The 72,089-nt window shown below is 38.3% G+C and overlaps 1 protein-coding gene across 3 annotated transcripts; it reads left to right on the top strand.

The window, feature by feature from the left end:
- The first annotated feature begins 32,965 nt into the window (after window positions 1-32,965).
- olfm1b (olfactomedin 1b) lies at window positions 32,966-66,205 on the top strand. Of its 3 annotated transcripts, none has more exons than XM_077194296.1 (6): window positions 32,986-33,482; window positions 45,946-46,095; window positions 46,660-46,815; window positions 53,225-53,444; window positions 56,092-56,198; window positions 62,969-66,205. In XM_077194296.1, exons 1-6 carry the CDS (start codon window positions 33,417-33,419, stop codon window positions 63,641-63,643), a joined length of 1,374 nt encoding a protein of 457 aa, XP_077050411.1. In that variant the 5' UTR covers window positions 32,986-33,416; the 3' UTR covers window positions 63,644-66,205. The 3 variants fall into 3 exon arrangements, with proteins under 3 accessions (XP_077050412.1, XP_077050411.1, XP_077050410.1); XM_077194295.1 differs by lacking the exon at window positions 32,986-33,482 and adding an exon at window positions 44,275-44,828; XM_077194297.1 differs by lacking the exons at window positions 53,225-53,444; window positions 56,092-56,198; window positions 62,969-66,205 and adding an exon at window positions 47,360-47,863 and having other exon boundaries at window positions 32,966-33,482.
- Window positions 66,206-72,089: the final 5,884 nt, after the last annotated feature.

Raw genomic sequence — 72,089 nt, 5'->3', positions numbered from 1 at the left:
CTATCTATCTATCTATCTATCTATCTATCTATCTATCTATCTATCTATCTATCTATCTATCTATCTATCTATCTATCTATCTATCTATCTATCTATCTATCTATCTATCTATCTATCTATCTATCTATCTATCTATCTATCTATCTATCTATCTATCTATCTATCTATCTGATGACTTAGTCTACCACTTTAACAAACAAAATACCCAATATTAAGTTTTTCTATCTAGGGCCCACTGGAAATAGGTTTAGAATTTATTAATAAATACATACAATCTGGACCCTATCAAGTAAAAAAAAACAAAAAAAACATTACATCATACCCTCTCCCAGATATAATCTCACTGGGAGAGATGAAGCTGCTGTCAGGAGTATCAAGACGTTTTTAGGGATCTTAATATGACATCCTGATAAGCCCAGGAGCAAGAATATCAGCGTCCATGTTACGCAGCCAGAGAACAAAAGGATGAATTATTACAGAAGTCAAACGTGGTGTTAATGACAGGAGAATGAAAGGGTGCGTTTGGCCCCACTTTGATCAATCTGTCTTTTTAATTATTCATCCGCAGATGAGGTGCCATCTCCTCTTTCTTCTCCCGTTCCTGTCGTGTCGTACAACGATTGCCCCTCTTGGAGTGAAGGATCTCTTGATGAAAACTGATCTCTCGATGACGAAGGCTCCCTGTGTCATGGAGGAATTGCATCATCATAAGATGATAGACGAAGGGAAGACTGTATTGATCACAGCTCTGAAACAAGGCAAAAAACAGCCGAAAAATCTAAATTAATCTGACAAGGGGTTTGTTTCTAACAAAAAGAGGGTTTTGACAGAAAAAATTTAAAGTAAGTCAAAAAATCTGGTCAGTGTCATGGTATATTGTTTCTAGTAAGAAACCTAAAATTACATACCCTACATTTACCATATTGATTACTAAACTGTATAAAAGCAATATTACACTGTTGTGTAATTACATCAGGCTGTCGCCTTGTTTAAATGATCAGAAACCGGCCAAACTGCTAGTTCGAAACATATATAATAATATTAATATTATAAAATAGACTATATGATACAGTATATTTAAATTTAAAATATCTACATTTATATAAAAAAGTGTTTGAATTTTCTTTGGCTCTGCTCACTCATGAGTTTGATATCCAAATTTGTACAACCAGTTAATCAGAAAGAATTATTAATTTACAAAGCGAACATCAGTACTCACACTCTTCCTCCTGCTCTCTCTGTTTGTTTGCTCTGAGAAGAGCAGCCGGAGGATTAGAAGACGTTTAATGGCAGCAAACAGCCCACCTGATCCTCAGCACACACAGATGGTGATGCTGACCGTGTTTTCCACTTAAGCACGAGAGAGTGAATGAGGAGAGAAAGAAGAGGCCGCGGCAGCAGATAGTAGGATTAAATGGATCTTTATAGCAGCTGAGCTCATGACATGAGACACACTAGCTTTAGAGAGATATGCATGTATCATGATGAGGTCAACAAACCTTCACTTCAGCTCTCTGTCTCACCTCAGTTGTTGTAATGACAAAATTATTGCAGAGTGTGTTAAATAAACAAAAGTTTGAACAGTTCTGTCTGTTAAGTGGTTTAGTCATGTCATCTGCTGAGTTTTGTACAGTATGTACACTATGATCTTTTGTTAAACAAACTGCACTAATGCATTAGTGGAATTGCATTAGCATGGTTTAAATCATACTTATCTGACCATTATCAGTTTGTAGCAGTAAATTAAGAGATGTCTTATCGATCAAAAGTTCAGTATGGCATACCACAAGGCTCATTACTAGGACAGTTGCTGTTCACACTGTACATGCTACTCTTAGGAGATATCATTAGGAAGCATGGTATTAGTTTTCACTGTTATCCTGATGATACTCAGCTCTAAATCTCTTTACGCCCTGACGAAAACCTACTTCACCTACTTCATTAGGAAAAGCTACTCTAACACTAACCTGCAAATTATTAAAAAAAATAAAAAATAATAAATTAATAAAATTTAATAATTTAATAAAAAACTCGATGACTAGTAATTTCCTACTACTTAATTCTGAAAAAAACAGAGATTTTAATTATTGGACAAAAAACATCCTCACTTACTAACCTAGAATACTGTCTAACACTTGATGGCTGCTCTGTCAAGTCTTCGTTGTCAGTTAGGAACCTGGGTGTGCTCTTTGATACCAATCTTTCATTTGAAAGTCACGTGTCTAGTATCTGTAAAACCGCATTTGTCATTGAGAGCATATGATGTAATTTAGATATATTTTTAAGATGGAAAAATTTGGTTTTACAGTTAGTTCATGCGTTCATGACATCAAGGCTAGATTATTGTAATGCTATTATGGGTGGTTGCCCTGCACACTTAATGAACAAACCACAGCTGGTCCAAAATGCAGCAGCTAGAGTTCTTACCAGAACCAGGAAGTATGACCATATTATCCCGTTTCTGTCAACACTGCATTGGCTCCTTATTAAACATCATATCAATTTTAAAATATTGCTGATTAATTACAAAGCACTAAATGGTTTAGCTCCCCAGAACTTGTGATCTTAACGCATTATGTTGCTTAACGTCACGTTATTCGTAACGTAACGTAGCGTAGCGTAACGTCACGACACCTTCCAATTATGTCGCTATTGCGATCTCAAAATTCCGGTCAGTTGATAATACCTAGAATATCAAATTCGACTGCAGGCGGTAGATCCTTTTCCTATTTATGCACCAAAACTTTGGAACTGTCTTCCTAACATTGTCCGGGAAGCAGACACACTCTGTCAGTTAAAATCTAGAGTAAAAACACATCTCTTTGACCTAGCATACACATAACACAATATAGACTTCTATAATTCAATGTTAGGCTGCATAGATTTGGTCAGCTGGAACCGGGAACACTTCCCATAAATCCTTACGAACTTGTTACATCATAAGAAGGATCGCATCTACGGTAATATTTGCCTCTCTGTTTATCTCGAGGTTTACCGCAGTCCACAGGATCCAGGCCAGGTCTGGACACGACGACAATGGAGTCCTGAATTGTCAACTAGTCTCTCCACTGTGAAGGCCTAAAAAAATCTGTATTATAAATTTGTCAAGACTCGTACCTTGAAACCTATTTTATGCTTTGTGTTCTCGAGCCACCAGGCACTGTTTTGTGCAAATGAGTGGCCGGATCGCATTAAGGGTTTTCTGTTAGAACGGTGTCGTGTTAGCGTCCCCTAAGTTAATAAATAATTCAACTAATAACTTTAGCTAGACAATAACTTTATTCTTGAGCTGCTGTAAACAATCTCTGTTACTTTAATTTCCTATTATCACTGTAAAGCTGCTTTGAAACAATCTATGTTAAAAGCGCTATATAAATGAAGGTGACTTGACTCTTTCTCAGACTATTTTTATCTTCTCCTTAGGAACAGTTTCATTCTCTTCATTAAACTGACAGTGACTGTGGGCAGGTGTGTTTCAGTCACCCTGTACTGACAGGTTTAAACTTAAATCTCTATACTAATGAGCACGAGTCACACACACACACACACACACACACACACACACACACACGATCAACACTCCTCTCAGGGTTCCCCTTCCAATCACACCATTCCACCTGCACTCCTCCAAAAACAACCCCTTATCAACAGGATCTCAGCGCTTCTCTCTCTGTCAGATATGTTTCTTACCTTCAGAGTGTCGTTCTCTTAATCATTTCTCAATTTTTCTTTGTGCTTCTCTCTCTTTGTCACTCGGTTTTATCAGTCATATGAGCCTGTGAAAGGATAAAAAGATGCTGTTGAAAAAAGTCTTAGCTGGAGGAGCTCAGAACTACAAAAAAAATATGTTGGTGAAAACGTACTCGGTTACTATCGTAACCTTGGTTCTCTCTAGAGAGGGAACGAGTACTGCGTAATATCTTACGCTATGGGGAAAACCTCTTTTCCACAAGCTATTGAAGCCAAAAATTATCCTTAATTTTGAATTAATGTAAAACGCTGTGCAGCAGCATGCAGACATAGGCAAGACGGCTTGCGCGCCTATTGGCTGCCCTGCGGCAACTCTGCGTGACACATATCCAATGGGGGAATTTCGCGCCCATTTCGTCACGTCCCGCCAGAAAGGGCGTGGTCTCGCCCTATAAACATAGCTCGATTAGGCTGGTACAACTGGTTTTCAGGATGGTAGCTTTCTTGTAACATAAAGAAAGCTAGCCGCGCAGCGGTTTTGATGCTGGCCCGTTTCCCTGACGACTCGCGGGCAGAGGGGGGGAGGTCCACAGAGCTCGCCCAGTCCTCACTGTCCGACGCCAGGATAAAGCAGCTGGCCTTCACTACAGATGCAGCTATCTCGTCGTCATTAACGGCGAGTGAAGCTGGTGAAGCTGGCGGGCGAACCGGCGAGCTATCGCGGGCTGGAGAAGGCTTGGGGCTGTTTCGTCGACCTCAATGGCGGAAGCGGCGGCCGCTGTCCGTCGGTGAGGGACTCGAGCGATGCCGGCGAAAATGGCGGGCGAACCGGCGAGCTTTGGCGGGCAGGAGAAGGCTCGGGGCCGCGCTGGGCACGGCGCTTTTACGGCACGGCGCTTTTACGGCACGGCGCTACAGCGGGCTGAAGTGCAGGCTCTGATAATGATGCCAGGCGAGTCCTCAGAGTCACCATCGGCAGTTGCTCACAGTGAGGGCATCCGCCGTCGATGAGAACGAGAGCCACATGATCCTCACCCAGGCAGGAAACGCAGATGACATGGCGATCCTCTTCACTGAGTGTGGCTCGGCACGAACCGCAGGATCTATGGTTCTTGAAAAAGACTCAGCTCTTTTAGGAGAGGGAGAGAGACAGTGAAAAAATGTGTCGAAGCGGCGAACACACACACACACTTGCAGAAAAGGATATAACGCCGGAAAGCGTATTAGGTACGGTGGCTAAAGGCGGCGATACCAGCGACTTCAGACTCAAGGCTCGTCCCGCTGTGTGCTTTTTCTCAGACGGCGTGGCTCCTCACTCCGGATCCAGCGATGCGGTGATGCTTCGCTGAAGAGATGAAAATCAGTTGTACCAGCCTAATCGAGCTATGTTTATAGGGCGAGACCACGCCCTTTCTGGTGGGACGTGACGAAATGGGCGCGAAATGCCCCCATTGGATATGTGTCACGCAGGGCCTCTCTCGATAGGCTGCTACTGTTGCCGCAGGGCAGCCAATAGGCGCGCAAGCCGTCTTGCCTATGTCTGCATGCTGCTGCACAGCGTTTTACATTAATTCAAAATTAAAGATAATTATTGGCTTCAATATCTCGTGGAAAAGATGTTTTCCCCATAGCGTAAGATATTACGCAGTACGAGAGATACTCTCGTAAGAGAACCTCCATGGCGCTTCTCAATCTTGAGCTTCGTTTGCTGCCTTTTAGAAAACGACGTGTGATTTAAATATCATATGTGACAGGTGATGATATACAAGAATTTCTGGTATGCATTTTGATGCAAAAGATCAAGGATGCGGTTCTAAGATCCGACTGAAGATGAGAGGGGTGTCAGTTGTTATTTTAACTCTGACCCTAAACCTCCACTTTCAACTTAACTAACCATTTACATTTATCTATTTAGCAGAATGGGTATTACATAATACCTGCTAACCCGACACTAGCCTTAACCATAGAATCCTTAAACTAGACTCTCAACCATCACCGTAAAACTTTTTTTAAAATAAAATTATTATTGTGTAATAAAGTTTTGTTGTAATATGCAGATGCATGAGATTCAATACAAACTTGCTTTCAGTGTAACCCAACATAACACAAACCTGAACCTCTTGAACAAGTTGAATTGGTCTTGCGTAACTCTCAATCATTTTACTGTTGTAATGATTGATTCACACACGTACAGGAATACAGAAGTATTTTACATATAAAGTAGGGTTTATTTGTCTAGATTTACTTTATAGTTGTTGACTTATGAATTTACACATGGTTCGTCTTAAATCTTATTAAAAACATCACATAGACATATAAACACTTAAAAAACATAAAAAACTTTTGATTTTCACCACAGGGGGACTTTAAAACAAATCTGAAATAATGTGAGCTAATGGCTTCAGCAAAAACCAATACTATCGATTAACAATCATGGCTGTCTTTAAAGGTTTGTAAGTTATCATTAAAATTGAGTTTGCCAATAGAGAAATTGAATTATTTCCGGAACCTGACTAGTTTATTGACCACTCAAAAACAAAGGTCGAAAGACCCGCTAGGCTAGACGGACTTCTTCAGTTGGCATTGCATTTTTTTTAATGCATCTAGACCTTTTCTAGAATTGCCTTGCATTTTTAAACGTAAAAAAAATTGTGTGAATGGCCCCAAAGCATATGCGCCGAATTCATCCATCTGCACTCACGGCAAAATAAACCTGGGCACCATTGCTGAGTATTTTCTCCTTAAAACTGCAAGGAACCAAAGACAGTTTCAAAAACATGGTTTAATATCGCTGGTGTTTCTGATGTCACAAACTATATTGTAACCAATCAGGTCAACGGGTGATCGTCAACGAGTGGATCTCTGAGCTGGTGTGAGTGAGTGGAGGCGGGACTAATTTGCATATTCATAGAAGCAATTCCAACAATTGTTTGACGGGGATACACTCAAGTCCTTTGCTGTTCTAATGTCAGAGTATGGAATTCCGAAACTGGACTTCTATAAATACTTACAAATTCGCCATTTAATAAACACCCTGAAAGGGGAAAAACGCCTGTCTTCGGGGCTAACAAATCTTGAGGAGATTTTGGTAAACTCAACATCATTAAAAGGAATAATATCTGAAATTTATAGTGCTTTGTTGGACTTTTATAGCTCTTCTTTGACTCCACTTAGGAACATATGGCAGAAGGATATGGGACGTGCTTTTGATGAAGATCAATGGGAAACAGCATGTCAGAATGATTTTTCCTCACTGGAGGTACATTTCCTCACAGGATGTACCTTACTCCGCTCTGCTTAAGTAAAATGTTTCCTAACTCATCCCCCAGATGTCATCGTTGTAAAACATGTAAAGGGTAAATTATGCATGTTTTTTGGGAATGCAGGAAATTAAAACACTTCTGGAAGGCGGTACATGATCTAACTGTTAAGATTGTGAAACCCCGCTGGACATTACACCAACACGGTACCTCTTTGGTACGGAATTGGACAAGACACTGGACACCACATGCAGGAAGAGGATTATCATAATGTCTTAAATAGCAAAGAAATGTATCTTGCTCAATTGGAATCAACAAAGACCCCCATCATTTAATCAGTCTAAACAGATCCTCAACGAAACTTTAAGACTGGAACAACACACATACGCCCTAAAAAATAAGGGGGGTGCCTTCCGAAGGATCTGGGAACCGCTTATGGACCTCTGACACTACCATGTCATGACAGGGTTTGGCATGTTTACATAACATGCACAAAGGATGAACTGTGACCATGGACTGATTTGATTTAATTTGTTAAAAGTTTTTTATTTTTTTATTATTATTATTTAAAAAAAAAAAACTTCTCTCTCTTATGTTAATAAAATGTTAAAAATCAATAAAAAGACAATTGAAAAAAAAAGATGAGTTTTAAGGGATAAAATGATCGACTACAGGGGGACTTTAAATAATCTTGTTTACCAACAGAATTTGTGGTTAAAACTAGGCTACATTACCAATGATGCTGTACAGAAAATTTTAAAACAAGAAAAATGCACCAAAATATCTCATTAGCTCCACCCACTCCCATGAAGTACTGCGAATGATGTAATCGAGTCGATCTCTCTACACTCTCAATATACTAAATATTTGATTTTGCAATAAACTTAAAATATTTTGATTTTATATATAATATCAACATTTTTAAATGAGTGGCAGAAATGAATGGAAAAAATACTTCCGGAACCAACGCAGCTGATAAAGTGTTTATAAGTGATAAAGCGCTGACTGCGCTGTTGCAGTCTATAACTCACATGAGCTGGATGTAAGTGGACTCGGCTGATGACGAAATTGACGTCATGCAGACTATCCACGAGTCGGAACAAACGCAGATGAGTAGGCCTTTACTTTTAGCTTTATGACAAAAATTACATTCTGTGTCATTAGCTGATTTGTTTATACATTTATTTGTTAATGTTTAGCTCGATTGAATACCCACTAAAAAACACATGTATATTAACAGATAGGACTCGTGAATACTGAATACTGACATTTTGTCCAGTTAATTTAATTAATTTGCAAATATACAATATCAACATGAGACTCAGTCCACCTTTAATGCAAATAAAGCAAAAATGTAACTGAATTCCACACTGCAAATTACAAAGTTTACTATTCTTTTTTTTAAAATAAGCAGGGAAAAGAATGCCGTAATAATCCAGAGCAAAATGGTTCATTCCCCTCAGCTGGCGTTTCAGAGTTCAGGGTGACAGTTCTGAGACAGGACTCATTAGAGAGAGAGAGAGAGAGAGAGAGAGAGTGTGTGTGTGTGTGTGTGTGTGTGTGCGCTCACCAGCTGTTCTTTTGCAGGCCTCATTAGAGTGTTTGAAGCTGCTCATGTTTAGTCAAAAAACATTTGAATAATTTCACATGGACACAAGTTCACTATGAGCTCTTAAGGGCAGTTGTGTGTATGTGTGTGTATGTGTCATTCTGATGTGTGAACGGAGTAAAATCACAATGGAATCCAGAGGAAACAAACTGATAAAATAATCATCTCCTTTCATCCGCTAGCGACTGCCCTGCTAAAGTTACTAATATGAATTAAAGAAAGATTACCCAACACTGATAGTGTTTTTATGACCATTGTCCATATGCCAATTTTTTAATTACTGTTTTATTTCTGCTTTTTGACACAATAATATTTAAAAGATTATTAAACTACAACAATATAACCACAACATTCATAATAATAATAAAATATTCCTAATGCATGTTCATATTCTCTAAATTAAAATGTTCTCTCTATATTAAAATGGGGTTTCCTTTGAATAATAATAATAATAATAATAATGAAGATGATAATAAAATAATTATGATGAATATGGGATCTTATTTGAATAATAATAATAATAATTATAATAACACAATATTCATAATGCATGTTCATATTCTCTAAATTAAAATGTGATTTTTAAAAATGAAAATAGGATCTCATTTGAATAATAATAATACAAAAATCAAAATGCATGTTAAATTAAAATATTCATAATGTGGGCTACATTATGTTTATGGGATTTACTACTACTACTACTACTACTACTACTACTACTACTAAAAATAATAATACAATATTCAGAATGCATATTCATATAAATTAAAACATTCTCAATAAATGAAAGTGGGATTTCCCTTGAATAATAATAATAATAATACAATATTCAGAATGCATGTTATATTAACATTTCATAATGCATATTCAAATTCTTTAAATTTTCTCTTTAATATAAATGAATATGGGATCTCTTTTAAACAGTATTAGAAACTTTCAGAACTGCGGTAAGAGTATTATTCATTTGATTTTACAGCAGTAGTAACAGTAGCTGTAGCAGGTACTTTGATGTTCATAAAATAATTAAACTCTTGGTTCATGTTGAAGGGAAATGGTTAGGGAAATGAGGTGTGTGTGTGTGTGTGTGTGTGTGTGTGTGTGTGTGTGTGTGTGTGTGTGTGTGTGTGTGTGTGTGTGTGTGTGTGTGTGTGTGTGTGTGTGTGTGTGTGTGTCTCGCTCCACAGGTGTAATATGTCCTGTGCTGTATTGATCTGTTTCTTCCAGACTGAATGAATGAACTCGTATTGATCTTAGCCATTGCTCAATCAGCGTGTTGGTGTGAGTGTGTGTCTGTGTGTACTTTCTGACTGTCCAAAACAAATCAATATAAAGCAGGATGAATGTATCATGGGTGAGAGATTATCTGTCTCACACTTCATTTGACACAAAACACACTTCTTTGGCTCCAATGAGAATATTTAAAAGGCCATGCACTCACATGAAACTCCACTGATACCACTTCATGATGGCCGTCATACTGAAATCACATGTTGTTACTTTTTTAAGTACATAGTTATTTTTATCTACTTTTATCTATATTCTTCAGTAAAATTGACATTTCTCTCACCTCTCTTGTGTATCTTTAATGAATATTTTCACTTGGCTTGTTGCATTCTTGCTGTATCTGTTAAGGATACAGTACATCCAAAAACATTGCATCTTAGGAGACCACATCATTTTTCGACCATTTACTACCACTATCATTTGGAGCAGCTTTCATGCCAACGATGCTCTAATGTAATATAGTTAGGGAGCTCACTAGGGACTGGAACAGTGTTAGTTTATCATTGTTTATCTTTGTACTTGTCTCTCAATTAGTGAGCGAGAGACCCATGTCACTATGTTCATGTAAATAAACATTGATTGAAGGTTTTGGAAGTATTATTTCCTTCAGTGGGTCTTTTTCACTGCAGCACACATGACTTTTATTTATAGAGACAGAAAACAGAAGACGTTCAGATCCCTAAAGACAAAGAGAAAATCTTTACAAAATCACTTTCACCAACAAGATCCCAGAACACACACACACACACACACACACACACACACACACACACACACACACACACACACACACACACACACACACACACACACACACACACACACACACACACGAACACACACGACCACACAGACACAGACACACACACACACACACACACACACACACACACACACACACACACACACACACACACACACACACACACACACACACACACACACACACACACACACACACACACACACACACACAAACACACACACTGATTAACTGAAATTACAGGACAATATAATCAGTGCAGCGTCAATGTTTGGTCTCTCTTCTCTTAACAAGTCTTTGCACATACTGACAATAAAACATTGAGAATTTAATTTCCAGGGAAATTTCATATGCGTGTGTGTGTGTGTGTGTTTGTGTGTTGGAATGGGGTCGAGTGTGAACCCTTGTGTTTTTCCTCACATTTGTCCGATGTGTTGCCCATGGCAACAGCTGAAGAAATCGTAGTAATCAGAACACAACAGCACATTCACCACAGACTTTGACAAACCATTTGCTCATTTTGTTCAACATTATTATTGAACACATGCTCACCCCGTCTGCAAGACAAAACTAGAACACACACGTTATTAATGAATGACGATTGACGACGTCTACACTGAGACTGAGAGAGTTGCTTGTTTCACATTTCACCCTAAAATCCCCTCAAATAAAAATAAAAATAGTGAATTATGTTCTGTCTGAAGCCCTTTTTAGAACCATTAAGAATTTTTGCATCATGACATCTGGTCCTAAAACCAGAAAATTATGCCGTAGCATTTTTCAAGCCACATTTTTATTTATGGAGGTAGCAAAAAAAGGTAATAATGTAATTTACACACCATCATATATATATAAAATAAAAGCTAAATTATTTATTTCTTAATTATTTGCTAATTAATTAAACAATTACACAACTGGGACAACAGAAAAATCAAAGACAGGAAAGAGAATGATAAACTCAGATAGTTCATCCAAAAATGAAAATTCTGTCATACTCACCCTCATGTCATTCTAAACCTGTATGGCTTTCTTCTATGGAACACAAATACAAATATTTTGAAAAATTTTGGTAACCGAACCAATTTGAAAGGGTCATACAGGGGAGTAAATGAGGATGAGGAAATAATGACAATTTTTTTATTTGTGGATGACCTCTTTAATTATATTTTAGCACTCACACAAACCTTTCTTAATTTTTAGGTGTTCATTAACACATTATTTAATATGTTTATGAAGCTGTTTTCATCATGGGGACTTATTTCAGGTTTCACCATCTTTTTTTGGAACATTTGGTCCCCAGAATGTAGACGAAACCTCACGCACGCGCGCACACACACACACAGACACACACACTGTGCAGCAGTGTTTCCCGCTCATATCACTTGCCACTCTGTACCTGAGAATCCCTCCAGACAGGTACTGACAGCTCAACATGGCAACTCATACACACAGACCCTCTCTGGCTCAGACACTTTCCACCCTAAATAATCTGGCAACCCGTCAGCGAGGCTCTGGGAGGGTGTAATTAAGAGACGAGTGAAGACAGATCCCAATCCCCCAAGCACAGAGAGTGTCTTTACTCAAAAGCACAGCACCAACACATGCTCCCCTCAAACCAAAGCAGTGTAATGCCTCAGGGTGTTCACGATCTGTCCTCTTCATGTCCTTAAGTGAATAGTGCATTAAGAAATTACAATCAAGATGTGTCGTGGCAGGTTTCTCATCAGTGATGTTCATTCAAATCACAACAATGACATTTAAAAGCTACAGCGATTCTTTTCTCCACACAAAAGCTATCGATTGACTTACAGGCTATGGAACAGGTCATTTGTGTGGGCGAAATACAGTTATTTCAATAGGAATTCACGAGATCAGGAATTTTGCATGAGGGTGCAAGTTTTCTCCATGCAGATTTCCTAACGAGTTCACGTTTGTCACATGAATTCGCCGACAACGCATTGACCATCAGAAAGCTGCTTGATTTGAAAGTGACTTGTATGAGGTGAGCAGGGCCGGCCCAAGCCTTTATGGGGCCCTAAAGCAGATTTTATTTGGGGGTCCAGGGTGCCGCCAATATGATATTGTCAATGCTTAATTATTCGCAGACTACAAAACACACCCATTATCTATTTTATTAGTTGTAGCTCTGTTGCTAACATCAATGTCTGCCTGGCATGTTTTTACCCTTATACAGTTTCAAACTGTAACAGTAGCAAACCAACAACAGTGGCCAGGTCTTATTTTGCACTTTAATATTCAAAGTCTTAGCCTACCAAGTAATATACTCAATGTGGTGAAAACTTTGTAAACATAAACCAGCAAACCTGCTTTATTTTTTTTATTTTTTTATTGCGTGCAATGCGCAGAACAATTAACTAAATAACTTTAGATGAACAGTATTAAATTATATAAAAAATAAATTTAATAACAAAACGGACAATATTAAATTAAATACTTAAGACATGAAAATAACATAATCAGAATCAGATGAACCTGTTACAAGATAACAATAATACATGTAGGCTATTACTGTAACATTAAAGGGGTAGTTCACCCATGACAATTCTGTCATTATTTACTCACTCTCCATGTATGAACTTCTTTCTTCTGCTGAACACAAAAGAAGATATTTTGAGGAATGTGTGTAACCAAACAGTAGACGGACCCCATTGATTTCCATAGTATTTTTCTTTTTTCCTATATGGAAGTCAATGGGACCTGCAACTGTCTGGTTTTGTTCTTCAAAATATCCTATTTTGTGTTCAGCAGAAGAAATAAATTGATACATGGAGAGTGAGTAAATAATATAATTTGTGAGTGAACTATCCCTTTAACTATTCATGTATACTATAGGCTGCTGTTCCGCTTCTAACAAAGTGGCAGACGCAGCTGATTACTTTCACTTTAGACATAACCAACTTTGTTTATGTAAACCCTGTGTGTATTTGGCAGTATTTGCACAATCAGACGCAATTTAGATAAAGTCCAGTAATCGGGCACTGTTTGACGGGGTTTTAGGGTGTATTCACACCTGCCTTGTTTGGTTCGATTGAATTGAACTCTAGTTCGTTTCCCCCCTTGGTGCGGACCTTTTGGGCAGGTGTGAATACAGCAATCGAACTCGGGTGCGGACCAAACAACCGAACCGAGACCCAGCTGAAGAGGTGGTCTCGTTACGGTTCCAAACGACCTCTGGTACGGTTCGTTTACGGTTTGAACATGAACCGACCCAATTGCAAGAAAGCACTGCACCTTTGAGTTAACAGGCTTTCGTAGTCGGAGTTGCGTTATGGGAAACATATCTGTTGTAGCCTACTACATTTGATAAAATGAGTCGTGCGCAGTGCCACTGTAAGCATGCCATGGTAAGCGCACATGAGAGCATGTTCTCTCCGCCGGAACCGTCTTGCAGCACATCGTCGTCTTCTCAAAATCCGAATTACAACATCCTATAGATGACATTGTATCATATGATACTCATTAGTTTCTTCATATTGCGTTTGTACATAATTACACAAAATTAGTAAAAGAACAAATATTGCAGTACGAAATATCTCCACATGTTGAGCCTTTTTTGCACTTCCTGATTACCCTACTTGAGAATCCTTGTCCAATGAATGGACGACCTTAGCACACGTGTGGTTTTGTTTTTCAAATTTTGGTTCACTTAAAAATAGAGCAGTGTGAAAGCGAACCGTACCAAAAAAAAAAAAAAAACGTAGGCCTATGTCAGAACAGCACGCAAATGAAATGTTTAACCGGCAAGGCTTAAAAGCAAATGCAAATAATACACTTTTGTGATTGCGAATAAGTGCGCAGTGTCCCGTGAGTAAGGCTCTGTCCCAAATGGCGCACTTCATGTGGACTTTAGGTCTTGTGGACTTAAATTGCGCGTTCTCTCCGAGTCTATGAGTCCGTAGGCCGTCCCATTTAGCATTTTAACGCTCTGAAAAGTGTGCTCAGCAGCGCCCCCTTTGTACCCTTGAAGCGGTCTTCCGCGAAGCCCGCATAGATGCAGGCTCCACGTACTTTAACTACCCAGGAATCCTTGCGAAATGCCAATCAGACAACGGATGGGAGGAGATTTCGCTCACGGACTGTTAACATGGCTTTATGATATAGGCGTACATTTTACCAGTTGTTACTTACAGTTTATACAAACATTATCGACCAGTGGTTGATATGTCAAACATAATAATAGCCTGTTAAATAATACGATCGCATTGATTCATTACATAAATAGAACCGAATGTCATGGCTTTACTGAGTCATATAAACGTAGTATGAATATTGAAACTTATACATTTTTCTTAAACTCATTTACATTTTAATTTTGTGTTAAAATTGAACATTGTGTATTATTATGTACAACTGTATTGATCATTTACATAACCATGACATCTATTCTAATGCCCAGGTGGCATATACAATTATAGAACTGTAAAAGCAGGCTGTGTAGTTCACATGGACATAAGATTTGGGAAAATAAAATAAATCCTGTTCTCGATGCTAAAGACTGTAATTTTTTTTAATGATATTTTTGATATTTTTCTAATAAAGGGACTGATGAGATGACCTTTAAGTTTATTCAGCTTCGACGTCTGAGCTGAGACCTTCTTCCTGTTTCCTGCGTGACGATTGAGTCTGTCCAAAAAAATATCTCTCGATGCGCCCCCGCGGACTCGCGCTAAGGGCCCTATAGGTCTGCACTACATGACGTCACCGAAGTGTGGACTCTGAGGAAGTCCACAAGTCCGAGTGTGCCATTTGAGACAGGGCCTTTAACTTTTCAGGAATCCTTGCGAAAGGCCAATCAGACAACGGATGGGGGGAGATTTCGCTCATGGACAATTGTTAACATGGCTGAGAAGAAAATATTTAAGTGCAAGTATTACGGTTTTTATGACTTAGGCGCACATTTTACCAGTTATTACCTACTGTTTATACAAACATTATAGTCTTCGACCAGTGGCTGATGTCTCAAACATAGGCTAATAATAGCGCGCTGAATGATGCAATCGCATTATGATTTATTAAATAAATAGAACAGAATGTCAGGGCTTTACTGAATCATATGTAACAACAACAACAATAGGCAGCATATTTCCCGGAACCTGCATATCCTGTCCATAACAACAACCAGACCGTCTTCCTATTTCCAGCGTGCCGATCGAGTCTGTCCCAAAAGTACCCCTTGTGGACTCGCGCCAAGGGCCCTATAGGTCTGCACTACAGTACATGACATCACCAAAGTGTGGATTCTGAGGAGGTCCACAAGTCCGGAGTGTGCCATTTGGGACAGGGCCTAACTCTACCGCTGGGTTAACATTGATGCGAATGTACGTGGAGTTACAGGTCACGGTCAGGGTCTATGCTCGCAAGACCCTGAAGGTGAGCTTCATGCAGACCCTTACAAAAAATACGTAATGTATATGTGTAAGTTCATTTTATTAAGTATTCTTAAGTAACGTTCAAGTATATTTTAAGTATACTTTATGCAGTAAGTATACTACTAAATAAACTACTACTTTATTAGTTGTATACTACAATTGTAGGCTACTTGTGAAGATAACATTATACTTTGCACTTTATGTATACTACTATGTTCCTAAATCCTATTTAGGTGTTTAATGTTTGAAGATCCTGTTATTTTACATTTTCGTGCGCAATCTTCTATCACTTGTTTCAGCTTCTTCTTCTCCTGTGTTTTGATCCAGAGATTCCAGAGATGTAATAGTGCCCACTACTGTATAACAGTGAAAACAAGGACAGCCGGAAAATCCAGTCAATGGCGGGGAAAGAGTGAAGTAGGTTTGAAGAAAATTCCTATTTACACAAACAGTGGACTAGCAAAAAATCAGATACTCAGAATTAGAAACATGTCTGTTTTCTTAATAAATAAATATTTTCCAAAAATGTAAGTTAATAAGACAGCATGTAAAACTTTGTGAAAAAAAGTATTTAGTTAGCTACTCAATAAAAAGAGTTAACACAACTACAAGCTAAGTATACTTAGAATACTTAATTATACTTTTAAGTATATCTCAATCAAAAGATTGAGTACAAGTATAGGCGTAATATATTTAGACTTTTCTGTCAGTATAAGTCAAGTATCCTTAAGTGCAATTTTAAGTATATTTCTGAGAAGTACATAAAAAGTATACTGAAATTTTTAGTTTTAAAGAAGTATACTAATATCACACTAACTTCTTTTTCGTAAGGGTAAACTATTGACAATAGACAACGGACCTTTTTGCCTGTAAAACTTCACAGTAAAGTAAGTCATACGGGTTTAGAATTACATGAGGGAGATTAAAATGATTGCATAATTTTCATTTTAGAGTGAAATATTCCTTTAAGGTTTCCTCATCTTTTAAAGTCTACTGTTTTATTCCTTCCCAATCTCATTCTCCCTCCATCATTGGGAAACCATCATTGACCTACATACACCTCAGCATCAAAACTGCATGGGGGTAAGACACACACACACACACACACACACACACACACACACACACACACACACACACACACACACACACACACACACACACACACACACACACACACACACACACACACACACACACACACACACACACACACACACACACACACACACAGTTTATTGCTCTTTTAGCTCATGAGACTTAATTAAGTTTAATTTAAGTATCAACTTTGACTCCTAAAATCCTTCAGGAGAAAACAAATGGATACAAACGAGTCCATAGTTATCATAAATTGTAAAAGAAGCCGCTCAGATCATTTGATCTTAGAGAAAATCATTACAGTTTTTTACAATCACTTTGGTACTATTTTTAGAACCTTGATGTCATTTTTCAAAACTCTAGACACAAAACTCAAAACGGTTATCACTTGTAACACAGGCTGTCTAATGTTCAAAACATTGCATTGTGCATTCACATCTTTAAAGAAATCTTGCACTTGCACAATCATTGGTTCAAAAAACAAATTTACTGTGAAATACCATTGAAACATAACTATAGATCACCCACACACAAGCAACCGATAGTTTCACTGTGTCATTGTTCGTACAATCATTAAATATTGTAGAACAAAATAGGTGATACCGGTTTCATTATGGTACTACATGTACAGTAAATACATCTCTGTAAAAGTACTGCCGTAGTAGAGAGAATACTACAGACACAGTGGAATCATTGAACAAAGTTTGTAATATATTGATGCAAAAAACTACAGTACAATCACAACATAGGTTTATTTGAATCAAAGCAAAAATAATTAGCTATGAAATAGAAAAGAAAAGACAGTACTGTAAAACATCTAATGCAGTGTTCCTTAACTTGCTTGCTTGTACTATAAGAAACAAAACAGGAGTAATTACTGTACTTCTACATCGTCATCAACTCGGTGTTGGGGATTTGGCCACAGGTTCTCATCTACATCACAATGGATGTTTTCATTAGCCAAACATCTTGGAAAAAACCTTCGGGCATGGCGAATCCAGGCCTGACCCTGGTCTGCTGTGATGTCATTGCAGGCGTCATCCATGGCCTGGAGAAAAGTGTCTTGTTCATGAGGGGTCCTATCATGAACCCTCCATCTCCATGCGGAGAAAAATCCTCAATTGGGTTAAGAAAGGGAGAGTATGGGGGTAAATACAGGGTGGTAAATTGTGCATGGGCCTGAAACCATGCTTGCACCACATGAGCATGATGGAACCTGACATTGTCCCACACAATGACATAGGTCACACCTTCAGCTCTACAAACCTGATCGAGCTCATCAAGAAAGGTGACAAGGAGAGCTGCATTATATGGTCCAATATGAGGTCTGCGTCCCACCACACCATCTTCTGATATAGCAGTAACCATAGTAATGTTGGCCCCACGTTGTCCAGGTACTTGGATGGTTGCCCGCTGGCCAATGAAATTACGACCTCTCCTCCTTGTCTTGGCCAGATTAAAACCTGCCTCATCCAAATATAAGAATTTGTGATGGTGGTCAACAGCATCCAGCTCCATCACCCTCTAAAAATACATTTTGGAAAGAGATTACTGTACAATGTAGAATTTTTGAGAATGTTTTTAGAACAGCCGTCTTGAAACTGAACTTACCTGAACATACTCAGTCCTCATTTGCTTCACTCACTTCTTTCGAAAGGCACACGGTATGGTTGTTTTATAGATACCTTGTGCCTTTTCAGTATGCGTGCAATAGTCTTCAAACTTATTGATCCCACATTGTTGAACATGTCTTCATTGTCCAAAATATGTTTGGCGAATTTCTGTAAGGCAAATATCATTTCTGGACCGAACCAAATCGACCACAGCCTGCTCTTGTTGGTCAGTTAGAATTTTGCCTCTGCCTCCACTATTTGGCCTGGTCACAATTCTACAGGGAACATTAGAGTAAGAAGACACTTGGTCACATCACCTATTCTGTGATACACGTTGGTATGCAGTCATTTGACAGTTGAGAGTAGCATAATGTTTAGTGCATGCTGATAACTTACCGATTCTCATTGCAGAAAGTTCTGATTATTGAGGCCACGGTTGACCTTCTGAGGTTTGGTTGTATCCTTGTAGCCGCCTCAGTCATTGTCATGCCATGATTTATGACATGGTCTACAACTATTGCCCGAATTTCATTGGACACTCTATGCTGTTGTTGCCGCTGTCTTGGTCCGTGGCCTTGTCCTCTACCACGTTTCCCCACACCTCTCAAACAAGGCCCACGACCACCTCTCAAAAGGGGTGCCTGTCCCCTGCCATTCCTTTGACCAACACGTCTTCCTTGTCTTCCTCCCACCACTGCTTGACCTCCATTGTGACCTGGATCACCTGCTGGCTCCACGTTACGTATCACTATGCTCTTGCAATTGGATCCCAATCAACTCTTTATATACTCATTCCACAATGTGCATAATGTGCAGAATTGGACAAGCAATTACAAGGGCCTGCATCTATACAGTGCAGTAAGGTGGTACAGTATTTGGGACCAAAGACAGAGTGTCTGATGAAGCATTACAGTATGATAAAATATTAGGCTACATCCATGGATATTGTAGTCTAATTGGTTCATGCTCCACGCTAATTGATGACAATGAATCTCGTTATCTTGAAACTTTCATGATTTACTGTAAACATGGAAGATTGTTTGTCTGTTTCCATACAACTATGCATTAAGAGTAATGCAACAGTTACTTATCATTTTGAGCAGTTGTATCAATTGATAGTTAGATCATTGTAAGGAAATGAATAGACACTCAATTGAAATGTAATGTGTCAATTGCCTTTTGAAATAGTAGTACTTTGATGTTAAGTTGTGTCATATTAAACAGGTGATTTTTGTTGAATGAACAAATGATCTAAGTTTTATGTGTATTGTATCCAAGCAATTGAGAAAAGGATTAGAGTTTTGAAAAATGTTCATTTTGATCATTGGTTGTGAGTTTTGTGTCTAGAGTTGTGAAAAATGACATCAAGGCTCTGAAAATAGTAACAAAGTGATTGTAAAAAACTGTAAAAATGCATAATGTAATCAAATATGGAAATCTTTGACTTATATGACTTAATTGCTGAGTTTGAGTCATTATTAAGACCTCTAGATTATTGTTTTTTTTTCTCAGGATAAACCTCTGAGAAGCAGATAAAATCTCCATTTGTTCTCAATTTAATCTCCAGTGCAGTCTGTTGAGATTTTAACGTTCTCATTTCTGATTTTTCTCTCCTATAGGAGATTGAAGAATGCTGTAGATCAACAGGGGAAAAAACGAATCACCTCCACCTCCACCTTTTCATCTAGAAACTAATCACATACTCGTCTTTCCCAGCTCCTCCCTTCCTCTCATTCTGTGTAACGGAGATGCGATCGCTCTCAGTCTTCAATCTATACTTGCTGGAGAACTCCCAATTAGTTTCTTTAATGACTATTGAGCACCAACAAGAAGTAAATTACAGCAAGACATTTCTAGCCTGTGACCGAAGGCAATCCCAGGTTCTGTCCAACACGAATGAACAATCGTAGAGGAGTGAAGAGTTCAGAGCCGCACAGAATAACAGTCTTAACTGCTTTAAACAAGTGTATTTAATATCAAAGACTCTACATAGCAATGAAATTCACACGAAAGTTACTTTATTCAAAGAAAATGTAACAAACTTTAAAAAGACATAACAAATTTGCCATGGTGTGACTAAAGCAGAGCTTGTTGATGTGATAAAAGTGGCTAATTAGCTGTGGCTCAATGTGAAACATTACAAATCAGTTCCTATAAAGAAGAGCAATCATGGGTTTTTGTTCATGTTCTGAAGACATCCTGCATTCATTAAATAATCTTTTAAACTGAAGTTACTTTTTGGAAGAAAGACAATTAGTGCATATATGGGATTGTTGATTTGTAGACAATTGACTCTGATTATGTTTGTTATTATTCCGCAGATAATCACAGACATCCTCATTTGATGTTAACTTGCTTAACCAGGAAAAATGAACTGCTGTATATAACTATTTATTGGTTACATTAACAAACATTAACTTTAGCAAAAACGTGAAAATAAAATGTTTGCTCCTAAAATCACTTCCAGGCAATGTCTAAAATTAACACTTACCAAACACCAAGTGCAAGTAAAAACTGGCTCTGGCGAGCAAATAAATCAGTTACTGGACAGATGAAATTTACCATCAGCAGTAAAGTAGCAAGCCAAGCATTTTTCTTTGTAATTGACGTAACCACAGAGCGCCATGTGCTGACACATGTGTGGCGCCAAAACAGAAACATAAGTAAGTAAATTAGGATGAGTCTGGATATTTTTGTGACTGTGGGAGACATGATGACCTGTGCTGTTTCTTGCACATATAAGCTAAATAAAAAAATAAAAAATTCCTTTGTCTGAAATAGGGTTAGTAGTTAGTAGTATAATTTTGCAGCTCTCAGTACCAGTACAGAGCAAAATTACTCAGTACAGAGCAAAAACAGTTGAATTAAGTACAATTTTGTCTCGCCCCTTGTTATCAATGTCAATCATTGTAGTTTCTGATTCGATTGCACATTTAAATATGGTTGTCAATCCAGAAACTTTGCGGTGTAGCAGACACCAAGCAGCCCCCACGCGGGCCTTCTTTAAAAAGAGACAAAACTTAAGTCTGTGCTCCAAAGCTTTCAAGATGTATGATAGTTTATGACAGGACTATGCTTAAAAAGTGTAATAAAAAGATAATAAATAGATTATAACTACTACATAAATAAAATGTAGTACCATAAAAGCCCCTAATAATTCAAAATATTAACTAAAAACAATATCGAACTAAAATTTGGTACAATCATTTTGTTGAAATAAATACATTTTAAAACATCTGTCATTTTTGTCCGCCACACGAGGAGCACCAAATGGTAAGGATTTCAAATGGAACATTTCTTTTGTTAATATCACATAATATTGTTATGGAAACTGACTTTTTTTTATGAATAGAAACCTCTATAGAGCTATATAATAGAAAATGAGTAGCATTCATTTGAAACATTGTAACATTAGAAATGTTAAAATTGGAAAGAAAATTGAAAAAGAAGGTGAATATAAGGGGGAGGAAACTCTGGTGGAAAGAGGAACGGTGAAAAATGGGGAGGAAAAATTGGGAGTAACATGGAGATGAGAACAGCTAAAAATAGATTGAGAAAAAAGGAAAGAGTCTGGTAAGTAAGACAAGATTGACAATTGAAAAGAGAGAGATAAAGAAGATTCAGAATTCCAGAAGGATAATTCTAGATCCCCGATCTCATCCTTAAAATTCACACTTACGATTTCTTTCACATATTCATACCTGATGCAATAGGCCTATATTGTTGTGAAACACAGGCGTATCTTTCGAAGGGAAGTTTTGGTCTGCATTCGTCTAGTTTGACGAGGGGCTGACAGCAAGTGTTGAAGGTACCGGTGGGCAAAAATAGTCTTAGAACATTCTAGAATATGCATGAGGACCACATGACATCAGGACGTGGGTGTCGACATACAGCCGCCAGTGACTGGCCCTTTTCCCGTCCTTAAATAACGTATCTTACAGACTGCGTGCGTGTGTGTGTATGTGTGTCTGAGTTCTCCCAGCGCTGTCAGGGTTCACATTACAGGGATCCTGACAAGGTGAACGGCCTCATTAAGATCTCGTCAGATGTGTTAAACTGACGAGATACAGATACAGCCTCTTCTAATTACCAAGGTCAAGTACACTATGCTCAGAGTGTGTAATGTCTGCTGATGATTGACAGCTCTGGAGTGATGAGCACTCCGAAGCACAGAAGCTCCTGCCCACCGGACCGATCTGTGACTGACAGCTCCAGCAGTATACGCTTTAATATTGATAATCCAATAAATCATATATATAACCGGATCATGATTTTTATGTGGATGGTGTTTGTCATGCAAAACCGTGCAGCTGCGATGCTAGAGTGTTGTGGGCGATTTATACGCATTTCTGTGTTGTTAGGTGGTAGGATTTACAAAAATCTTCTTAAGAAAGTTTAAGTTCTTAAAGTCACCATGAAATCAAAATTGACAATTATTATGTTTTATGTAATATTGCAGTGTTTATTATTAATTATTTATCCATGCAAATCATTATTATTATTTTTTTAAATTCATGTGCCTTGTAATCTTTAACAAAATAGCTTTCCCTCCCTCTTGCAGCTTATTTCTTCTCTGATGATGTGTTTACTTGTCTGAGGGCGGGGCAACCTGTCAATCACATGATATCAACCAATAGCAAACCACAACCATTCAATCAATTCCCCATTGACAAAATCAAGTCCCGCCCTACATTTATTCTTGTTTGAGAAGCCGTTTCACTCGGACATCACTATACCGAAGAAAGATTATTGCAACTTTCATTTCAATCCAACTTTAGGATAAATACTAGTACTAGTTTGTAAGCAGTGAAGAAGTTCTCAAATATTTTTTTCTTACAAATAAAATGACAGGCTTTACACATTTGGAGATTTAAGACAAGTTGGATTGCATTAAGGCTCACTACAGATCACGCAAAAGCAGCCAAATTCATCACCATTTTGCCAAACATAAAATAGTCACAAATTGCCACAAATCTGGCCCTGATTCTGCTCTTCAACAGCGATGCCATAGAAAAATACAGAGCTATCTCAAAAACGGAAGTTCAAACACAAAATTCCCGTTTCTAGCTTATGCTACTCTTAGCAATGTCTGAAAGTGTTTTAAACACTTCTTGTGCTCGTTTGCCTCTTAACAATGAATCGCTTGCTGCATTCCTCATTTGTAAGTCGCTTTGGATAAAAGCATCTGCTAAAGGAATACATTTAAATGTAAATTATAAAGATGGCTGCACGCTTGTTTCTCTCTGGCATGGTCTATATGTGAAGAGTCTTCTAAGAGTGTAGTAATAGAAAGTAATATAAAAAAGCACTCTCCTCAAGGTATAATTCATATCTGTAGCAGAGATGGTGCACCTAAGTTTAATACTTAGAGTTGGGGGTTTGTTCAAATCACTAACCGTAAGTATGAGCAATAGAAACCATGATTCTTACCTTGGAAGCTGGGAGGAGCCTGTATGAAACGATTAAAATGATCAACGCTCCCTGACAGGCTGTGAATCAGTAAAGCTCAGCACAAATCTTTTTTAAGTTCAAAGCAAACCAAGTTTTAGTTGAATTATTATCTACACCCCCGTGTTTCACTGGTTTTGACAAGAATTTCAGGAGTCGTAAAGGTAATGTAAATGTCAGAGCGCTGCCTGTCTGGCGGAGGGCTCTTAATCACACTGTAAGGCTGAGAATTACACAGTAATGGATTGAACAACTAAATCACAGACACTCTCCACTCTCGTTTTTCCTGTTGCATGATGGGTATCAACATATATGGACATTTTTGCCATTTGTGATGTCCAGTGCTGGAGAAACTGCTAATTATTTAAAGCAGTTATAGCAAGCCAAGCAACTTAAAAGCAGCACTATACTGCAATACTAACACAATACAGTACAATTCTAATAAAAAGCCACAAATAGAAGGAACTAACAAAAATAGGAGCTATTTATGATCTTTTGATGATATAACTTGTAATTTAATCAGAGCAGCATCAAAAACAATGAGGCTTTTTAAATTAATCTTGATTAAGCATTAAACTTGACTGATACATTTACACTAAATAGAAAAAAGTATATAACTAAATTGAAAACAGTGATGAACAGCAGCGTTAATATTTTGCCATTAAAAAAAACCACAAAGACTTCTGTGGAGAATCAGTGATTCATTTCTTTTTGAACTTCATTTACATATCGTCTACACAAATTGATTCATTAAAACAGATCTAAACACCAGCGATTTCAACCCGCGTTTTTGAGACTGTCTTTGGTTCACTGCAGTTTTTAGGAGAAAATACTCAGCAATGGTCCTGACTTATGAATTTACACATTTTTTGTGTAAAAGCATGTTAAAAACACCACATAGACATATAAACAACATTAAAAGCTTGATTTTCACCACAGGGGGTCTTTAATAATGTTATTGATCAATAATTGGTAATAATAGCCTTCAAAGTAATAATTAGCTTGATTGATTAATTCTTAATAATAACTATTTAAGCTGTACTACATAGAGATGACATTTTAGAAGGCATTTAATTATTCTAGAAAACACTAATAGTTTAAATTAATATTTAGATTATAATTAATAATTCACTTGTGTGTGAATGTCTGTATATTGATCTCTGTATTGATCTGCTTATTGTGAGTGATAAGCTCTGGTGTGTGTGTGTGTGTGTGTGTGTGTGTCAAGTCAAGTCACCTTTATTTATATAGCGCTTTTTACAATACAGATTGTATCAAAGCAGCTTCACAGTGATAACATGAAAATAATACAACAGAGTTTGTTTCTAAAAGAAAATTGCGTCAACGTCCACCTTAAGTAAGGCAGATCAATAATATTATTGAATAATAAATGTCCCCAACTAAGCAAGGCAAAAGCCAAGGCAACAGTGGCAAGGAACCAAAACTCCATCAGGTGACAGAATGGAGAAAAAAACCTTGGGAGAAACCAGACTCAGTCGGAGGGCCAGTTCTCCTCTGGCCAACGAAGGAACAGTGCATGATTTATGATTCAGGCAGCATTACAAGTCAGATTGGATCGGAACATTTAGAATATTTATCCATTTCCATCTTTTGGAAGTCCAAGTAATCACGCCGGTGTTGAGACGAGTTGTTGAGGATCAGTGCCGTCCACCATAGAGGGTCCATATCGCCGGTGTTGAGTCGTCTCTTCACAGGCTTTGTGATTGGGGTATCTGAAGTCTCCGTGAAAGGCTGGATACAAACTGGAGCTGACGAACGCCGTTTATAACAGCAGAAAAGCAAAAAGGGTAAATAATTAGCGTAGCTGCTGTTCATAATGATTTCCATAACACGGGCGTAAATGATAAAAAACATAAAGACAGTGATTCTTGCGTCCCAGAGTCACCCCCCTCCGTCCCCCACTCAACTCAGCCCTGCTTACTGACCTCTACATCCCTCCTGCTGCTGAGACCCAACCACAATCTCACAATCTCTCCGCAGCCCAACCATACCCGCTGACCCGTTTGACTAAGGCTGTCGAGTGTGTGTGTGTGTGTGTGTGTGTGTGTGCATGTGTGAGATTAGTTTTAATAGGCAGGACTGATCCTCTCGAAAAGGTCAGGCTCAAAGCCCAGTGCACACTTGATGCAATTATTCACTTTTTCCCATTCTCTTCCATGACTGAGAAAACATTTTTCCTCTTACACTTGTCCAGCTCCCCCCTCCCTCTTCCCCCTTTGCTGCTCGTTTAACATGCAGATTTTAACACTAACTAGGTCACCTCATCTCATGATGTCTGTCAAACCATAATTAGAGATATTTTTAAATCTGAGGAAGTAAATTAAGCCCCTGACAGACATCACTGAATCCGTAATGGATCTCTATGGGGAAAACACTTCCCACATGCACAAAAAACTTTTGATCTCTAGCACTGAAGTAACCAGATATTCAGGATTGAGGGACCAAATGTAAACATTTAAAGGGATAGTTCACCCAAAATCATCATCATTTACTCTACCATCATGTCAATCAAATACTTTGGAATAAAAAAAAAAGCAAAAAAATAAATAAAAAAATTGTCCATCAAAGTCAGCGGGTGGTTTTGGACCCCACTGGCATTAACCTGAAACAAAGAAAAATCTTTCTGACCCCAAACTCATAATGTAATGTAAACATTTAAAAAATAAACATGTAAATTATAGACTGTGCAGTCAGATTTTATTTCAAGCGTGTTACTTTGACAATAGCATGAGTGGAGATTTGACTGTGGCCCAACATTTTTGCACAGAAGCTCATAATAAACAAGATGCACACTGATTGCCATGACAACAGTTTATGGTGGCTGAACTTGGTAACTACGAAGCAGAGAGATCCTATAAAAATCCTGACAAATTAGCCAAGCCTGAGAAAGCCTGCCTATGCAAACAGCAAACATCACATAAGCTCACTAGTTTTTGGAGCAGATTTTCCCTCTATCTCTCTCTTTTTGCCTCAGGCTACAGTAAATGACTCTTCAGACCTCTTTGAGAAGAAGCGGAGTGACAGTTTGTGGGTGGAGGTCTGTCTGTCTGTCTTTGTGACCAATTCAGGATGGCATCAAAACACCCTAGTTACATAATGCCTGGCAGTTACAGTCCAAGCAAATCACAGGAAGTCTGAATAAGAACGAGAGAGAGGAGCCGAAAGCACATAAACCATGTGTGAAATAGAGCTTGCACACACATAAGTGCATGTAAGCATGTATGCGCACACACATAAATTGTAACTTAAAGGGGTCATGACATGGATTTCTTTTTTTTTATTTTAATTTGATCCTTGAGGTGATTTATAATTTAAAAAAAAATTTCTCTGTCTGAAATGATCTGTTTTTAAAGGGCAGCTTGTCAGTAAATGGCCATTGTTATGATTGGCTAACGTCATTGCATAGGGAACGGTATCAACGCCCACTGGACGCGCAAAAGCAAATTTCGTTCACTCTTCCATTTGTCCTGACGTTGACAGATTTAAGGCCCGTGCACACCGGGACGATTATCGTGCGTGCTTTTTGCCAACGTTTCACGCCTCGTGACTAAACAAAGGGTGCCAATGTGAGTATGCACACCGATGCGCAAAACTAGCCGACCAATGAGATTGATGCTTTTGTTCACGTGCCTGGAGCTGCTGAAGTTACGGTACTTGGTGGCGCTCAAGCACAAAACGGTCTTGCCAAGCACACGTTTATAGAAGAAGACGATGAAGAGGAAGTAAGTTGACGAAGAAGAAGATGCAACGAGGCAAGATGAATGTAGAGCTGCTGGTGTGGGTCTTTGTTTGAACACAAAGAAACTTTATGACAAATGCCACAGCTACTACAAAACATCTGTTAGCAAAAAGTGTGTGAATGGTTTTGGCAAGCATGTAAATACTGGCTCTCTTCTTCTTCTTGTTTTTCAATAAGCGCCATCTACTTTCAGGGAGTTCATTTGCATGTTCACTCGGCGCAATGCCAGTGAAATCGCTTGGGTATGAACACAAAGACGCGTCGAAAAACGTGTCAGAAAACGCTGGCAATAAGCGCAAGCGATAATCGTCCCGGTGTGCACGAGGCTTTAAGTGTGTGAATTATGTCAGAAACTGAATGCTCATCTGTATACTGTATCCAGTGTAGACAGTGATTATAATGGGCTTTATTTGCTATTGATGCGTCACATCGCTCACATCCAGTGAAGGCAAGTGTCAGCCGTTAAGTGGCTGAATGCCAGTGGGCGGGGCCTATGGTGTGATGATGTATAGATTCGTTAGTGTTTTTCTCTGGAGGCAGTCATATGTAAATGTATTTTCCCTTGTGACGTCACAAATCCCACAATATCCAAACAAGCCCCTTTTGGAGCTTGAATAAATAAATGCTTTGTTTATAATGAGGAAGAAGTTTTAAACTATGAAACTTACAGGATATTACAAAGGTCAAAAAATCAAGGCAAATTTGATTTCTCATGTCATGACCTATTTTAATGACAGCATTCACTAACACACATGGACTCATGAGAGAAAACAAAGCACATATTTGTGCACAGGAGAAATACAATTCAGCCACCTTTATTTCACTCCAGTAAAGAATCCTATATGCAGTTTCTCAGCTTGATCAATGCTCCGAACACACCGTGCAAAAACACACACTCATAAAGATATTTTACGAGCGCTAATGTTCATAAAACAGCCGGCTGAGATGAAACCAATTAGGTTGTGTTCCCCCGAGAAACATTCCCAGTGAGGAGATCACCCCATACAAGAGAGCCGTATAAATATAAAAGCAGCGAGACAAGCTCTGTTCCCTGTGTCTAGTTTTCTGCCAGGACTAAATAAACTGCAGAGACGCAGGATGATCTGAGATGTTCTGTACACAATGCTCGTATTGACATTTCTACAGGGAAAAATTGCTTTTGGTAAATATTTCAAAGCCACAGAGAGAGATCATTACAGTTTTTCTGCATCACGGTAAAACATAGGGGGTCAAAACAGGTAAAAGAATGAAAGCATCCTGGTTAACACTCCAATTTAGTGGCCCAGAGTCATGCTTCCCAGCCTTATAACTGCTCTAAATGTTAGATTGCATCAATAAAACAAGGGCGCTGTAGCAATGTTCAGGGAAGAAGGAGGCGGGAACCGACGAACATTTAAACATACTTTATTAAAATAAAACCAAACAAACTAAAATACCGCCAGCAGCCCCTCGCAGACGACTGCTGGCTTACCCAAAATAAACATAACGGCCAGCAGCCCCTCGCGGACGACTGCTGGCTAAAATAAAACACAAATACAAAAAACAAAACTCAACTAAAATACAGGCCTGTTCCTCTCTCGATCATCAACGTCGTCGCTCCTCCTTTATGCTTCCGCTCCTCCGTGAGAGATGCGAGACCGGTGTGCTTCACAGGTGTTGCTCATTATCGCACAATCGCACCACAGGCCTCGCGCCGTTCTCTCACGTCCCTCGGCTGTCCTGTTCGCCACATACCCCCATCGCCCCTCACAGGCCGGGGGGTACCCACGAGCCTGTGCCTACTCCCCCCCCGGTGGCGGCGATCCCTGGGGGGTATGGACCGACAAGCCGAGGGAAATGGAGACGGAAGCATGAGGAGCGACAGATCGAGAGAGGGGAGAGAGAAAAAAAAATTGGTCCGGTTCCCACAACGCGCTGCCATCTGGTCCCCCACCAGCTGGGCGATCTCCTCCGCGGTGCCTGGCGGTGACGCTGGGTAGCCCTCGGTGGACGGCTCGACGCTCCTCCGCCGCCCGGTGGACGGCGACGGCTCCTCGGGTGCCTTGAGCATACGGCAGGAGTCCCCCGCTCCCTGCTCCTCCCCTTCGCTGGTGGACGGCAACAGGCTCCGGCCCACGGAGAGCGGCGGCGGCTCCTCCTCTCCCTCCCGGATGGCAGCCGCCCCTCCAATACCCAGACGGCCGGCAGCGAGCTCGACCGTCCCACCGGCAACTCACTCCAGCGCACCGCCTCGAGCGTCCATGGCCGCGAGCCCCCCGCTCCCTGCTCCTCCCCTCGTTCGGCGGATGGCAGCAGGCTCCGGCCCACGGCGAGCGGCGGCGACTCCTCCTCTCCCTCCCGGATGGCAGCCGCCCCTCCAATACCCAGGCGGCCGGCAGCGAGCTCGACCGTCCCACCGGCAACTTAAATTCCCCACAGCGGTGAGGACTCTCTGACATCGCGTTCCTCCCTCTTCCTGGGTTTCAACACCAGTGTAGCAATGTTCAGGGAAGAAGGAGGCGGGAACCGGCGAACATTTAAACATACTTTATTAAAATAAAACCAAACAAACTAAAAATACCGCCAGCAGCCCCTCGCGGACGACTGCTGGCTTACCCAAAATAAACATAACGGCCAGCAGCCCCTCGCGGACGACTGCTGGCTAAAATAAAACACAAATACAAAAAACAAAACTCAACTAAAATACAGACCTGTTCCTCTCTCGATCATCAACGTCGTCGCTCCTCCTTTATGCTTCCGCTCCTCCGTGAGAGATGCGAGACCAGTGTGCTTCACAGGTGTTGCTCATTATCAATCGCACTACCGGCCTCGCGCCGTTCTCTCACGTCCCTCGGCCGTCCTGTTCGCCACAGGCGCTTTAACGAATAAGGTGAAAGGTCTAACCAAACCCAACTCTGTGACATGAGGTTGCATTGCAGATGAATTTCAGCTGGTCTTACAAGCAGAATTTGAATCTCTTTGCACCTCCAAATGTGAAACTGTTTACAACTTCACACTAAATCATTGATAATTCGTGTGAAAGGTCAATGAATTAAACTGTATATGGTACCAGAGTTACTAATGCAATATAAAGACAGTCTGGAATGTCTGGAAGGTCAAAGGGTTTTTAATCAGTCCACAAGGAAACTAAATCTTTTTAAAAGACACCAGAGTGAAATTATAAAGCGTTTCTTTGGAAGAACCAATCATTGTATTGATGTTTTCAGCGTAACATCTTTAAAAGGAGCACTTTGTAGCATGCAGAGCCACTTGTGGTGACTAACAGAATAATCTAGATACTGGACCAGAATTTATGCATATTGTCAGACATTGTGCTCATTATACATTGTGTCATCATAATGAGCCATGTAAAAAACAATATGATTTCAATGTGCCAAACAGGAGATCTAACAAGGCCATTATTTTTCATGCGACATGTTCTCAACATCCTCACCGTAAATTGAAGTATACATTCATCACTGGGTATCAATGACATGTTAATTTTCTCATTGCACAACCAATATCGACAGATGATCCAGTGAGCAAGCAGGTGTGTTGCTCAGCAACAGAACCTGAAATAAATGCTTTAATTAAATGAATTAATTTACTGCCAAATGTCTGAATGGTGACGTCACTCAACGTTTTGCCATGAAGTCATCTAACCGGCTCTGGCAAATAAAGTGGACAGCCAGGCTTGTCTAATTGTACACATTGTGTGAACCTGAAATCAACAGTTTTCACTGCGATGATAATTTAAGGGAAGTAAAATTTCCTTTTCACAGAGAGGCGATAATTGTAAAATGCACCAATAGAAATCATTCAATGAAGATTAATGGCACAATTTTCATATTCAGAATTTATACATTTACATGTAAATGTGTTTTCTCATTCCATTAATAAATCTATACAGATTTTACGCTCTGCAAATCTTTTTGTTGGTCACAAAGACATGAACAGATTTAGTCAGAGGCATCAGAAAAGCTCCTGCTGTTATTGTAAGCAGTAACAAGCATTGAAGCAACTGAATCATTAATGCTTATACTGAAATCATAAAACGCAGCCTTCTCATAATTATATTGAACACTGTGCTCCTGATATGAATCATATTAATATTTAATCATATTTTTAAACACCTCAATATATTATCTACACTGTTGTTAGTCTGAATGTCTTATACAGGCTGAACACATTACTCGTGGTTTCTGCCATGGAAAAAAAGGCATATAAATTTGCTATAATGGCTTCCACACACCAATCCATAATGCATAGGACTGGCTATTGATAAGATAAATCTTCCAAGCTTAACTGACCACAACTTACTCCTACATGTCTCCCCATACCTAGAGTGGCCCCAAAATATATTGGACACTTAAAATGTCTGAATGTTATTGCAAAGATGATAAAACATAAATTCAAGTGGCATCTTGACAAATGTTGCAGCATCTTTTCTCAGAAATTACTTTAATTTTTGGCATTTTTGCTCAATGACTTGTAACTTAAGTGCAGTGGAACAGTATATCTGATGTTTTATCATTTGAAAACTTAAACTTTTTGGGGTTGGAACATAATTATTTTTTATGTTTCTTATATATATATATATATATATATATATATAAGAATTTTCAGCATCATTCCTCCAGTCTTCAGTGTCACATGATCCTTCAGAAATCATTCTAATATGCTGATTTGCTCATGAAACATTTTATTATCAATGTTGAAAACAGTTCTTCTGCTAAATATTTTTGTAGAAACTAGTACTACAATACTTTCCCCAGGATTCTTCGATGGATAGAAACCTAAGGAATCCTTCCTAAATATTAATTAAAAAAATATCTTATCCCCATAAACACACCAAAACCACAAAGAACATCTTAGCAAACGCGCAATGCCCTGGCAACCACCAGAGTTTCTTCAGAAAACATAAACATCTAATTTCGTCTGAAATACTTTGTATCCTTCATTTTAAACACCATTTTCAGAAAAGAAAAAAAAGCTCACAAGTGTAGTCAGACTGTTTTGACGCCACGCAAGGTTCTACCAATTAACTCAGTCTCGCTCTTCCTCCTCTCGCGTATCCCTGTTGAATTTCCCACGCGCGCAGCATGTCACATCCGGTTTCAGCACCTCGGACAGCTCGCGGTCGCACTCCCCAATCTTTCTGTCTCACACATCGACATACACACAAAGTTTTGGGCTAACCAGACCACCCGCCGTGACGCTAAACCTCCAGAGCCGCTAATCTAACGAGGACAGGAGTCGACTGTCGGGGAGGCAGAAAGACACACGGGAGAAAACGGGAGGCGTGAGACGACGCTCCGCGCGCGAGATGCCCAGAGACGGCTGCGTGAGACCGAGTTCTGTTTCTCTGTCATTCTGTTGCTGAGAAGAGAGAGAGAGAGAAAGAGAGAGAAGCGAGAGATCGGGGACAGAGGAGCGAGGAGAGAGCATCATCGAGCGGGTCTTAACGAGGCAACAGACCGGATCTGCATGCGAGAGGAAGTCCGAGCGAGCGGAGGCGCGAGATGCAGCGCGTGAACAAGCTCTTGAGTCTCATCGTGCTGGTGCTGATGGGTACGGAACTCACGCAAGTAGGTCTATCGCCATCTTTACCTCCCACACACACACACTCACACACACACATAGCCTACACTTAGAACACAGATCAGACTGCGGTGAATTAGCCAGATTACTGTAAAAAAAGAGATTAATAGACGGGATTACAAGCGGAGAGATACGTAGAGTCCACGGTTACTCGTTAGCTCACAGCAAACATGATAAACAATCTGCACGCGAGCAAGTTGCAAGAAAAGCTCACGATTTACATATTTGTGCCTCATGAAAGCCCAATTAAAGGAAACGTTCATTATAATATATTAGGATTCATGCCACTGTATTGAATTGAATCAAACCCCATTCAGCAGATCTTACCAAAAAAATAGACATTTACTTTTCAGAAATGTGACCACAATGATATCCAATACAATCATGTTGCTTCTGTTTTGGGTCAGATTGATCATGGAAAATAGACATTGCAGAAAAACACATTGCATGTTTTTTTTATTTTATTTTATAACTGGTGTCTCTGAGACCCTAAAGGGTGTTTTTAGTGTATCACAAGTCAAACATATCACTAATACAATTCATGAAGTATCAACCTGATATAAGGTTGTTTTTGAGCTATTAAATGCCTTGAGAGACCAGCTAAGTAATATTAATGCAATTATTTTGTGGAGTTATAATTGCACATTGCTATTGTCAGCACCACACCAGTTACACGAAAGAGTGTAGGAATGATTTGAAAAAGTCTACATAGTGCATAATTATGACTATCAAAAAGAGGGGGAATTAATATATACATTTTTCAAATTGGGGAAAATATGTCATCACCTGTCATAATTGTGTCTATATACCTTAGGATAGATGTGATGTTTAATTTTACATGAATGAAAAGATGTTATACTATATGTTGTGTTTAATGGGTTAAATTGTACCTCTTCCTTGATTTTAATTGTTCAGCCAATGCAACAGTGAAATAAACCACACAACATGGCTTATGAAAATTAAATGTGTCAAATCTACTTTAAGTAGTACTGTAAATCTACTTTCATTTACGTCAAATTAAATATGGCATCTCCCCTTGTGTACTCTCCTGTTAAAATGGACACTGATATGGCAAAGTGTTACAAAAAGAAACTGAAGCTTTGCACTAGAGAATTCGAGAGCATTTGGCCGCTCTTACTAACATTCCCTAGTGCGCTGTGTTCTTGGCTTCTACATATGCAAACAGTGCTCTTCACGCTTCAGTTATTACTTTAACCAGCGTCTCACTGTAGCATGTATTTTCATATTGATCAGAAAGGATGAGCATGTGAACCGTACAGCCTGTGTAAATGTTGCATTAGGCTCGCAGCGGGGCAGCATGCTTACTCGGCATGAGCGCGCAAGTAAATCTCAAACTGACTCGGCCAAACCCATAAATTACTGTCGCGTGGCTCGGTCATCTTCTCATCTCAGAGATTTACGGCCCATTGAATCTGCGACAATTTGCCATTTTGCTCAGCTTTACCCGGGTCAGAGAAGAAGACTTCGCACAAGAACATACACATGCACATGGTAGCCCATATCCAAAAATCTTTCCCATTGCTACTCAGAAAAGTAGCGTTTCTTCACAGTAGAACGGCATTCTGTGATTCAATTTGGCTCTGCTGTCAGTGTTAAATTAAACACATGAACTACCTTAGGAGCACAGGTGTGAGCAAATGCATGCCGGAACTTGCATAAATGTGATCTAGTTTCAAACTTTCAGGAAATTGTCATGGTTCGATAATTGTGTTGTGGAATGTAAATGGACTGGCTTTCAGAGTTGAGAGTAGTCACAAGGTCCATTTGAGTTCTTTTTCTGTTCTGTTCCGGCCTCCAGGCTTGTTAATGGACATAACCCCAACACTCTTAAAAATAAAGGTTCCAATTACGACAAGAAAAAAGAATCGAATGTCAAGGGAGAATCTATGTGAGCTTTTTATCCTCTATCTCTTTGGAAAACAATCCGTGTAGTGATGCTTTAATGAACCACACATAAATATGCTATATAATGTGACTTCAAGATCTTTTTTGATCTTAAAGAACCATAATAAGAATTCAAGAGCCCTGTAGAGAGAAAAGTTGATAAGAAGAACAGTTGAAGAACCTGTTGAAGAACTTGCAGAACACACCTGGACACCTACAAACACATGCACCGTTCATAAAACACGACTTACTGAACACCACCCAAATAACTTCTCCTTAAATGTAAATACCCCTCAGAGAATGCTTAAACGGTAACAGCTGCTGAACCCAAACACCACACAACAATTCCCCCACGGTACACATACTAAACACCATCATTAAAAACCTCCAAAAATACCCTTTACTGCCCACAAAACATCTCCTTAATGGAAAAAACACTCTCTGAACATCTACTAAACTGAACACCACCAATAAAAAAGCCCATTACACCACCCACAGAACAGCTGGTATACTACAGATTTCCTAAACACCACCATCAGTTCACCCACTTCACTAGTTCGAAAACTGAAACAGTTTGACAGAATGAGGTCTAAAGTGTTCTCGTTTTTAAATACAGTAACAAAATTTAGGTCAGAAAGCAAGTTGGAATATCATATTTCCCCCTGTCAAAGTTATGCGCCAATCATCGATTAGATTCAAATTGATCCAACCAGCAGTTTTTCTAGAGGGCTTAATATTTCTAAAATTTACATAAAAGCATTGAGTAGGTAATATTGCCCAAGCTGACCCCCTCGTCATGTGATCATGTAAAGCGACACTGATTGGAGGATGTTGAGTTTGTTTGACATTTTCAGGCAAATGCAGGAAGAAGCATCAAGCACCAGTCCTAGGAGACATAAGAACAAATTTAGAAGACATTAGACTTAATTTTGAATAAACGGGTAGCTCTTTATTTATAAAGAAGAATGTTCTGTTTTAAATAGAAACACAACAACACAGGAAAGCAAAATTGTCATGGTGATTTCACAGTCTCTAGTAAACCACACAAAATCGTAACTTAAACTTCACAGCCAGTGATCATCATGATTTTTTTGTTGAACAGAAAATGTTGTTGTGACATAATGTTAGAACTTTTACAGTAAGTAATTTGCAACGACTTAAAGCAACGATTTATGCCAACTTACTTTTAGCCTACAATAAATGTTACATAATTATAATTGAATAAATAAATAAGTTGTAATAAATCATTTTAATTTATTTAAACTATTTTTATTATATAATTTTTGTTATTTCTTATGTCAAATCTCTCTCTCTCTCTCTCTCTCTCTCTCTCTCTCTCTCTCTCTCTCTCTCTCTCTCTCTCTCTCTATATATATATATATATATATAACTTCAATACATTATTATTTATAACAGTTTGACAGAATGAGGTCTAAAATGATCTCATTTTAAAAGGCAGTACCATAATTTAGATCAGAATGCAAGTTGAAATATTCCCGATATTAAATACATTATTGGAATGTAAATAATATGGAATTGTTTGCTGTTGCATTACCCACTTAGCTCATAACTCTGGCACGGCGCGTGTTCCTTGGGTTTCAGTGGGCCTGATGCTTCTGCTCCCAATGCTGCTTATGCTGTCTTTTCAATTTGTGTTAATGTCCTAATCGTATTTAGGAATGTAGCCCAAGTCCAAATGTAGAATCCATTCAAACTTCCATTAACAAGAGAGAGATTGAGAGTGAGAGAGAGAAATAGATAATGTATCCACATTCTAAATGCTCAGTTCCCCCAGCTATAGAATGGATGAGATTTGTTCTTGAGTACCACGGTACAGATACGTGTTTTCTATGGTCTTATCACCTTCATTGAGATAAAGGTCATCGCCGTGGTCTCACAGAAGAGAATAATCTAGCCTGTGGATAAGGAGAATTATCATATTAGTAATGGTTCTGCCATTAATCGATTGTGTCTGGTTTTGAGGATGAAAGGGAGATAAAAAGAAAGCGTGTGTGTGCGTTTGAAAAGGAAACACAAGCTGTTGTTTATATGATGGCATTTTATCACCCCTGACACTCATCGTTTCTCTCGAACAATCCATACACACATGCACGCACCCACGCAACCACGCACACACGCACACACGCACACACGCACACGCACACACACACACACACACACACACACACACACACACACACACACACACACACACACACACACACACACACACACACACACACACACACACACTTTTCTTGAATTCTCCAATCGATCACTAGACAGATCTATCATCAGCATGCACTCAATCTTTACACTTGTTTTGTCCATCATATAGTCCCTAGCATCTGAACTGTGAAAGGGCAAGTGTGTGTGTGTGTGTGTGTGTGTGTTCATTGTTTTAGAAAAAGAGATACATAAGGGTCGATTCACACAGAACATGTTATTTCCATTCCACTGCTCTACTTTTCCATTGTTTTTCTCTGTAAACATAGGGGCCGGGATATTATAGAGGCTTGTTGACACCTGGGTAGGCTGTTTTAACCTAGGCCACTTCGCAGTCGCAACCAACTAGAATACTGTAGTGAGTCTTCCGTAACAATATGGCAATACATCAGCAAACAGCCAACCAAAAAGCAATACAATTACAACCATTCAGAACACCCTAGGAACACGCTAACAATCGCTAAGTACTCTTTAGCAGCATAGCAACAACCCTGGCAGCCACCCAAAACACCAAAGCAATCAAATACCACACCATACACTAACATCATTCAGAACACCCTGGGGTATTATATATTATTTGCAGGCATCTGGAATATTGAAATCGCTTTTGAATCCACGCTCGCTTTTTACTTTCATTTTCGAATTCGTGATCACGCATACTCTGTGTATAGGAGCGGTGGTACGGGTGGTACTGACCACACGTTTTACAAGATAAGCTATTTGTCAACGACGATCTGGATCTGTGGCGTATCAGGATAGAATTGTTGCATTATTCCAAATAAATAGATTGAGATTTACAAATAAATGTAAAGAGATTCACAAAAATTAATCAAATTCACAAATAAATAGATTAAGATCCACAAATAAATATAATATGATTGGTCTGGGCAAATGGCTGTTATCTGACTGGCTTAAGTAGAGGTGGGTGGAGTCCACTTATTTGTGGACTTGTCTGCACGTATTGATGCTAGAAATGTTTCAAAATCCAAAAATGCGTGCAGGGATTAACAAATGCACAGGAAGCAATTCACAGATACACAGAAAGTGATTCACAAATACACAGAAAGTGATTCAGAAATACACAGAAAGTGATTCACAAATGCACAGGAAGCGATTCACAAATGCACAGGAAACGATTCATTTTTAATAATGTTTGTCAAACTCTTAACATTTATTTGTGGATCTTAATCTATGTATTTGTGAATTTGATTCAATTTTGTGAATCTCTTCACATTTATTTGTGAATCTCTATTTAATAATTTGGAATAATGAAACAATTCTATCCCCATAGGTGCGCACCAAATCCTGCGCCATCGTCCTGTCAGTCATCTCTCCTTACTCTTGTCATGTGATCAGTGAAATCTGACTCCTGCTGCTCTGTGTTGCGGTTCTGCAGCTCATGCTGTATGGAGCAAAAATGACGCTTTCAGTTTATAATTATAGCGTTAGTTGTCCAACTGAACTAAATGTTTTTTATTTGTGTAAAAAAAAAAAAGCAAAACGACAGTGTGGGCACTGCCGCGGTGGGCAAGTAATGTAATCGGGCATTGCAACACCCAAAACGCCCTTGCATCTTGCCTGTGAATTTTACACAGTCAAACACCACTTCATTTGTTTCATTTTTTTCCCCAAAAATCTACCATCTGTTCACACACACTGCACTCTCCTTCCATTTACCAAGATATAAATTTTTTTTTAAATCACAAAATAAATCCCTATGTTTTGAAGGAGTTATAGACTGATATTCTATGAACCAGCACTGAAAACAGCAGGAAGAACAGACTGCTTGGAGAACGCAGGGGAAGGGGAGAATAAATGTTCAAACAGCAGGGCTCCATTCCAAACACCTCTGCAGTACCACGGGCACCAGGGCCCAGAGTCAGCCAGAGCATCTGAAGTTTCTGCAGAAGAAAACTTCTGAAAACATGGACTTCTCCTCCTCCTCCTCCTCCTCTGTACACTGCAGAACCGTTTGGGAGGTCTCCAGCACTCTTGTTCAGATCTATTGATAAATCACTTATATCATGCTGGACTGTTTTTTTACACGCAGCCTGAAGCTGAAGGCTTTACTGTAGACCATTACAGATGAGTTACTGCTGCCACAATCTCCTTCTGTCCAACAGCTCAGATGGTTTTTTCTGCTACACTCTGAACCAACCATCATCTAGCGCTGCTGATCTACAGGATATTATTGTTTTGCTGGGGGCTGCAGAAATTGCACAGCCTACACATGAATTATTAAAGATGATAAAAAGAACAGTGTTAAAGGGAATCCCAATTTGAGATTACGGTCTTGCTTCTAAGTCAAATTGATTGCTGTTGCCTCAATATGAATGTTTTATAGAACGCGGCTATAAAACATTCATATTAGACGTTTACTGCGCATCTTGTTTCGGAATTAATAGCAATATGTAACTGACCCAACAGATGAGTGCTTTTGTAAAACTATTGTGTGTTTTTGTAAAGAACATACGTATTAAAGAAGCTGTTCACCAACAAATACCTATGGCTAAGCCACGCCCCCAAACGCGATGCGCCAATCACAGTGCGCATAGCTCCCAATACACTCGGACATTCTCTGCTTCTACGTCCATTGAAATGCATTGCAGTTAGTCAGTTTTCATTCATTTTTATATGTTTTTTCTTGTCATTTTAAGTTTAAAATGGTCAAACGGTGTGCATGGAGTACATGCAACTCCAACACTAGGTATCCCGAGAGGCTGGGCGACGGTGTGTATTTTTTACCCTTTCCTAATTAAGCCACATCTCAACCGTGATAAGTGTCTGCTCTGGATTAAGTTATGCGGTAGACCACAACACCAACTAAACGTGGATAAATTAAACAAGGAAGTCTACATCTGTTCTAAGGTAAGTCAACAACGTATTTGAACGTTATCTTTAACATCTCTAACGTAACCTTAGGCTAACGTTAGCCTAACATTAGACAACGTTAACGTTAGCTTCTAGCTGCGTTGTACATCATGTCACTTAGCTTCATTAACGTATCTGTAAATAACCAAGATAACAAATGTTAGCAATGTTGTACTGAATGATTCATGTAAATACTGTAGCAGCAAACTAACGGAGAGGTACTCTTGGTAAAGATGGTAAAAAGTCTTGTCCTGGAAATGTATGCAACTTAGACCTGTACATATTTAATTTGATCATGAACCATTAATTACATATTGAACCACAACATTTTAGACAACTTTCTACCAAAACAACTAGGGAACTTTGTGCTTTTTTTTTTTAGCAAAACATGTAGCCTTTTCACTCCTCTTCAAAATAACTAAATATAGCGCCCGTCACAGAATGTTGACTGTTTGTCCGAGTGAGTGGGGGGGGGGGGCGTGGCTTAGCCATAGGTCAATTCTGTACTCTACTCACCTTCATGGCGTTCCAAACCCATGTGACTGTTTGCCAGAATGTTCACGCTGCTCATTTCCATTGAAACTGCATTTAATGTAAACGGATGCTGTAAAGCTTCAAATATCTAAAAAAATAACAACTTGAGGGCGAGAAAATTGTGGCATAATTTTCATTTTTGGACGAACTATCTCTTTAAGGTTTAGCTTTAACCTCATTGGTCTTAATGTTAAAAATATATTGATCAATTCGCTGCTTAATACCACAATCCAAGCACAATCTATTTGATGTCTTAACTCTTTTATAGAAAAACATGTGTTGTCATTTATATTCTAGTCTTAGTGTGTAGAGAGAAATAGCCAAAAAACCCATTTAAATTCCTGTGATGTTGATTAAATTAATCAACATAGACATTTGGAATTACTTTTGATTGTTTGATTCATTAGCCCAAAATTGCTTTATTGAAAAGTACTATTTAGCACAGTTTTGTGATTAAAAAAGTGTCAGTTTTTATCAAGAGCCCGAAAGAAAGCTAGGTTGGAAATAAGTATTTAATTAACATGGTCAAGTTCACAGAGTTTACAGAGAACTAACAAGACCAAATGCTACATCAAATATGAAAAACAACCTCCCGAGGTCACTAATTTGTAGATACGTGTCTATTTGCCAGTTACAAGTCCGAGGCCGTGACACAAGGTCAGATAAACATTGAGAGCGTTCTAATAGGCTATGCTGAATATTTTTATGCAAAACATCATCCTACTATGTGCGGTAGGTATGTTTCTGATTAATCTGAAATAAGAACAAGCCAATGTGATTCAAGTTGCATTGTTCATTGGCACACACACAGAGATATCTCAAGGCCAAACAAATTCAAGCCCAAAGCGATTTGTGCTGAAGTGACCTTCTGTTTCTATGGCTCTATCATTCATTCACTCCATCTCTTTTATGTCTCCTCTCCATCTCACACATAAAATTCATCCAGTGTTGTAACCGTGTTATCTGGGAGGCCAAGTCCAGAAGATATTTAACTGTCATCAATTACTCACATTCGTGTTGCTCCAAACCTCTGGTTACTTTCCTGGGGCATAAGCTGCTCACTTCCGTTCAATTAAAGCAGATGGGGACTTGGACTGTTGAGCCCTAAAAATTTTGAAAGAAACATCATAAAGGTAGTCTGTTCCACTTGTGCACTAAATTTCAAGTCAGTCTGAATTTCTAAACTTGCCTAGTCACCATTCAATTTCATTATATGGAAATAGTTTTTTTGTGTTCTACTGGAAACCGGAAGTCATACAGGTGAGAGTGAATAAATGATGGCACATCTGGTCCTTTAAGACCAGTACAGAAAGATCGGATCATTTCGGATCCACAAGCAAACCAAAGTGTGTGTTTGTTTGTGTGTGTGTGTGTGTGTGTGTGTGTGTGTGTGTGTGTGTGTGTGTGTGTGTGTGTGTGTGTGTGTGTGTGTGTGTGTGTGTGTGTGTGTGTGTGTGTGTGTGTGTGTGTGTAATAGACAGTGACAGGCCCGGAAAGAATATCTGCCATAGATTCAGTGTTTTAGATGTTTTCTGTGTGATGTTTTATTAAAGTGAGGTTGAATATGCTGACAGAGACACAACTGGATGCCTGACACTCCCTGAATCTCTCTCGCTTTCTACCTCTTTCTCTCTTTCTCTTAAAGGTCAGTCTGTGTAAAGTGCCATCCCTTTAACATATTCATGTTTTTATCCAAAATAGCAGTTTATTTTAGACTAAAAATCTGGTTTATTTTTTAAACAACCGAGAATGTATATTTAAAAACTTTTATGTATATTTAAAAACTAAAAGACAAAGAAGATAAGAACACCTTTTGAGTGAACACAATAAAAACTATCCTGAACTAGACTATTATTCTCAGGACATTGGTGTGTGTGTGTGTATGAATATATATATATATGCTTTCTTCTACATTGTTCAGCAATACTTATTTCATATTTCAAAGAAAAAAAATCTTAAATCCGTTTTAAACAGCAGGTTCCTGTTGTGACAACTTACCCCTTATAGTTTGACTAAATGCCCAAATGCAGGGGGCATAAAGCTAACATACACACTGAACTGTATCTCTTTTTCAGGGAAAAGAGCAAAAAAAAAAGAAAAAAGTTTACTTACTTGTACCCACATACGTAAAAAGTAAAAATAATATATGATATAAATAAATAAAATTACCCCCTGAGAAATATTCAACAGAGTAAGAAGTGTGACAAACAGTCCGGGTCTCCTCTGCTTATTTATATAATGTGACTATTTTTGGTATCAGGATTCATGCACATCTAACAATGACGCGTTTTGCACTTCTTGCTGTGTCACGACTAGGCTACTCACTGTGCCATGGCACGTCTAGGTCTGTGAACAGTAGGTGTTAACCAAGCGATGCATAACAAGACTGCACACTGCTCGTCCTGTCATACTGCCAGATAGTAGCGGGTATAATTGCATTAAAGTTCCACTGATCACAACACGGGGGCGCTAGAGTCATTCTAATGCAAACTGAGTTAATGCACTTACGGCACTGGATGTGTAGGACGAGCGCATCATGTGTCTCTATAATTTTTCACTAACAATCCGTCTACGCATGTGCATGATAGATATTTACATATGTTTAAGGCTGCAATAAAGATATTCCAACCACATATGCTCCATATGTTTCCCTTTATTTCCCAGTCGTTTATATGATAAATATGTCTCTGATGTCTCGTGACACTTATTAATATTTTGGTAATATTTTAGAAAAAAACTGATAAAATGTACTTTTGCTGGGTGCTTTTTAAAATAACCCTTTAGCTGTGTGTTTATTCGTTTCATTTTACGTTTCAGTAAAATTACAAAATAGACGCTCGCGAACAGAAGTAGCGTTTAAATATAGGCTAGCTACCAGATTTAAATATGGGTTACCACACAGACAAACATTAGTGTTTTGTAAACAAAAAAAACAAAAACAACAAAAACCCTTACGCTTTACTATGCTTTAAGACAACTTTGGACCTCAAGATTGTGCCGCGAAAATGATGTCTTTGTATAATTTGGACACAGCTGACAGTTACGGGTTATAATGGGAGGATAGTAAAAGGGAGAGCGCGAGAGAAATGTGATCATTATTCACTCCCGTTGACCCGGAATGGAGCGTGACATTGGGATGTTTCGTTTATAACCTTCACGTGCGCGTGGATATGACAATACCGGGCCATTAACGCGATCCGGTGCCAAGTGCAAATCCCTGATGGTGCGTCTCGTGAGCACAGGGGCTTTTATAGGAGCGCGTGGCGCCGCCTCCTTTCTCATCCACGGAGAGCGGTCGGCGTGTGCAGTTGTAATCCATCCATAGTAATTCACTTGAGTTGGGAAGGCGGACCAATAAGGGCGTGAACGCACACAAAAGAGGCTTGGATAACAGAAAAGACACCAGACGGGACCAGCGCGGAGAAGAGGGTCACCACTGCTCGGTTTCCATTACTTTAATCACACCGGACTCCTTTTAACCAACGGCATAAATCAAGATGAGCACCATGAGACCGTCCGAACCGGGACCGTTAGAGGAGATGATGCGGATGATGGTGATGCACGAGGCGCTCACGGGCAGCGATGCTCGCCGTTATGGTTCCCGGGTGGCTTGTGTAGAATGAGAGTTTGGGTCAGTGCGCACAGAGATGCCGGTGCCTTTGCTGAAGATCGGCGTGGTGCTCAGCACCATGGCCATGATAACCAACTGGATGTCCCAGACTCTGCCATCACTGGTAGGACTCAACACCACCAAGCTGACCGCGGCGCAGGGCGGCTATCCGGACCGGAGTATTGGAGTAAGTGTCGGGTTGTTTTCCGTGAAAATTCAAATGAAAAGTTCAGATATTAAGCAATTAAATCAACGTGAAGAAAAAAAAAGGAAAAAAAATCCATTCGCAGATACAGCAGCGCGAATCATCTCCGAGTTTTTGTCGACATTTAAGGGGGCGTTCACACGGGGGCGTTATTCTTGTAAATTATAGCATTATTTTATTTTAATTTTCGAATGGAACGGGTCTTGTGTGCGCGCCTCCTTGCGCGTTCTTTCTCGTTTTCGGAAGTGGCGTTCACAGACATGCTGCTTGTGATGTCCTGGAATTTCGAACGTTTAGCTCATACATATTCAAATTTGTAATGTTGACAAACTTGACACGTCTTAAAGCTATCTCGAGTCTCTGTTGCGTTCATAAACGCAAGAACGTGTCTTGTGTGAGAACGTTCTTGTGTTCAAAAACAGCATTTGTTCCTGAATAAAACAAAGTATATCACCAACATTTAAAAACGCAGTTGTGTAGTTCTTCTATAGTTCTGTCATTTTCACTTTCACAATTGTAATACAGTTTAAATGGACAATTTTAATATAATATAACTTCTAATATCAACAAATATAACATGAAACGACTGCAAAGCGGATAGAAAGTCTATTTGCAATGTGGTAATATTCCATAAGTGCACCATTGGTTTGGAGATTTAGGACTCTCCAGACCTGCATCAGCGGATGTTCATCAATCCTCCATCTGTTCCTCACCCTCACCAGCTCCACACACACTGTGATCGGATCTGGATCTGTAACACGAGTTCAAGAATGGCACAGCTGAACGGGATACGATCCCTTCACTCTAACAGCTGTCATTCAAATACAACCATAAAACTGTATGTGTGAATGAGACTTATGTTTGTCTTTCTGGTAGATGTAGATGTACCAGTAGATGTAATGCTGCTGCATTCTGATTGGCGGGTGTGAATATGGGCGTGGTCTGATATGATGAGGTTTCATGAGCAGATGGGGTTTTGTGTAATCTTGTGTCAAGTGTTTGTAATGCCAACGAGCATGGGATTGTAAATGAGACTATAACCTTTAGATGTTGTATTACTGGTAAAATCACCTTTCTCTTTCTCTCTCCTCTCTCACAGGTTTTACCCGCTAACCCAGAGGAGTCATGGCAAGTGTACAGCTCGGCTCAGGACAGCGAGGGCAGGTGTGTGTGTACGGTCGTTGCACCTCAGCAGACCATGTGCTCGAGAGACGCCCGCACCAAACAACTCCGCCAACTACTGGAGAAGGTGACCCCCCGACCCATAATGCTCTTCTGCGTTGCCCTCGGGCATCACGTTACCTTTACTGCAAAGTTGCCACAGACACCGAATCTATGACAACCAGAGTTTTCTCCAGAGATCAAAGTGACCTAGAGGCATGAGCCTAACAACTCATAGACAACAGTATCATTCACATACAAATTCATTAATGAGTTCCTCTGGAACACGGCTGGAGCAGAGGCAAACAGTCTTTTCTCAGAAAGACAATGAGGCAACTCCTCGGACACATCAGATGATTAGCAGACGTGGAGTAGCTGCAGAACTCGATAGTTTTCTGAAGGTCACTAGATATGTATAGATCATTATATATGGATGTTTTTAGAATACTTATATTTAGATGTTTTTTGAAAACCATTTTTTTTTAGAAAAAGAAAGAAAGAAAAAAAGTAAGATATATATTTCAGTAACCATAATATATATATATATATATATATATATATATATATATATATATATATAATTTCAAATTTGATAATATATCTCTAATGACTGTATGTTTTTGTGTGTGTGTGTGTGTGTGTGTGTTTTTAGGTGCAAAACATGACGCAATCAATCCAAGTATTGGACCAGCGGACCCAGAGGGACCTGCAGTACGTGGTGAAGATGGAAGATCAACTCCGCGGCCTAGAGACTAAATTCAGGCAGGTGGAAGAGAACCACAAACAAAACATCGCCAAGCAATACAAGGTAAACACACAATTATATACAAGCAATGCACATATTTCACATGAATCCACACATCAGCCCATATGGAAACAGCACACACACACACTAACACACTACAGACTGCATGCACACCTTAAATGCTTGTATGATTTTTGTGAAATGTGCAGACCTGTCTGATTCCATCCAAACAATTAGTGAAATTTTGTGCAAATGTAATATTGGCATTTTTTCGTAGATTATTTTGTACTTTTACTACCATCAAAATGTAATCATACGAATAATTATAATAGAAAATAATAAAAGTTAAGCAAGTAAAACTATAATTAAACAATGATAAAGGATCTGCACATTTCAGTTTTTATAATGTACCATAATCAAAACGTCCCGTGACACACACTTGAATCGTGACACATGCATGGAATGTAATATTGTTTGCACTCTGTAACACAAGCGTGCGTGTGCAAGTACATGAGCGTGTGCGTGTGTGACTGTGAGAGCACGTGAATGTGATAGATAGGTTAGAGAGTTAGCTCCCTGTGCTGAGTGTGTTGTTTCTTGCTTGCAGGGCTAACTATAAAGACATGATAGGAGAGCCAGAGGCCAGAAGAGGCAGGTCTAACCCACGATTGGCTGAAGTGGGCGTCAATCATGCTGTTTATGTCACGATTCTCATATTCTATACGACATTAGCTGTAAGAAACACTCCTCCCCCTCCCTTATCCAACCACCAATCAGATCTCGTCCTGCATGCTACTCTAAAGAATTGTTACGTTTTATTTATATGATCTACATTATTTAGTTTCATGATATATAGCTATTATTATTATTATTATTACTACTACTATTACCATTATTATCTCATCTTTGCTAGTATTGCTTAAGTTTTTTTTTTATTATTCCTCCTATTATTTGTCACTATGAATCTTTGGTTTTTAAAGTAATATGCGTTTTTGAAGTAAGGAATTTAATCTTAGCATCACATTGTTGTATGTGAGTTGTAATTTCAGCATGTGTCCCTTTCTGCTGTTGCATTCTAAACGATAACTAATAAAGTCTTTTCCCAATTGTTTACCGTGTTCAGAGCGCTTCATTTCGTCGATAAATGTTTGTAGATCTATAATATTTATACGAAACTCAATAGTTTTACTGCAGCTCGGCCTCTGGTCTCTCACTGGCTCTACAAGCACACACGCACACATACGCACGTTTTATGGGGACTTTACATAGACATAATGATTTTTATGCTGTACAAACTGTATATTCTGTCCCCTAACCCTAACTCTATTCCTAAACCTATCCATCACAGAAAACTGCCTGCATTTTTACATTTTCAAAAAACATCACTTAGTATGATTTATAAGCTGTTTTCCTCATGAGAACCGGAAAATGTCTCCACAAGGACAACGATTTCGGATATTGCCATCTTTTTGGGGACATTTTGTCTCCATAACATAGGGTTTACCAGGACCACACACGCTCCTAAAAATAAAAAAAATGTAAGAACATTAAAAAGTTTGTCATACATTAGAAGTTCTTCAGATCAAAATATTGGCTAATCTTTTTTTGAAGCACCAGTACATACAGTACATGGCCAAAAGTATGTGGACATCTAGTTAAAGGATTTTCATCTACAACATCACTAACAAATAAAAAAAAGAATACTTTAACTTGCATTTAAAAAGAGTATATTATGGAAATAATACACCTTTAAAGGAATATACTGAAAGTGCGGACTGAATGTAATGTGTTTTGACACTGAATTACACGTTAATTGCAATTAAATGAAAATGTATTAATAAGTTTAAATTTAAACCCAAACCCAAAGTACATCTTTATATGTAATTTAATAATTATTTCTATAGTATTTAAAATATGCTTAAAGTATTCGGCCGAATCTACTGACAAGCACTGGTAAGCTAAAAGATACTTTAATGAAATCTCTATTGAATCTTGTAAGTCATTTGTAATTATTGCACATTTGTAATGAGGAAATTGCAATTTTGTACATAAAAAAAATTCACCTTAAGTGTAATATTAAATAACACGTAATCAGTAATCAAGTACTTTACATGTGCTTTAGTATGCAACACATCAAAACAACTGCTTCTTTATAGCGCAACAAATGATTAAAACAGAATGATTTAAAAAGTCAAATTTAAAAAGTAAAACTTTTGACAGTATTAAAAAGTTCAAAGTGTGTTAAGAAACATCTGCATATATCTTAAAAAAATATTATCTTAAAACTGCAAGCAAACTTCTTTTTTTACAAGCATCTATAGAAGAAGGGGTCCGTTTTTGCTCCAGCGGGGTTCAAAAAAATGTATTTATCTAGTTGTCTGACATGGACGAAACTTGCCGGCACCTGCACAAAGAAGATCTTTCGCGTTCACCCAACAGTACCTGACCTCACTGACAGTGTTGGGAGTAACGCGTTACAAAAGTAATGCATTACAGTAACATATTACGTTTTGCTGTAACGCAGTAGTGTAAGGCATTACTAATCAATTTTCAGTAATATTTTACTCGGTACATGTTCGGTAAGGCTTGCGTTACAACAGACTTTTAGTTTTAATTGTAAAACAAACAAACAAAAAAAAACACCAGCAAGACCGCCAGACATTACGAATGAAAGATGCAAGTAGGCTAAATTAACTGTTCGTGGTCAGTCAATAGCCGCGTGTGAGGTCCAAGTCTGTAATTAAAGACTAAATGGCAGCGTCTGATATATTTGTATAGCGATTTATTTTTTACAGGAGTGCCGTGAGGTATGATTTCGGCCTCTGTGCTCGCGCTGGCCAGTGGAAAAGCGGAGCGGTGAAGATGGCATGAAGAAGACTACATTCGCGAGATGGACGTATGAGCATTAGGCTATTCGTTCTGTTTTCTTTCTAAACAGTTAGGCTATGTTTATGTGGTATTTTTCGTTTTCATCACGCGATCATGTTTTTGATGCCGTGGTGACGCGTTCATGTAAGGGCGGTGGCGCTGCCGATAAAGCACCTAAGCTGTCACAAAGAACCGGCAAAAGCAACAGTGTTGTGCAAGTTACTCCCAAACTGTAATACATTATATATTACTTGTTACTGTTATTTAAAAGTAATTCATTACCTTACAAAATTACTGTCTCAGAATTGTAATGCGTTACATTACTCCTGTATTACTTTTGAGTTACTTTCACCAAAATAACTATACAGGAGTAAAACGTAACATTCTAAAATGACCAGGGCTGTAATGCGATATGAAACCGAAATCGCGACACTCAGATACACGAACCTGCAGAATCGCGACACACCCCTTCCAACTCCCAGCGTTATCCATACCGTCCAGTTCCAATGCTACCATATCTTTAAATTACTATTAGTATTATTTGAAGTTAACTTAACATTATAAAATATGTAGACCTACAACACAAAACTAGTTGAGGATAAATTATTTAAAATTTGGGAATTCCAGCGTTATGGACATGACATTTGCAGTCAAAACTTGAAATATAAATTCTCAGAAAATGCATTAATACCAAAATATTGAAACGTCTGTTTATCCATAGGCTCCTCCATGAAAGGAGTCCAGACATTAGAAAAATATCAGTCTACACATGCGTTTTATATTTAATATTAGGGAAATAGACAGTCATGCGAGACGAAAAAAATCTTTAACTTTTAGGAGGCAACGATTTTTATTTATTTTATTTTTTTGTAATTCTGTGAATTACACTGCGCAAATCGGATGAAGAAGGGTTGGCTCTCCACAGAACATAAAATATTCATTTTATTTTATTTTTCGTGTTCGCATTTAAGAGGAAAAAACAATGTTACAGACGTGACAGTTCTCCGTTATGGACGCGACCGCTCTGAAGCGGCACTAAAAGACTACTTTAAAACTTTCACAGATACCTTACACACACAAAGCCTTTCTTTAAAGTGAATTTCGTTTTGTATTAATTGTATCTTAATTTTAATCAATGTTTCGTCAACCAATTGCCTGGATTTAAGCGCGTGAACTGGAGCGCGTCTCATAAATGAACCGAAACTCAGCATATAAGGTAGCCTATTCACGGACTTGAAAAATATATCTATATTGAAATGTCTACTTGTAAACAGAACAATTCAAAACGAAAGAAAACAGACTGCTCTCTGCTTATGAAATGAAATGTGCATTTCTCTCTGGTGCATTCACTACTGCGAAGATCGCAGCATCGTCAACTTCATCTTGACTTTATTAATAAACAATTAAAATGTCTCCTTGCTATATTTGACATATTCATAATCATTGCTTTTGCCGATTCTTTGTGACAGGTTTTCGGTGCTTTATCGGCAGCGCCGCCGCACTTACATGAACGCGTCACCACCGCATCAAAAACATGATTGTGTGATGAAAACATGAAAAAATACCACATAAACATAGCCTAACTGTTTAGAAAGAAAACACAGAACGAATAGCCTAATGCGCATACGTCCATCTCGCGTAGGCCTATAGTCTTCTTCATGCCATCTTCACCATTAGCCGCTTTTCCACTGGCCAGCGCGAGCACAGAGGCCGAAATCATGCCTCACGGCACTCCTGTAAAAAATAAATCGCTATACAAATATATCAGACGCTGCCATTTAGTCTTTATTTAGAGACTTGGACCTCACACGCGGCTATTGACTGACCACGAACAGGTAATTTAGCCTACTTGCATTTTTCATTCGTTAATGTCTCGCGGTCTTGCTGTTTTTTGTTGTTGTTTGTTTAACAATTAAAACTAAAAGTCTGTTGTAACGCAAGCCTTACTGAACATGTACCGAGTAAAATATTACTGAAAATTGATAAGTAATGCCTTACACTACTGCGTTACAGCAAAAAGTAATATGTTACTGTAATGCATTACTTTTGTAACGCGTTACTCCCAACACTGAAAAGCAATGATTATGAATATGTCAAATATAGCAAGGAGACATGTTGATTGTTTATTAATAAAGTCAAGTTGAAGTTGACGATGCTGACTCGCGATCTTCGCAGTAGTGAATGCACCAGAGAGAAATGCACATTTCATTTCATTTCATAAGCAGAGAGCAGTCTGTTTTCTTTCGTTTTGAATTGTTCTGTTTACAAGTAGACATTTCAATATAGATATATTTTTCAGGTCCGTACAATTAAAACAAAACGAAATTCACTTTAAAGAAAGGCTTCGTGTTTTCTGTGTAAGGTGTCTGTGAAAGTTTTAAAGCAGTCTTTTAGTGCCGCTTCAGAGCGGTCGCGTCCGTAACGGAGAACTGTCACGTCTGTAACATTATTTTTTCCTCATAAATGCGAACACGAAAAATAAAATAAAATGAATATTTTATGTTCTGTGGAGATCCAACCCTTCTTCATTAGATTTGCGCAGTGTAATAGGGTTAATCGTTGCCTCCTAAAAGTTAAAGATTTTTTTTTGTCACACATGACTGTCGATTTCCCTAATATTAAATATAAAAAGCATGTGTAGACTGATATTTTTCTAATGTCTGGACTCCTTTCTGGGAGGAGACTATGGATAAACAGACGTTTCAATATTTTGGTATTAATGCATTTTCTGAGAATTTATATAATTATATAAGTTAACTGCAAGTCTGCAAATTTCATGTCCATAACGCTGGAATTCCCAAATTTTAAATAATTTATCCTCAACTAGTTTTGTGGTGTAGGTCTACGTATTTTATAATGTTATGCTAACTTCAAATAATACTAATAGTAATTTAAAGATGTGGTAGCATTGGATCTGGACGGTATGGATAACGCTGTGAATTGGAAGGGGTGTGTCGCGATTCTGCAGGTTCGTGGATCTGAGTGTCGCGATTTCGGTTTCATATGGCATATCGTTACAGCCCTAGTCATTTTAGAATGTTAAGTTCTACTTCTGTATAGTTATTTTGGTGAAAGTAACTCAAAAGTAATACAGGAGTAATGTAACGCATTACAATTCTGAGACAGTAATATTGTAAGGTAATGAATTACTTTTAAATAACAGTAACAAGTAATATATAATGTATTACAGTTTGGAAGTAACTTGCACAACACTGCTCACTGATGCTCAGGAGCAAAACACCGCATCCACATCTCATAATCTAGAAAAACCTTCCCAGAGGATTGATTCAAAGCTGTTATACAAGCAAAATAATGACTAACTCATTATAAACGCTAAAGGTTCTGAAATGAAAACACAAACTGATGTGGTGTGTTGGTGTCCATATACTTTGGGGCATATAGATAGTGTTCTATAAAAAAAATAGTTTGCTGTAAACATTTACTTCTAAGAGTGTCCTGATGAACGAACACACACATTGATGCATACACCTTCACGTACTGTACAACACTGTTCAACACCACTGTAGACAGCAAGGGTTCAGATAGGCTTCACAGTGTACAAGCAAGCCAGACTTTCCAACTTTCCCACATTACGTATTTGCAGGCCATAAAGGCAAAAATGGCGGAGCTGCGTCCGCTAATCCCCGTGCTGGAGGAGTACAAGGCTGACGCCCGGCTGGTTCAGCAGTTTAAGGAGGAGGTGCAGAACTTGACGGCCAGCCTCGGCCTCCTCCAACAGGAGATGGGAGCCTACGACTACGATGACCTGCACTCCCGCGTGGTTAGTCTGGAGGAGCGGCTACGCGCATGCATGCAGAAGCTCGGTAAGACACACACATACTAATGTTTTCTCAACATGGTCTAAGCAAGCAGGATCCTGGATTAGAATTGTTTGTTCGTTCTGGAATTCTGAGTGGAAACAATAAGCTTAATCTACAACATTTATGGCATAACGTTGATCATCACAAAATGTTTTACTTTAATTTAACCCCCATAACCAAAACGGGATGAGAGCTCAAAATAGGGTGTGGCTTCCTCCTATTGACTGACAGACAGACCGCAGGGCAGGATTTACGCTGAATAGCATGCTAAAGAAAATGGCAGTTCAGGAGAAGCTGTTAATAAGAATACGAAATAAGATCGCTGAGCCGGGACATCTAGAAATTCCCCAACCAGAATTTACCAGACAAGTAAGTAAGGGATCTTTTTAGTTGCACTCAGCATCACTGTCCTTTTCTACCCTGCGAATCTCAAGACCCGGGACACCCAAGTCACTTAGAACAAAGCTATAGAGTAAAAAGCTTTGGGGGTATTGCTGGACTTGATATATATTGCATGTTCAGATATTCATACTACAAAATATCCTGAGCACCATGACATTTTTTTGAAAATGATCAAAAATGCTGGCCAAAAAAACAACAACAAAAAAACACTGGCAGGAAAAGAGTTACACCAGTTACACTTTTTTTAAAATATATTTGACAAATTTGTGCCTAATTTGTATCATTTCATTTGTACGTGTTTATAGGTGATGTTTATGTTTAAGTGTGAACCTTCATGAAAATCATCATTACATTCATACCGCCATACCACCAAATTACAACCTTGTGAAATTCATTAATTGATTTAATATTATAGCCACTACATGTAAACTATAGACATGTTGACATGATTTTAGTTGGAGAAAATTGCTGACTAACCATTTCTGTGTAAAGTTACATCCAATTTTACATGACATCTCAAAAAATTTTGATTTCAAACCATTTACAGTTCAAATAACTTTTTGTTTACTCGTCTAATGTTTTCAAATGTTTCTACTTGTTTTAGAATGTTCAAACGTTCAAAACTAGCGTTACCACAATGTTTGTAGAGTGATAAAACGGAATGTTCCCTTAACATTTGTATAACCAAGAAGAAAACATTTTTAAACGTTTTTTGGAACGTTCAGAGAACATTCAGAAAAAAAGTTTCATAACTTAATGTTAGCCAAACATTCTTAGAACATATTTTTGTCTCTTACTGTATGTCAGCTATTCTCTCATTTGAGTCTGAGACATAGCGGATACTTAAATGAAGCACAACAGAGAACTCTCTTGACAAGTCTCTTGAGCTATAAAAGAGTGAAATTATGCATTCACCATCACAGCTTCCACTTCCCAGCATCCACACACATCGGCATATTTTCTCTGGTGTGTATCATCTTTCTCTCTTCTTCACGCCGAGTTTCTGGAAGAGAAATCTGGCCCAGTTTCACTGTATGATCAATATGGCCTTAAAACAACTCTGATTTATTTCTCTGTTTCACACACACTTGAGCTTCATCCATGTGTCGCTTCTGATGAATATTAAACCTTTACAGGGAAACCAAAGGAATTTCACACGTTCCCATGTAAAATTGAGATTGAGAGATGCATTACTGTTACTTTAAGTGAACGCAATCACTAACATTTACATCAGAAACGTAAAAATCTAGTTCACATCTGATTTCACTTGTTCAAATATAAATCCTCAAAATCCATTTTGATGAAATCACGTGAGAATAATCAAAAACACATGAATTTATAAAACACTCCCGCATGTGCTCACACGTGAAATGCATCTGTTTTGTATGTGACAAAAATGAATCAATAATCATGCACTTTGTTCCATTACATTGTGCAAGAAGATTGCGTAAGACGATTGCGTGTTTTTCTGCAGTTGGACTGAATCAGGGCTTTATTCTAAAGATAGTAGCGTAATAATTTAGGCCTGTGTGTCCCTCTAGACAACAGATTACAGTTCAGTGTGTAAATGTCAAGCGTGTGTGTGTGTGTGTGTTGAATGGGAGAAGCTGAGCAGGAAAATACACCATGATTAATACACTGCTCTATCAACCACACAGGATGTCAAACACCATAATGTTTGACATTTATCTTACGTTTTACCTGTATATTATTCTCTCTCTGTCATAGAAACAAAAAACATATGTGTTCTCATATATTAACTATGAAGATATGCATTCACCAGCTCAACCCCTTTGTATTACTGTATGTCAACATAACAGCAAAAAAGACTATTAGCTTTCTTAATACACAGATCTTATTGTGAGCAACTAAACGTTCCTAGCCGTTCTAAAGCAGCTTTGTCTTTATAATCTTTCACACAAATGTATTTGGGTTGAGGTTGCCATTTCATGTTGACTTAAAGAAATAAAACACTGAGGTGAAAGAGAGGTAGAAAAACACAAGCAAATGTTTCTCTCATTCTTCGCCGTGAAAGATCATAATAAAGCTCAGTGTGACTCAATTAAAGTAATTTAACCAGAACCTTCACTCCAAGATATAAGATTACAACAGTAATTATGACTGTATCAGACTCATCATAACATCACTAAACTCATTAAACGTGTGTGAATGTAGGCTTCTGGTTAGAAAGTGTGTGTGAGCATGAGTGTATGCGTGTAATTAAATGTGTGTGTTGTGTGTATTGCAGCTTGTGGTAAGCTGACCGGCATTAGTGATGCAAACACTATTAGAACATCCGGGTCTCGGTTCGGATCCTGGATGACGGACCCCCTCGCTCCTGAAGGGGACACTAGGGTGAGTAAAAACTACATACAATTTTACATATATTGAGTTACTGTTGCCTTTCTATTAGCTGAACCAGTCTGGCTATTCTCCTCTGACATCAACAAGGCATTTTCACACACAGAACTGCCGCTCACTGGATATTTACTCTTTTTCGGATCATTCTCTGTAAACTCTAGAAATCCCATCAGCAGTTTCTGAAATATTCAGACCAGCCCATGTATCACCAACAACCATGCCACGTTCAAAGTCACTTAAATCACCTTTCTTTCCCATTCTGATGCTCAGTTTGGATCATCTTGATCATGCCTACATGCCTAAATGCATTGAGTTGGTGCCATGTGATTGGCTGATTACATATTTGTGTTAACGAGCGGTTGAGCCGGTGTAACTAATAAAGTGGCTGGTGAGTGTATAAAGAAAGAAAGATATATAGCACTTAAATGTTTAATTTTCCTATGGGAAAAGTTGAACTTAAACATTTGCATGTATATTTTGCATTTCTCAGTATTTGGTAATGAATACAAGTGTAACTTTCTTCTATAGGACATACAGGATTCATTTCTGATATTCTTTAGAATGCAGATAGTGGAGGATATGTGGTTAATTTATGCCTGCAGTAAAAACCCACGAGCACATAGCTGCAGGCAGCCGCTTTATAACCATGTTGCTTTAAAACCATCAAGAAAAAACACAGAAAAACAAACCTCAAGGCCGAGCCGTCATACACAAATGCAAATATACACCGCTTGAGGAAAAACTCACGTTCTATTTCTGTGTACACAGAAAGAAGTTAAACAGCACAATCAAATTCTTCGTTCTTATGCATTTGCAAAGAAAATACTTCATCTAAATATCTAGTCCATCATCAGGATCAGTACAAATATTTAAAAGTCTTTCATTCGAATTCAGCTTCAACAAATTAAATCTAAAAATATATTTGAATAAAGACAAAACACTTCCTTTTACTGTATACAGTAAAATAATATATATGGGAACATAATAATCAAAAAAGAACCAGTATATACCAAGCATTCATTTAATAGTCGGACATCTGTGGAGTTGAAGCCAGGTCACTAACACTCACAGCGGCACAAGGGGAAGATAAGCGAGGCCAAATAATTTCCCACTCATCCAGACATGAAGTGCTCCGGCGGGGCTCGTAATGGAGGGCGCAGGGGGGCTTCTGATAACGGGTGGAGGTTAAAACACCGCAGACTGTGCTGGATGAAAGAGGACCGCTGGAAATGAGCGTGAGATGTTCCTGATGATGGCCTGTGCCTAATCTTTTCTCTGGCATTTGTTAAAGTGTGAAAATCTGGTAATGTTGTGTGGCTCATGCAAGTCTTCGATTGGCATTGCAGAAGTGTGCTATAATTTTTTACCTGATTAGCTATCGGGTTACATGGCATTGTGTTTAAAGATCCGGGCTGGTTACAAATGTTAATTGAGCTCCAGTGGCCAGAAACGTAACCCCAGGTTGCAAAAGACTGTTCCTGAAATAAATATCCTGCAAGCGGTTTTACATTAAAGTGTGGGCTAAATGACAAATTGGCAATTAGCAGTTGGCATCCCAGAGCTGCATGCTGCATATGCTTTAACTGGTGCATTTATAAGAAGTTTCTTAGAAGTTTTATGGTGTTATTTTGGTGTTAGACAAAGGATGAACGTCCTCAGCTGATTCTTGGCACTTATTTCCACTGTTACGTCTAACTTGGGGGTTTATAATCGCCACTTCTGCGCAGGACTCGCTCACAGAGAGTATGTTCTTTGTAAAGCTTCGGAACAGTGTGTATTGTGAAAAATGTAGTTAAAACATAAAATCGAATCAAATGTTACTAATGCAGTAATACAGTGAACAACTGTGGCTAGATTTCAAAAGAAATGGTTTGCAGTATGTTCCAACATGCAGAAGAGAGTGTGTATGTCGATTTATACAGTAGATGTTGCGACTGCCTCGTGCCTCCTATAGAGAGCATACAGACGTCCCGCTGGGACACGAGGCTCTGGAATATTCCATAAGCGTGACTGCTCCCTTTCCATTCGCTCACCGAGAGACAAAAGCCCCAGTCATGCTGGGAATTCTCCACGGAGAGTCGGCTTTTCTCAGAAAATAGCTTTGCCAGTTCTCGATGAGAAGTTCAGTATCACTTGTCCTTAGTTTCACAAGCATCTCTTTTGTTTAAAGTGGAGCCAAATGACATCCAGCTCTCCCTCTCTGGATGTAATGGGTGGAGCTGCACCTCTGTGGACCTAATTGGCGGGGCTTGACCTAATTATGTTCAGGGATAGGCTTATAGCAGTGTTAGGGTGTGGCTAGACCTTCAAGCTCCACCCACTGCCTCTGCAGTGAGCAGCCTCTCTTTTATCTGGCCATTAATGACATTGAAACACAAAATCTGGATAGCTGGATGGTGAATACAGAGTTGCATGCTAAAACAAGCAACTAAAAAATGAATAGAATTACATCTATGATGTGAAAAACCTATTAAGTGTTCACATGATCTTAGTTTACATGTCTACATCTTCGTCCGGGAGAATTTCAATTTAACATTATTGCTATATAGCCGAAAAATGAATGTATTAATATTTTCTATGAATGCATTAAAAACAAAATACAAACTAAATATGTATTTGAAATATGCTACCAGTGCATTTAGGCAATAAATGTACAGCATGAACATTTTTATTCGTTTTGAGACTTGCAAAAGATTGTGTTAATAAATTATTATTGTTTTTAAAAGATTAACAACAGTTATCTAAATGTTAAAACAGGGGAATGGAGTATATATAAAAAAAATTATAATAAAAAAAACAATAACTGGTACCAGAAAGTATTGTACTTAAATTAATTTGCTTTATAAAATAACAACTTAATGACTATTTGATATTTAACTTTATTCTCGAAGGCCATCTTATATTATGAATAAAGTCAAGTCAAATTTATTTGTATAGTGCTTTCAGGAAATACATATTGTTTCAAAGCAGCTTTAAAGAAAATTGTGGTAACTGTTTATAATATCTTAATGTCATATAGTTGCATTTAGCAGATTAGAGCTGGTGTAGTTATACTTAGCTATAGTTTACATTTACAAGCAATCATTCATTTGAGATTTGTTATATAGTAGATATTACCCAAAGCATGTATAAGGTATGTATGCAGGACAGTAAAGCTAGACAAACGTATACATCCGATTTCATACAAGGAGCTTGTGTGGCATGCAGCAAACTTTAGCTGTGACTGTATTCACATTATAGTTTAGTTCTCATAAAGTAGTGCTTTAATAGTGCCAATTGTGGAAGGAAAACACATCTGATACTGTCTGACATTTTGCAAAGAATTATAATGGTACAGCAGACTGGAAAACATAAAAGAATAACAAATAGTATAATATAAAACTACACAAGCAAATAAAAAAATAGCCCATTGCAAAAGCTCATACCAGATCTTTGATTTAGAAACAACACATATTCACCCAAGAATACCCAATTACAAACCCAAAATGCCATTAAAGTGATGCTTTGCACAACCTAGTTCCTCTGAAACCCATAAACGCAATTATAAATCAGACTGGTGAATATATAACCTTCCTTCACACCCACAGACCCGGTTTTAGTGCTTCCCCCTCCCCCTCTTGTTCTGTTTTTCTCACACTTTTGGGTTGGAGGCTCTTGTTCTCAAAGATTGATGAGACCGTAGGCTGTATGTGTGAGACAGAGAGTGTGGAGAGAGAAACGTGTGTGTGTGTGTGTGTGTGTGTGGGAGTGAACAATAAGCAATATCTCAGAGCAGTTTTTTGACTCTTCAAAGATAAAAAGCTTTGGCAATGCACTGTGTAGCTGTCAGAGATATCAAGTAGAGATGGATCAGCATTCAATGTCTACCAGAAAATTTACAAATCCACAAAAAGTGTCCTGGCATCACGTTTAGCAACACTAACATTTACTCTGCAAATACACTATTACCATCAGAAAGAATTATTTACCATGTTTTACAAATCTAAATGTTTACTTTTATTAACATTAAATGTATAGATATTTTAGAGATGCACTTATATATCGGACAATAATCGTTATAATCCTGAATTATTGGCTATCGGTATCTGTGGAGAAATGTAGTATCAGTGCATCTCTGATAGGGTTGGGAATCGAAAAAGGATTCTGTGAACATCAGATCAGGTCAGGAATCGGTACTTGTTATAACATTTAAAATTTGATTCCTCTCATCGATTCTTTTGTGTGCATTCAAGCGCAAGAAGAACTGGCCACTGTTTTCTGTGCTGCACACACATCCAAAGTTAGCGCACAGAAAAGGAAATTTTAAACCATTCAAGCACAAGAAAAAAACATGCTGTTTTTTTTTTTGTTTTTTTGCAATTGAACGAACAAAATATGTCAAAATATACCCGTAAACACAGTCGGTTATGTCTTAAGTGAACATAAACTGTTTAGAAAGAACATGTGTAACAGTATATTTGATCTGTGCAGCTCTTAAAGTGACAGCAGCCTAATATTCCTCCTGCTGTCTCTATCATAACTTTAATCAAACAAAAGACAAAGAGAATATTCACACACTGTTCTTGACTGAATAACTTTTGTAACCATATTTGTAATGTACATTCTATTCATAAAGGGCAGTGTTATTTATCTGTAACTGAATACCTGAAAATCTTGAAACACTGTTTATTTTCAATCGTATCTTGTGTGATTGCTATTTATTTATTTGTTATTTTTTAATTACTGAGTGTTATCTTCAATAATGCTTGAAATGTATATTAGTTAGGCTAGTTGTTTTTGCTATGGTATTTATTAACCATAGGCAAAAGTTCCTTGTGTAAGTGTTCTTCAGCCTCTTGATTTTTGTTCAGGGTATTCAACTAAATGTTTTGCAATAAGACTTAAAATAAATGTGTTTTTTTTTAAGTGAAAGGTTTTTTTTTTTTTTTTTACCTTATTGGAACCTAAATTAGGAATCGATACACAAAATCGGAATCGTCAAAATTCAAAGGATACCCAACCTTAATCTCTAATAAATATAACTATTAACTGTAAGTGAGTTAGTACATTTATTTATATAGCAGCACATATAAATACAGAAAACCTGACTGAATTGATGAACAGAAATAACTAATAATATTCCTTGTGTTGCTCACCCATTGGCAACTACATCCAAACCTAAAGTTTTACATGGAAAACTGAACAGAACCTAGCCCAAAAATCTGTTTACAAGTTCTGTTGGGCTCGGAGTGGAAAAGAGACCTCTGATTCTAGTTCGGAGCTGGCAGAACATTTTATACTTGTAAAAAATATAGGTTTAATGGTGTTAGACAAAGGATGAACGTCCTCAGCTGATTCTTGGCACTTATTTCCACTGTTACGTCTAACTTGGGGGTTTATAATCGCCACTTCTGCGCAGGACTCGCTCACAGAGAGTATGTTCTTTGTAAAGCTTCGGAACAGTGTATATTGTGAAAAATGTAGTTAAAACAATAAAATCGAATCAAATGTTACTAATGCAGTAATAAAGTGAACGACTGTGGCTGGATTTCAAAAGAAAGGGTTTGCAGTATGTTCCAACATGCAGAAGAGAGTGTGTATGTCGATTTATACAGTAGATGTTGTTGACTGCCTCGTGCCTCCTATAGAGAGCATACAGACGTCCCGCTGGGCCACGAGGCTCTGGAATATTCCATAAGCGTGACTGCTCCCTTTCCATTCGCTCACCGAGAGACAAAAGCCCCAGTCATGCTGGGAATTCTCCACGGAGAGTCGGCTTTTATCCGGAATGATCTGGAATTATCCCCATAGGGTTCGTAATGCCTGGCACACAGTTACTTCCTGGCTGTCAATTTTCACTGCCTGCGTTCTGCCACAGCCAGGGGAAGGATGGACACCTTCAGTCTAGAATTTAATTAAGACCTCGCTGAACATGTCCTGCTGTGCTGGCGAATTATGCCAGAACAAAAAAATCCAATGAAAGCACAGACAGAATAAAGAACAACTTGACCCACTTTGATTAAATAGACTGTAGTGTAAACTATACTTGAATTTTGATTCTGTGAATGTCAAGCCAGAATTTTGACCATTTTATACTCTGTTAGACAAAGCTTTGTAACTATTTGTTACTAATGCTAGTTAAAGATACATTTATATTGATTGACTGGACAACATCAGGCAATATAAGGATATGTTTATGACTCCCAGTCAGAGAAAGATGACTAACTATCAGACGACTAACTAGTCTACCAGTTTGTTACCCGTACTAGATCTATCTATCTATCCATCCATCCATCCATCCATCCATCCATCCATCCATCCATCCATCCATCCATCCATCCATCCATCCATCCATCTATCTATCTGTCTGTCAAACTTAAAGGCTTTTTAAGCAACAACACTTTTTGAAATAAGACTTTGTCAAGCCAACATTCAAAGTATGTTTTTAATAGGCATTCAGATCCGTAGTTCCTGTTTACTATCTCATATTTAATTCAAATTCAGTTCAAAATGATTCACAACCCTGAGGAACATCATAAAAATATTAGATTCACGTACATTCTGACTCAAAAACATCTGCTGCATGTCATGCTAACATCCGACAGGGAAGGTTTTAGGAGACATAGTCCAGATGAGCAAATACTAAAAATGACATCTTCCAGATGAAAATTAATGCAAATTTGGTCAGCATACTTGTTCTACCAGGGATGTGTCTCATTAACTCAACAGCTTGTATTGTTAGTCATTTATATGAATTAAACATTTACTCTCTCACTTCTGTTCAGGTGTGGTACATGGACGGTTACCACAACAACCGCTTCGTGCGGGAGTACAAGTCTATGTTCGACTTCATGACGTCGGATAACTTCACGTCTCACCGGCTCCCGCACCCTTGGTCCGGGACGGGTCAGGTGGTCTACAACGGTTCCATCTATTTTAACAAGTTCCAGAGTAACATGATCATCAAGTTTGACTTCAAGACCTCCACCATTAGTAGGTCTCAGCGTCTGGACAACGCAGGCTACAGCAACACCTACCATTACGCCTGGGGAGGACACTCCGACATCGACCTCATGGTGGACGAGGGAGGGCTCTGGGCCGTGTACGCCACCAATCAGAACGCGGGGAACATCGTCATCAGCAAGCTCCACCCCCTGACCCTGCACATCATCCAGTCCTGGACAACCAATCACCCGAGGCGTAGTGCCGGGGAGTCCTTTATGATTTGCGGGACGCTGTACGTGACCAACGGCTACTCAGGAGGGACTAAAGTCTACTATGCCTACCACACCAACTCCTCAACGTACGAGTACATCGATATCGTTCTGCAGAACAAGTACTCACATATCTCCATGCTGGACTACAACCCACGAGATCGAGCCCTATACGCCTGGAATAACGGACATCAGGTCCTGTACAACGTTACTCTTTTCCATGTCATCCGCTCGGAGCAGCTGTAACCATGGAGGATGTAGTTTGGGGAATCTGAAAGGAACAGAAAACTGAACCCAAAACAATCCTTTTTGAATGTTCTTCAACAGATTGTTACAACACTGCAAAAAAAAAAAAAAAAAGTTCTTCCTCAGTATTTTTGTCTTGTTTTTCAGTATAATTATCTAAACGCTCTTAATACAAGATACATTTAGATTCAAAATGACACTGGAAGATAAAGTGTTTTCTGAAAAAATGATACGTTTTCACTGAAAATATCTGCCAATGGGGTAAGAAAAAAAAACTTGTTTTCCCTTTGAATTAAGTTTAATTTAATTAAAATTCAATTCAAAATGATTCATAACCCAGAGGAACATCGTAAAAACATTAGATTCATATATTCTCTGAATCAAAAACATTTGCTGTATGTCGAGTTAAAATCCGACAGGACAGGTTTTAGGAGACATATTCCAACTGAGCAAACACAAAAAATGACATCTTCCAGATGAAAATTAATGCAAATTTGGTCAGCATATCACTGGAAGATTTTTGCTCTTGTTTTAAGCATAAACTCACTTCATTTTGATCATTTTGTCAGAAAAAACGACTTCTTGTCTTGTGTCATTTTGCATTTTAAGTAAAAGTATCTTGACGTAATAATGTTTAGATTTTTTAAACCCAAGACAAGACAAACATACCAAGTAGAAAATATTTTTGCAGTGAAAAAAATACTATGCTGAATGAAAACTGAACCATTTAGAGGACAATAGACATGTGAATGGAAAATAAAACACAAGATGATGAACAGATGCCAAAAAAAAAATGAAATAAAGCCACGCCTTTCTTTTTTTACAAAAAACTTCATTTTAGGACAGTGTCCAGTCAGATGTTTTCCAGTAGCACTGAAAAGACACTTGTCCATGTTTTTCTGCACACTGAAATATGGAAGAGCATTGGGATTTAGTTACGGACTAGTAGCCCACATGGAATACCCAACCCTTTCCTCATAAACAGAGTGTGTGCAGGAAAACAAATGGTGCTTCACTCGGAAAACTAACTCGTCCACAACCAGTCTGTGCACTACCATAAGTCCAACTTGTGTATTTTGCAGAGCTAATTTCTTTAGATAATCCAGAAAAACAAACATGATTGGCTGAAGGCGCTGACTGTTGAAAGTTGTTGACGTTTGATGCTGTTGACGTTTAAAGGACTCCCGTGAGATTTTACTTGAACTTCTCTGCGATTAAGTTCTCAAGATGTGGATCATATCATGATATTTTTTAACGTCCTACATGTATGTAGCACCTGAGAACAGACCAAAGCGTGCTATTAAAGTTAACAAGAATTCAAAATTCACCCTCTTTACTTTTCATATCATTTTTTCTTAAATTAAAAGGGGTCTAGGGAGTTTTTGGGCGCTGGAGATGTTTTGACATGCCCTGATATATTTGTGCTTATTTCAGTTACTTATAACATTATAATGGCTAAAGTCTGTATTCAGCAACAAACTCTAATACACTGTAAAAAAGTTTTTACATTGCTTTAACTCATCAAAATAAGTTAAGCAATTTTCAATTTTTTTTATAAGTTCTACAAGATTCAACTCTTTTTTTTTTGTCAGTTTAATGTAATTTAAGTTGAAATGACGTAAACCTCCAAGGCAGTAACTCTTTCTTTTTACATTGTACAATAATATGTGAGCAGCATGTATGACCATTTGAGCATATCCATCATTTTAGTAATTTTCACAATGCAATCAATTCCTGATGGATAAAGTCTTGTCCAACATTTTTTTGTCATTGAATATCCTGTTAATTGCATCAGTAAAATGGGTTGTGAACATCCTTTCATGTTGACTTTAAACCTTCTCTGGTGAGAATATCACAATTCAGGCTACCGATACACACTTTGTTGTGCTTGTAAATGGATGTCAGCTACATCATGGCTGCTATGATTCACCAACTCCATGTAACAGATGTGCAGGTTTTGTTAGCAGATGGTTCAGGTACAATCTTACTCCGAGTTAGTCTCTGTGCTGGTGAATTCTTGTAAAATGACTCCTTTAGTTTTGCATGAGCAGTTTCTACATGCGCAGGTGTGCTCAATGGAATGTTTACCTGTATGATGGGTTGGGGTTGGTTATAGTCTTTAGAAAAAAAGATGCTTGTTCCTATCTGGTTTGTTTTGAGTGGCTTGTTTCTTAACGCCCATTCATGATTTTTGTAGATTTACAGTTTGATGTTTTTTTGTAATATAGAACTGTCTGCTTGGGTGATGCTTCAATGTCTTTGTTTTAGTTTGATGGTGTTATACATTTCTGTCACGAAAACTAAAAAAAGATTGATATCAGAATGTTAAATGTCTCTAAGTCACTTAGAGGACATGACACAAATATGAATATAAAACTATGACGTCATTGAGCAATCTAATATGTAATGTAATCATTTTAACAAGGCTCATACGGTCTTATAAAGCTAATTAGCTAAACCTAATTCCAGTTTTTATTCTTTATGCGCTTCGCTGGATGTGTGTTGTACCCACAATACGATGATTCTTATCAATAAAAGGGGATTTATATCCTGATGTCATCATTTTGTATTGATCTCTGAGTTTGTTTCATCATGGGGTCAAGGTTTCATCCCTGTTGAAAGAAACTAAAAACTAGCTGTTTAGCTAGCTAAAACCTCCTTGATTAACCAGCTTCAACAGCAATATAATTTTGGTTGATACATCAGCTGAGTGTTGATAGAACAGGCACATAACTGTTATTCAGTGGCGTAACACAACTGATCAAAGTTTATAGCTTTCTATTTCCTATTTTAAGCCCGTTTGACAAAAATTAATGACTATTACTGTTATCATACAGTAGAAACCACAGTCGAAGCCCAGCAGGCACAGAACGTTTTCACAATGTTGTATTTTGGTTGCAATCACAGTAAAACATTTTAAAAACATCCTAGCTACTACTGAATGCTGATAATATGAAAGTTGTTCATACTATTTACAGAAATCATATAGCTTTAATTCATATATCCTTTACATAAATGACAATGGCAAACTATTATGACAGAAATATAAGGCAACACTGAAGCCTCATTTTTAATCTCAGTCACTAATTTTCTTTCATTTATACCATACCATTTTATTTCAATATTTTGCTTTGAAAGACACGCAGTAAAAAGTACCAGGTTGGATGTGGTTCATAAAACATTGCAAAAGGACATGCTAACAACATCATAACATTTCTGCAACATTGTAAATTAACATATTACACTTGCAAAAAACTTGTAGAGACCAAAACAAGCATTAGAATGTCCTTTTCACAACAACAACGTTTTTACAACATACTTGAGCCTACGTGGGGCATAATGTAGCGATGGCTAGCTCAACATTGCTGAGCATATTGCTAGTTTTTGTTCTTTCTGTTGAGGGACCCAATTATATTAAAATGAAATACTTTGCAGACACTTTCCAAACCAAAAAGTGTAAGCCTACACAAATCACATTACTGCCATCCACCAGGAAAGGAAGCAATTACAAAATGCTAAACTGGCTAATCTAGTTTTTTAAAGGGAAAAAAGGCAGGAGTGAACATTGTTTTGTTACTATTACTGTACGAAGTATAATATTATTGATGTTTTTGTGGAGAGGAATATTAAGATATTAATACTATAGAAACACTTTGGAAGGGACATTGAATTAGCATTGATTTGAACTTGTTTTTCAACAACAAAATCGCTATTCGATCCTAAATTAAGATGGTAATTTTATGCCCATGTATAAATCTTAAATTGCAACAGAAAATAGCTATTGATACATAATGTTTTTTTCTATTTAATATACATTAAATTTTTTTATAATATTATATATATATTTTTCCCTTTAAATATATTAAATATATTTTTATTCTCATTTAGTATATTTGTATCTAATAATTAAATAATATATTTTATTTAATATATTTACTATATTTTAATTTTGTAATATGTATGTGTAAGAATATATATATATATATATATATATATATATATATATATATATATATATATATATATATATATATTAGGGCTGGGGAAAGATTAATCGCGATTAATCGCATCCAAAATAAAAGTTTGTGTTTACATAATATATGTGTGTGCACTGTGTTTAATCATGTTGTATATATAAACACACACATGCATGTATACATATAAGATTTTTATTTATTTATATATAAAATATTTATATATAATATAAATTCTAAATAAATATATACAGTATATACATGAAAATATTTCTTAAATATAACACACACATAGGCCTATATGTGTGTGGGTGGGTGGGTGGATGTGTGTGTGTGTGTGTGTGTGTGTGTGTGTGTGTGTGTGTGTGTGTGTGTGTGTGTGTGTGTGTGTGTGTGTGTGTGTGTGTGTGTGTGTGTGTGTGTGTGTGTGTGTGTGTGTGTGTGTGTGTGTTTATTCATGGATGAGATCAAGTCCCGTCCAATATTGTTCAGTGCTGAGGAAATACTTCACATCTCTGAAGTCAAATGAATGGCAAATGCAGTTACGATGTAGCTGTTTTTAAATCCCGAGAAACAGTTTCACCTAATGGAATTGAAATAGGCAGTAATGCAGATATCATCACATGAATATAAGAGACCTGAGGCAATGACCCCTCGTGTCCTGATGAAAATATGATGGGATTTGGGCAAAAAGCATTAGACATTCGGAATGAGTAACCTTCATCCCTCTATCTCTCTGGAAACAGCAGGGAAAAGTCAAGCGCTTTTTTCTGTCTCTTTCTTCCTTTCTTTTTCTCTTTCCTTCTCCACTTAGATATATTTTTATCTCTCTCTAATGTGACTTTTCAAGTGTAACAATAAATGTTCAAACTGCTAATTGCTCCCTTCCCCTTTTTTCTCATCCTTCCCCTCTCTCTTTCCCCTGCAATCTGTCCATACTGTCATCCTCTCCCCCTTCCCTTTCTCTCTCATTTGATGTTTCAATCGATGAATAAATGATTGTTTCTATTCTGAGCTGCTCGGTCTGGGAGAAACAGAGAGAGAGAGAGAGAGAGAGAGAGAGAGAGAGAGAGAGAGAGAGAGAGAGAGAGAGAGAGAGAGAGAGAGAGAGAGAGAGAGAGAGAGAGAGAGAGAGAGAGAGAGAGAGAGAGAGACTGAACAAAATATAGAGCGAAATAACAGACTCTCTCTGAGCGAAACAATGTGCCGTCATTTGGACTGAATCAATCTACATCCTAAACAGGGCAAATATCCTGCTCTCCACCTCAGCTCTTCTTTTCTCTTCACATCTGTCATCTCCCAGCTCTTCATCAATCACTCTTTCTCTCACTATTTTCTCTGCCTTCCAGCCTGTTAGACCACGGATGTTTCACTTGTGGCCCGCGGGCCAAATCCGCCGCGTCAATCATTTTTATACAGAGTGCAGATACATGAGAGCGCTGTGTGTGCTAAACTCGGCTGGCGTCAATTAGCCGATTGTGGCACATATCCACACTGTGTTTAAGGTCTTTCTGGCCTTAGTTCAGCTATAGTTTCTCATGTACAAACTTTAACAGAATGCCATACTTTCGATCTAAAAATCCCCCTGACACCCCCTCAGTTTTTTAGATCTGGCTCCTGAAATAATTAGAAGAGCCCTGACATGCTGAATCACATTCTGAACATTGCAATTTTACTGAATAGCATTTAATAAATAATGCATTCACTCATATTGGATTGACCCATCTTTGTTTTCTGAACTTATTAATTTAGGTTGGTTGAACGTACACACCAACTTTAAGTTGGTAAAATCAATTAACCTAAGGTTGAATAAACTCTAAAAAGTTCTGAAACTGGTTGCATTAAATCTTTAGGTTTTGTAAACTTAAATTTCTGTGTTAGGAAAATTTTACATTTATTGTCAACTCAACTTAAAAGTCGTTTGGTATACTTGGGTATAAATGTTGTTTGAACAGACACACAACTTGAATTTTTAAGTTTGTACAACTAATTGACCATCAAGTTGTCCAGCTGGTTGCCTTAAACTTTTAAGTTTTCTCAACTCAGTGCCTGCTAACAAAAATATGTTTTAAGAATGTTTTGAAAATGTTAACATTAATGTAAATGTAAAAAGTTTTTTGAGTGATTTTCTTCAGCGAATGAATTACTACTTTACTTATCTGATTATTTTCTCTTTTGATATCCTATATTACAAAATATGAGTATACATTAAAATGAATAAGCTTAAAAACAAAAGACTCAAACCATTTAAAGTATATTATGGAATAAAAAAACACTCTAAAATGAGCAATCTTATTGGACAAACAACCACTTTGTTTGTGCTTTATATCATACTTTGAAAACTGTCCACCCTGTACATAGGCTACTTCTCATGCAAGTAGAATTATTTAAAATGAGATTCAGCCATACCTCACCCCGCACACACACAGGTTGCCAGATTTCCGAGTGTGATGTCAGGCAGATTGATCTCAGCATTATGACTTTTGCCAGACTGTTGTCTGAGTAACACCTGCTCTCCTCATTATTCACCGGTCTCTAGATTGAGTCTCCTCATGCACCTGTTGAGTGGGATTTCTGGCTCCAATCAGAGAGCAGATGAGAGATGCTGAAATGAGCTGATGTTTATGCCACATCTGGATAAAAGCCACGTCCTGAGACGACACTGAACACACACGCGCACACACACACACACGCACACACACACACGCACGCACGCACACGCACACGCGCACACGCACACACACTTAAATTAAAGAATTTAAGAAAAGGTTATTCATTAGTGTGCGGATTATGACAGTCGTAACCCAAGTCAGAGACTGAAAATGCTGCTTTAGTTCATATTCTTTTAGTTGTTATTAAACATGCACTTGACAGACATCTTTAAACACTAAGAGACATCATTTTTTCAGGGTTTCTAAGACGACGTGTCAAGTTAAATTTTTAAAATGTGTAAATAGACTTTGTGTCCTGTTTTAAATAATTAAATAAATAAATAATGCACACTACTGTTCAAAAGTTTGTGGTCAGTAAGGCTTTAAGCAATAATACATTAAATTGATTTTTTTTAAAGCAACAACAACAACAAAAAATGCTATATTGTTAAAAAGTTTGTTTTTTTGTTTTTTTAAAAAAAAGCAAAATATTAAGCAGCACAACTGTTTTCAACACTGGTAATGACATGAAATGTTTCTTGAGCAGCAAATCAGCATATTAGAATGATTTCTGAAGGATCATGTGACACTGAAGACTAGAGTAATGATGCTGAAAACATCACATTGGTAGTCTGTTTAATTGTTAAATTTGATCTCATTGAATAACATTTTATCTTTCAATCTTCTTACTGTGTGTCTGTATATTCCCCATCTGTCCTTCTCATATTGATAGTGTGTTTCATCTAAAATCTCATCACTTCACCAAGGGATTGCTCTGCATCTAAACATACACACACGCAGGTCTCTTTCTCTCCCTTAATGTGACAGACGCAACCATCGGCAGCTATGAATAATCAATGAACTCCATCTGTTCATGGGAGACCTTAGGAAGAGAATGAACTCACACACACCTACATTTCTCTCTACAGATGTGTGTGTGTGTGTGTGTGTATGTGTGTATGTGTGTGTGTGTGTGTGTGTGTGTGTGTGTGTGTGTGTGTGTGTGTGTGTGTGTGTGTGTGTGTGTGTGTGTGTGTGTGTGTGTGTGTGTGTGAGAGAGAGAGAGAGGCAGGCTGTAGGCCATATCCTTGTCAGAGCAACTCTATTAGTCAAAAAGACAAGCTGACAACATTAATTGATGATAATATAATCAAATTTCCATTTCCTGCAAATGACCTTATTAATCTACAGAGGAAGCAAGCATTTACTCCTTATTTTCATATGCAAAGAGTCTTGTGTGATGATGTTTGCGTGTGAATGGACTCCCTCAGTAAGGTGAACCCTGCACTGTGTGTGCGTGTGTGTGTGTGTGTGTGTGTGCGTGTGTGTGTGTGTGCGTGTGTGTGTGCGTGTGTGTGTGTGTGTGTGTGTTGCCCTGAGGGTGTTGCAATAGCCAATGAGTTTCAAATGACAATCAGCTACACTCACAACACTTACAGTATTTCCCTTGACACAAACCAGAGGTGAAGCTTGTGTGTGCGTGCTGATGCAGTTCTGGGATGTTCAATCAAAAGCATTCATCATGGACAATGGCAAGAGACGCGTCAGAACGCACATCAGCTGAAGCTGTCGGACACAGATGGTTCATTACGATTCCTGAGCATGCACCATCTGACAACAACTCCAAATCATCCATCCTTGTCGTAATAACCTGCCAGTTGCCTTTGACATAGTGAATCACCAGCTCCTCCTGTCCACCCTCAAACTGGACATCAGAGGATTCCCACTTCAGTCTGATTTCACATGAGATCCTTCAAGGATATCAAGCATTGTCCACAGTTATACACTTCACCAATTAAGGTAATTATTCTGGTTAAGCCA

This window comes from Siphateles boraxobius, unplaced genomic scaffold (genome assembly GCF_051911475.1).
Source record: "Siphateles boraxobius isolate OS27281-9 unplaced genomic scaffold, OSU_SipBor_1 11, whole genome shotgun sequence".
Lineage (NCBI taxonomy): Eukaryota > Metazoa > Chordata > Actinopteri > Cypriniformes > Leuciscidae > Siphateles > Siphateles boraxobius.
The sequence above is the reverse complement of the archived record's forward strand: the minus strand, read 5'-3'. Positions and strand labels throughout refer to the sequence as shown.

What these genes read in the sequence shown, in the direction of transcription:
- olfm1b (XM_077194295.1), top strand. Translation starts at nt 44,679, where the DNA reads ATGCCGGTGCCTTTGCTGAAGATCGGCGTGGTGCTCAGCACCATGGCC. An exon ending in ATCCGGACCGGAGTATTGGA is followed by an intron (nt 44,829 to 45,945) that starts GTAAGTGTCGGG and finishes CCTCTCTCACAG; the next exon opens with GTTTTACCCGCTAACCCAGA. An exon ending in ACATCGCCAAGCAATACAAG is followed by an intron (nt 46,816 to 53,224) that starts GTAAACACACAA and finishes ACGTATTTGCAG; the next exon opens with GCCATAAAGGCAAAAATGGC.